Below are 72,089 nucleotides of genomic sequence, written 5' to 3' on the forward strand. Positions count from 1 at the left end.
ATAAATTAATTGTAAAATTGAGTTATAGAGGAGGACATTGGAGTCAAAAAGTTTCCATCTGAGTAGGAGTAAGACAGAATATTTATATTGTAAATTTGGTAAGAGACTAGTCAACAGTAATTTGGAAGTAAAATTGGGAGATTAAATTATACCTCAAGTGAAAAAGTTTAGATATTTAGGAGCCATTATTCAAAATGATGGCAAAATCAGTGGATATATTTCACATAAGATTCAAGTTGGGTGGTTTAATTGAAGAAAAGCTAAAGAAGTTATTTGCGACCATAAGGTGCTTAATAAACTTAAAGAAAAGTTTTATCATAGTGCTATCAGACCATTTATGTTATATAGTAGTGAATGCTGAGCTCTTACGAGATAGTAAGAGCATAAAGTTAGAGTAGTACAGATGAGAATGTTATGATGGATGTGCAGACATACATGTAAAGATAAAATTCGAAATGAGTACGTACGCAAAAAAGTGAGGGTAGTACCTATTGAAGAAAAAATGGTAGAAAATCGTTTGAGATGATTTGGGTATTTACAAAAAAGGTTGTGAGAGGCACCAATGACAAGAATGAAACATATAACTTTAAGCTCTATTAAGAAGGGTAGAGGAAAACCTAAGAGAACACTTTTGGAAGTTGTTGAACACGATCTCTTAATTAACAATATTTCTAAAAGCTTGGTAAATAATAGAACACAATGACGTCTTGCAATTCATGTAGCCGACCCACCTAGTGGGATAAAGGCTTGTTGTTGTTGTATATAATAGAAGCAATTAGCAATGCAATAGAAAGCCAGCTTAGTAGTTAATGGTTGGACAAATCCTAGGTTGTTAGAAGAGGGATTTTGAATTTTTTAGGATTTCATGATTATAGAACTTGATTAATGGTGTTGTATAATTTAGTAATACTTGTTAAAATGTGAATTTATGGTTGACTTGAAGGTCATGATAAATTTTTAGATTTCTGGACTATTTATTTCAAATTTTCTAGGGACTTTTAGTTTGGATGATTGGATAGTTGTTTAACCAAGAAATTGATTTGGTTAGAAACTTCGTTTGATACAGAAGAAATAAAATGGCTCGATTGTAGAAGTTGTATACATATACTATCTGGTTCTCCTTTATTAGTCATCAGTCACCATCAATTCTACCGTCCTCCTTTGCTTATTTCCATCACCACTCTATGCTGCCACCATTCGTTAATTAAAAGCATTTGATTATCTTAACTTCAAATTTTTTTTGTAATTTTAAAATAAATAATAATTTTTTTCTGTTGTCTGAACAATTATAATAGACTATTAATTAACGAATGGTTAAAAGAAAATATAATGTTAAAAGACCATTATAATACCTGAGCATTTGATTCCTATGGAAGTTGAAATTTCTAAACATATATAAATTGCACGTGTTGAAAGATCCTATCAATCTTTCAAAGTTGGTGAAAATTAATGATGCTTGCCTTTGCAAAAACTTTGATAGGAAAAATTATTGAAAACTCTATTGGTATTGTGGGTGTGTGTCAAAGTAGAGACGCCAACGTAACAATTGCAATTGGGTTGCGAGATTTCTCAATCAAGAGCAAGTTCTCCAGGCTGCTCTAGATTCTCATTGTGCGTTCTTAATTGGAAAATCTCCTAATATTAAACTTTCTTCTAGCTTTTTTTTTTTTTTCAACAAATAGGTTTTCGTTTTCCCATCACAAGACTTGCACGAACCATAATATTGGATGAAGAAGGAAAAGTGGAGATTGTCATCACGGTCAGACTCAAACAAATAATGTTCTTGATAGTCTTTTTCAAGAAAGAAGATCGTCAATGTAACATTTTAAATTATATTGGGTCTTAGAGTGCCAATAAACACCTTAAACAAGGCATAGGGTTAAGGTTTTGGTCTGAAATAGTAAGACATAAGGGAAAAAAAAAAGAATTAAAGTAATGAAATTTATTAAATGTTTGAAACTAATTTAATTATAACATATATATATATATATATATATCTGAATAAAGTAATAATAGTCAGATAATCGAATTAATTTTTAAAAGATATCAGATTATTTTAGAATTATCTTTAACTATATTTTGAAAATAACAATAACTGATGAAAAGGAAATTAATTTAATTTTTATAAACCGATGAGTCTATATTTATTTTAGATATAAAATGGAAGTTTAACAATATTCATTCACTAAATTCTTTCTTCGAGACATTTTTTTTAAAGAAAAAACAGCTTAGGGGTATTCACCATTTATCAAATCATGAAATAAGCATTCAAGAAATTTCAACCAATTAATAAAGCTTTTTTAATCTTGAATCTTTTGCCCAACAAATTTTCATCCATCCATAATTAGATTCATCATGCTTTTTCAATCAAATTCCCCATCAAGAATCAGTTTAATCTTAACAAAAATTCAAACCCACACCATCATCATCATCTTCCTCTTAGTACTAGCAATTTCCACTTGATTCAAATAATGAGTTTAAATAATAGAAAACCATATGTATAATGAATATACAATATAATGATATAAACCCCTCGCTTCAGCACTAACACCTTTTGATAGATTTTTACACTGTCAAAAGTATGCATGGTGGTCATTTGTCAATAATTTGCGTAGCTCATGACTTTTAAAAGTAGGAAATCAATTTTAGAATTAAAAGGTAATTATTCCCAATAAACCCACCCAATTCATTGGCTAGTGTCATAGGTTATAAAGTGGGAAGGACTTTAGAGTTGAGAGGAACCAAGTGCAAAATTTCAGCAATAATCGAAGCCTGAGCAACGTTGACATTAGATTCATCATATATATATTGGCCACGGAAGAGATTATTTATTCCACCACTCAAATAAAATCCACAAGCATATAAATAGAACTAGGAAAGTAGTAATCGAGAAAGAGGAGTGATCGCTCTCGCAAGTGTAAGAGATCACAGTAATAAATTACCCGGAATATTCCAGGTGTCGAACCCACAAAGAAGTTACACTTTTACTAATTTAAATAATTAATAGTTCGAGAAAAATAGATAAAATGGATAATTTTAATAAAAATATAAGGAATAAAAATAAATCAAGAAAATAATGATGATAAAAACGCAATCACTTGAAGCGTTAGGATTTAGGATTCACCCTATAGGTTGCTAGTTTCTACCCTTTGAGTTAACTCGGATCAATTATAGTGACAACTATTTTTAAAATGTCCTAATATTCTCCCAAATTATTAGTCCCTTTTTAATTGGTGTTGAATTCATTCCCATGATACCCAAGCAACTAATTAAATCGTGAAGCTATAGTTTAAGTCACCATAAATTTTTAGAACTATCCCTAGTCTAGTTATTTATGTTTATTTCTCTAGATCTAGGTTCTCTCTTCACCTCCCAGTCCATCAAGATTACCCATAGACTTGATTAAATGGTGACCAGTCATTAAATCAATATAAAGAACAAGAGAAATAAACATAATTGAAAGAAGCAAAAATATTCATAAATATAAATGCAAAGAGTCAAAACAGAGGAAATAGAAAACTAGCTCTCCAATTAGGCTACATCCTTATCCCAACTGAGTAATTTAGAAACACATAATAAAATCAAATAAAACCGTTCTAAAATCCCCAATCATGAAAAATGATGACAGAGAAAATTAAGGAGTAGAAATGAAATAATTATAATTTGTGAAACCCTTCAATGACTCGCTTTCAGCCTTCAAATTGCTTCTACAAGCTCCAAATATCTCAAAAAGAATTCTTGAGGTATTTAGATAAGTGATTGGATGCCTTCTCTCTTGATAGAGGGAGTATTTATAGTTAAAGTGAAGGCTCCTTCTTTTTTTCTTGTCGATATAGGACTCTAATATATATATATATATATATATATTTTTCTTTTTCTTCTTTCCTTCTATTTGGTTTATTTTTTTTCTCTGCAAAATATAAAGATAAAATGATATGAGTGCATTTTGTATTAAAATTCCTTTTTATCTTATAATTAAGTAATGAGGAAAAAATATATAAATATCAATTAAATAGATATGAAATCTTAATAAATATAATCGAATTCAAACTAAAATCTATACCCATTTAATTATAAAATATGTACTTATCAAATCCCTCCACACTTAGCTTGTTGCTTTTCCTCAAGCAATTATTTCTATGTTTAGCCTTATTCCTTAAATAAGTATATCAAATATAGGAACTTTACTCAAAGTACTAGTAAAATTTAACTATATAACCAACCTACATAGCTTCAATGTGAGAGAGAAAGCTAATAATTATACTAGTACCACCATAGGGAGTGAATTAAATTCTGATTGAGCACTTATCTATAAAATAAATTTGTCTATGCCCTTAGACCTTACTTGTTTCTTTTTCTGAGTTAGTGCAATGGGGTCACCATCCTTAACTATTCATGAATTGCCTTTCTTCTTAAATACTTCGTAGGTCCTTTTGACGCGAACCCTTATATTAGTGATACAAGAGCCCGGTTACTGAGACTTCAGGAACTTTATTGGCATACTCTTGATACTTACTCAGTTGTTTGACGCGAAGGCCAACATTGGTGATAAAGGTCCCCAGTTACTAGGCTTAATTGGCATCAGCGAAGTGGGTACTCGGCAATTTTTTTTTCTATCTTTTTTTTTGTAGGATCATTCCCCTGTTTAACTACTTTACAAGGTGTTAGCTTTCTAGGCATAGACATAAACAATTTGGACAGATAATTCATGCATTAAGTATATTTTTGATAAACTCTTATGGGGTATTAACAGTTTTAAATTATTTCTCAAACACATAGTTGCCCTCAATAGTTATATAGCTAAATAAAATAGTACAAAAGAGCAAAAAGTCTCATAAAAAATTCAAAAATTTTCAAAATTAAGGCTAGTTACAATATGTAAATTGCTAAGGAAATTATAACAGCATAAGCAATAGAAAATTATCATAATATTCCCTCACCCACACTTAAATTTCACATTGTCCTCAATGTTTGTAAAAAAGGAAAAAGATAAAGGAACTGAAACTCCCCTGATTTAATTTGTTTTGATATAACTTTGATAACCTTTAAAAAGCTCCCTTTTAAGCATTGTAATCCTGCAATTCATCTTAATGAGGGTCTTAGTGATCAAATAAAATTTTATGGTGATAACAAACGGTAAAAAGAAATTAAAACAAATTAAGATAACAAGTAAAAGGAAATAAAAAAAAATTAGGTTGCCTCCCAACAAGCGCTACATTTAATGTCTATAGTTAGACACTGCTGTAGTGGTTTAGATTTCTTTATATGAGATAGACTGAGATGTGTCAACATGGACTCCCTTATAATATAACTTTAAGCGTTGTCCATTGACTACAAATGTCCTCCCATCATCAACTTGAATTTCAATAGCTCCATATAGTTTTACATCTACAACTTCAAAAGGACCAAACCACCTTGATTTTAGCTTACCTAAGAATAACTTCAATCGGGAGTTAAATAATAAAACTTCATGTCCAATTTTAAACTCTCTTTTGAGAATTCTTTGGTCATGCCAAGCTTTAGTTCTTTCCTTGTATATACGGGCATTCTCAAAAGACTCTCATCTAATCTCATCCAATTCATTGAGTTGTAGAAAATGCTTTTTACCTGCAACTTTCAAATCATAATTTAAAGCACACACAACCCAATATGCTTTGTGCTCAATCTCTGTAGGAAGATGACAAGACTTACCATATATTAACCTGTAAGAGGACATACCTAAGGGTGTTTTATATGCAGTCCTATATGCCCACAATGCATCATTCAATTTCAAAGACCAATCTTTCCTAGATACACTTACAGTCTTTTCTAATATACCCTTTACCTCCCTATTCGAGACTTTAACTTGACCACTAGTTTGTGGATGATAGGTAGTACTAGCTTTAAGGTAACATCCATATTTACTTAACAAGGACTTGAATTGATAGTTCCTAAAATGCACCCCATTATCATATATGATGGCCTTAGGAATGCAAAACTTAGAGAAAATTTGTTTAACGAATTTGATCACACTAGAAGCTTTATTATTTGGTAGTGCCATAGCCTCTACCCATTTGGTAACATAATCAACAGAAACAAGTACATAGAGATTACTATATAAAGGAGTAAAAGATCCCATGAAACCTAGTCCCCAAACATCAAAGGTTTTAACTTCTAATATATCTTGTTGGGGCATCTCATGTCTCTTACCAATAGAACCTGTTCGTTGGCATTTGTCACAAGTTGTCACAAAGGTTCTTGCATCCTTGAATAATGTTGGCCAATAAAATCCACTTTAAAGGACTTTAGCTGCTGTCTTATTGGGCCCATGGTGGCCTCCGTAAGGTGAGGAGTGGCATCCTTCAAGAATTGGGATTATCTCTTTATCTGGCACACACCTCCTTATGATCCCATCAGCACATCATCTAAAAAGAAGTAGCTCATCCTAAAAGTAATGTCTTGCTTCTGCTAGGAACCTTTTTCATTGATTGGAATTCATGGCATTAGGAACTATACCTGTAATAATATAATTAATAAAATCTGCAAACTAAGGAGAAGGTAAGGATTGAACCACCCAAAGCTTTTCATCTAGGAATTCTTCATTAATAGGAATTCCATTTTTTGGCAAATGTTCCAATCAAGATAGATGATTTGCAACTAGATTTTCTGCACCTTTTTTATCAATAATTGTGACATCAAATTCCTGTAAAAGAAGAACCCATCTAATTAACCTAGCTTTAGTATTTTTTTATTCATTAAATATTTCAAAGCTTGGTGGTCAGTATATACCGTTACTTTAGAACAAGAGAGATATGATCTAAATTTCTCAAATGCAAAGACTACAGCTAAAAATTCCTTTTCAGTGGTAGCATAATTAAGTTGTGCTCCATCTAAGACCTTACTAGCATAATATATGACATGTAAGTGTTTATCTTTCCTTTGTCCTAACACAGCCCTTATTGCAAAATCACTTGCATCACACATAACTTCAAAAGGAAGACTCCAATCTGGGAAAACAACTACAGGAGTAGAAATTAATGCAGATTTTAATTTATTAAATTCATCTAAACAAGCCTCATCAAATATAAAAAGTGTATCCTGCATAAGGAGGTTAGTAAGAGGTTTAGCAATTTTAGAAAAGTCTTTAATAAATCTTCTATAAAAGCCTGCATGACCTAAAAAAAACTTCTCATACCTCTTATTGAGGTGGGTGGGAGCATATGCTCAATAATTTCAACTTTTTCCTTATCCACTTCAATTCCCCTTTCAGAAACTTTATGGCCTAAAACTATACCTTCACTTACCATAAAGTGACATTTTTCCTAATTAAGTACAAGGTTAGTTTCTTGACATCTCTGTAAAACCTTAGAAAGATTAGTCAAACATAAATCAAAAGTATTACCAAATACAGAGAAATCATCCATAAAAATTTCAATTATGTCTTCTACCATATCAAAAAATATAGCTATCATACATCTTTGAAAAGTAGTAGGGGCATTACAAAGCCCAAAAGGCATTCTACAATAAGCAAAAGTACCATAGGGGTAGGTAAAAGTTGTTTTTTCTTGGTCCTTTGGTGCTATTGGTATTTGGAAATACCTAGAGCAACCATCTATAAAACAATAAAAAGCGTGCCCTGCTATTCTTTCTAACATACTATCCACAAATAAAAGAGGAAAGTGATCTTTGTGTGTTGCTTCATTTAATTTTCTATAATCTATACATACACGCCACCCAGTTACTACTCTTATGGGAATGAGCTCATCCTTATCATTTTTTACCATAGTTGTACCCCCCTTCTTAAGAACTACTTGCACAGGACTTACTCAAGGGCTGTCAGAGATAGGATAAATGATACCAAATTTAATCTATTTTAAAACTTCTACTTTAACTACCTCTTTCATATGGGGGTTGAGTCTTCTTTGTGGTTGTACCTTTGGCAGGTAATTTTCCTCCATAAGAATTCTATGCATACAAATGGAGGGACTAATGCCCTTTATGTTAGTAATAGACCATCCAATAGCATGCTTGAATTCTCTTAGGACTCTCAATAATTTATTTTCCTATTTAAAAGTTAACACAGAAGAAACTATGATAGGAAAAGCACTAGAATCACCCAAGAAAACATATTTTAAATGGGAGGGAAGAGGTTTTAATTCAACAAAGGGTGGTGAGTTTGGGGAAGGTAAGGGTGACAAATTGCCTATTCCTAAATCCTCATATTGTTTCCTATAATATTTATTTTCAATTTCAAAAGCTTCCAAACTCATTATTGTTGATATAAAATCATGCTCGTCCTCTTTTTTTTACTTAAGTTTAGTGTAATGCATGCCTCAAGGGGATCACTGTATGAGTACATGTTAAAATGTTCTTGGGCAAGGATATCAATAATATCAATGCTAAAATGGTTTCATCAAAAGAGGGAAATTTAACAACTTTAGCTACTTGAAACACTTCCTTTTCATTACCAACTCTGAAAATTAATTTTCCCGCAGGTACATCAATTAAGGCTCCACCAGTTAATAAAAATGGTCTTCCTAAAATTAGAGAGATGTTCCAACTATCCTTAATGTCTAAAATAATAAAATCTACAGGAATGTAAAATTTACTGACTTTCACTATTACATCCTCAACTATAACTCTTGGATATCTAACTAATCTATCTGCGAGTTGAAGAGTAACATTGATTGGCTTGATATCTGTCATCCTAAGTTTCCTGCATAAAGAATAAGGCATTAAATTAACACTAGCACCTAAATCACATAAACAATTTTCAATAATATTTGAACCAATGTCACAAGGAATAGTGAAACTCTCTGGATCTTTCAATTTAGGCGGTAGTTTTTTTTTTTGTAGAATTGCACTGCACTCCTCTGTAAGTGTCACTGTGGCATATTCTTCCAACCATCTCTTGTTTGAAACAAGCTCCTTGATGTATTTGGCATAAGCAGGCATCTTTGCTAATGCCTCGATAAAAAGAATATTGATTTGAATTTTTTTAAGCATCTCAAGGAATCTTTGGAAGCTTAAATTTGGATCTTTTTTTTTTGTTGAAGGTACTCAGAGTATGGAATGGGGGGTATATAAGGTTTGTTTTTAGAAGAAGAAGGGCCACTCTGAGTTACAACATTAATTTTAGGTATCTCAATTACCTCATCTTCATCATTTTTCTGTTTGTTGATCCTTTTAGCATCATTATCAACCTCCTGGAGTTCTTTATCATTCCGTAAGGTGACTGCCATGACTCCTCCCCTTGGATTAACTTCAGTATTGCTAGGAAACTTATTTTGACTATGCCTAGTGAGTAAGTTAGCCAAGTTACTTATTTGGGTTTCTACATTTTTCATAGAATTACCCATTTGTGATTCCATATTCTTCATAGAAGTTTGTGTTGAAGTGACTGCTTGTTTAAGTTGGTCAATCTCTTGATTCATACTCTTCATACTATTCACTTGGTAATTTGCCATTTGAGCCAAATCTTCCTCCAACTTTATTGTACGATCTTCAATTGTGTTTCTTTGTTGTTGAAAGCCTGGTGGTGCTTGTGGCTTTTGAGTGGTATAATTTTTCCAAGAGAAATTTGGATGACTTTTCCACCCTGGATTGTATGTGTTAAAGTAGGGATCATTTCTAGGATTAATTCGATTGTTACCAGTTCCCATATAGTTGGTCTCCTCCACATAATCACCATCACAACATGTATGAAGAGAATTATTAGTAGAAGAAAGGGAATTAACAAAATTAAAATTTTTCAATAATAAATTTAAACTCTTTGTTAAATCTCATAATTCATGTGAGACATCTGATGTAGAAACTTCATTAATCATCACCCTCCTTCCTCGAATCACTTTCTGCCTTGAATTTGCTGCTAGCATTTTATAAATCTCTTCCCTTTCTTCAGCCATCATATTACTTGGATCACCTCGAGCTGCATTATCAACTTTTAATTGGCATTCAGCATTCAGCCCATCATAAAAAAAAATCCATCAAGAGTATGTGTGGAAATTGGTGATGGGGACATTGGCTTATGAGGAGATTATAACATTCCCAAGCCTCATGGAACAATTCACGATTTTGCTGTTTGAAGAAGTGAATTTTATCCCTTAATTCTGAAGTCTTCTAAGGAGAATAATATTTCAATATAAATTGCTTATACATCTCCATCCAAGAGCTTATGGAAGCTTCTGGTAATCATAAAAGCCATTGACGAGCTTCTCCTTTTAAACAATACGGAGTATTTCAAGTGTCGAACCCATAGAAAAGTTACATTTTTACTAATTTAAATAATTAATAGTTCAAGAAAAATAGATAAAATGGATAATTTTGATAAAAATATAAGGAATAAAAGTAAATCAAGAAAATAATGATGATAAAAAATGCAATCACTTGAAGCGTTGGGATTTAGGATTCACCCTATAGGTTGCTAGTTTTTACCCTTTGAGTTGATTTGGATCAATTATAGTGACAACTATTTCTAAAGTGTCCTAATATTCTCCCAAATTATTAGTCCCTTTTAATTGGTGTTGAATTCATTCCCATGATACCCAAGCAACTAATTAAATCGTGAAGCTATAGTTTAAGTCACCATAAATTTCTAGAACTATCCCTAGTCTAGTTATTTATGTTTATTTCTCTAGATCTAGGTTCTCTCTTCACCTCCCAGTCCATCAAGATTACCCATAGACTTGATTAAATGGTGGCCAGTCATTAAATCAATATAAAGAACAAGAGAAATAAATATAATTGAAAAAAGCAAAATTATTCATAAATATAAATACAAAGAGTCAAAACAGAGGAAATAGAACACTAGCTTCCCAATTAGGCTACATCCTTATCCCAACTGAGTAATTTAGAAACACATAATAAAATCAAATAAAACCGTTCTAAAATCCCCAATCATGAAAAATGATCACAGAGAAAATTAAGGAGTAGAAATGAAATAATTATAATTTGTGAAACCCTTCAATGATCTCGCTTTTAGCCTTCAAATTGTTTCTACAAGCTCCAAATATCTCAAAAAGAATTCTTGAGGTATTTAGATAAGTGATTGGATGCCTTCTCTCTTGATAGAGGGAGTATTTATAGTTAAAGTGAAGGCTCCTTCTTTTTTTCTTGTCGATATAGGACTCTAATATATATATATATATATATATTTATCTTTTTCTTCTTTCCTTCTATTTGGTTTATTCTTTTTCTCTGCAAAATATAAAGATAAAATGATATGAGTGCATTTTGTATTAAAATTCCTTTTTATCTTATAATTAAGTGATGAGAGAAAAATATATAAATATCAATTAAATAGATATGAAATCTTAACAAATATAATCGAATTCAAACTAAAATCTATACCCATTTAATTATAAAATATGTACTTATCAAGGAGGACTCAAAACTCCTCACTTCAGATTAGTCAAAACAGAACAAGAAGAGGAGCGGGGAAAAAAAAAAAACCTTGTGATCGAGTGAGCACAAGTGGAAGAAGAGGAGATCGTGACCATGATAAACCGCCACAGCAATGAAAGGCACGCCCATGGTTGCTAGCTATGAACGGACAGAGAGGAGAAAGGAAGACGAAGTCCACGCACCACATATTAACCCAAAGCAAGGAAGAAACAGAGGACGATGACAAGGAGAAAGATTCAGCGGCCAACCCACGGCAGTGAACGAATGAGGATAGAGAGGTGGGTGATGGACGAACTATTGGCGGTGGGGAGAAGAAAGAAAGATGAAGAAACCAACGAGGGTACCAGTCTACCAGAGAGAGATGGGTCAACAATCGAAAAAAAAAAACAAAAACAAAAAAAATCAAAGGCATGCTGTCGATGAAGAGAAGAAATGAAAACTGATGCTCTGTTCTTTGCAAGTGGAAGAAGAAAAAATCTGAACTACAAATAATTTGAGAAACTTACAAGAAAGGCACACGAAAAATTATAAGAAAAGGCCAAGAAAAATTATAAGAAAAGACATAAATAAATTTTATAATTTAAAACAAAATAAAATCAAAAGTTTGTTCAATAGAACTCAAACTCTGAAATTTCAAAAAAATTATTGATATAAATTTCACTTAAACTATCATTCTCTATTTACTATAAAATTAATTTAAATAAATTATTAATTGAAAAAAAAACTTTAATTTAATTTAAGATCATTACAACAACTAGCATCCCAAACGACCTACTTCAATCCTAATAAGATAACCTAGATCTCAGCATTTATGCTACCACCTTGTCCTAGGTTCACCTTAAAGCCTTATGCAACTTGCCTTACATATGCTTTTTGGTGAAGCAAGGTCGAAATGGAGATGGAAGATGTCCTTCCACGTACAAGAAATCAAAAGGAGGTATTCATTTTCGGACAATCACATAGAGGAAGGACATCGTCCCTAATGGAATCCGGCACATAGGTATATGAACAATGTGGAGTTTGTCTATTGCCGGTCACTAGCTTGAGTTGACTAGTCTAATGCATAACATATCCAGCACTAGATACAATTACAACATACACAATCTACATCATACGTCTGCATGTAACAAGCATTTTAAAATGCGAAAATCAGATAGATCTAGAGGGTATTTGTTTTGGGATTCAAAGGCAACGGGGGAAGGAGACTTCTTGGGATATTTAGGACAAAAATCTAAGGTATTGAAACCTCTAAATATTGATTTGAGGTATGGGTGACACTATTATCAAATAGCACCAAAATTAATAAAAACTAGATTTTGTAATAAAGCGTAACCTAAGTCGTTTCCCTAAAAGTCAATGGAGTAACTAGTTGAATTATGATTATGAAAAGGTAAATAATGGAATTTTTTTATGATGAAATTAATTTAAAAAAATATAAGTAGAATTAAATAAATAAAATTCAACCGAGAAAATTATCAAGAACAAGCAATACAATCAATCACAATCCAATCATCTAAACTTAATCTTACTTGTCCACAAAATAAATTAATTTTATTTACCTTTATTATTCTGGTCTTATTATATGTTTTCCAAATTATCATTCAAGAATTAAATAAGAAATTAAGTTATAGATTAATTGAGATCTCCTTTAATCCACAACCTAACAACTGTTCTAATTTAGTCATACCAGAAACAACGCATGGATAATCACCCAAGCCAGGCCAAATTACACTTACGATACCATATCAATTGATTATAGCAAGCAAAACCTTAGATAAAATTCATAACCCAAAAATTATGCAATAAAGCTACTCTAATTAGCAATAGCAATTAAAGCATAAAATTCAGAGGTAGAGAGACGAAGAGCAAATTGAAATAAAGTTAGAATAAAATCTTCCCTGAATATCAAAGACTCTGATCACAGTTTAGGATCATGGTTTATAATTGACCACACTAAAAAAATTAACTCTCATAAAACTAAAAACAAAACAGCAACGTCGCCTCTGATTCTTTTTTTTTTCATCCAAGTCGTCCTATTTTCTCCCCGATGTTCGTCTCCTGTGCGGCTTTCTTTATATAAAACGGTGTTGCATTTTCATACGGCCAAAGAAAAGCTAATAATAAAATAATAAAACTACCCTAAATAATCCTAATTGAAAACTACAATAAATAATCCAAAATAAATTTAAACAAAAATTTTAAAGATTTAATTCTTGATTTGATCTCCAAACATGCCCATATTCTTCTTCTCCAAAATATTCTCATCAATATCTTTCAAATTGAATCTAAAAAAATTTACACAAATAAGATAAAATTAAATAAAAACTGTGCAAAAATAGTAAAGATATTATTTATATTTTAAAATCAAAGATTTAGATAGTTAAAATTTCAAAACTGAATACTGGCTAATAAAAAATAAATAATATCTAATTAAACTCAATTAACCTCAATTAAATATTTAAAAGTCTAAATTAAAAGGATAAAAATATATAAAATTATTATTTATCAATGGGTTCATGATTTCTCTTCCTCCTCTTCATTTTAATGAGTGAGTTTGTGTGGTTAATGGTATTTGGGGTGTTAGCAGTTGAAGATCTGAAATCTTGATGGGTTGAAGAAGGTTTTTTAATTTGAGGTAAGTTTAAGCTTTAACCTCATTTGGACTTTTAATTGGTCAATTTTTAAATATTGTAGTTATTGGTTTGTAATGACCATAAATTTTAAATTAAACAAAATTTTTTCTAACAAATATTTTATTTAAATAAGTTTTATAACAAGTAAAAAGTAATAGTTTAATGAAACTTATGCTAGTAATTTTTTTGAAGGTCGAGAAAAATTTTACCAAGCAAAATCTTGTTTTATTTTATTTTAAATTATAGAAAAATTTTGTGCCTTTCTTATAATTTTTCTTTTTCTCATGCCTTTCTTATAATTTTACTTGTGCCATTTCTTATAATTTTTGCAATCATTTGATCACATTTTTATCTCTTCTGTGAAATGAAACGGAGCATTCCCATTCCTCATTTTCTTCATCGACATTCTGCTTCTCTTTTCTCTTCATTGTCAAACTCGTCCTTCTCACTTTCGACTTGTTCTTCCTCTCGCCGCCGGCAGTTCATCCGCTCCTTTCCCGCTGCTGTTCGTCAGTTCCTGTTAAGCGCTGTAGCTGAATCTCTTCTCTGTTTCTTCGCTGTTGCGTGCTGACAGAGGTGCGTGTGTGTTCGTCTCTTTTCTTTTCTTCTCCTCAATAGCTGGGCCTTCGTGTATGTTTGCATAGTAGGCTCAATCCTTCTTTTTTTCTGATATGAAATTTCTACTTCTCTTCCTCCTCGCTGAACCTTATTTGCTGTGATTTCCGCAGTTGTTTCATGCTCCTCTGTCTCTTTCTTTCCTCGGTGCTGGTGTGTTGTGCGTGGGTGACCAGAGAGTTTGGGCATACTGAGTCTTGTTCATTCCATCTTCCTCTAACGGGCTGGTGCTTAGGAAGTGAGTAATTGCTTCTTCTTCTTCTTCTGTTTTTTCTAGTGGTCTGGCGTGTTGTGGCTGTTGAAGAAAGGAGTAGGAATTATGTTTTATTTGGTCCGGCTCGTTGTTGGTAGGAGAAGAGGAAAATTGAGTTTCTTTATTATCTAAAGTAGTGAGGAAGGAAGCTTGTTAAATGAGTATATACATGTTAGAATTTTTAGTTGTAATTGCTAATTTTATTTGCTGCCAAATGTGATTTAATTGTTGATTGGGATTTAATTTTAGATGCTTGGTGCTTTTGATGATGCTAGAATTGATATTGGAAGTTGATTAAATTTTTGGGTATTTATTATGAACTGAACGTTGATGAATGCCTTCAAGATGTTTGTGAAAATGCTAAAGAGAATGATATTAAATTATCATAATATAGCTTGAAGAAATGTATGTGAGTAGTGGCTTCAACTAATGATTGAAATTTTAAAATACCAATTAGGAGCAAGGATTACATAAAATTTTTGTATAATACTTTATTAAGTCTAAAGGAAATATAAGAATAATTGACATGGTTTGTTATGATTTATAATTAAGGATGGGTTACAAGGAGGCATAAGGATGAATTAAGATTTGTCAAATAGTTTAATTGACTCAAGTATACTTGAAACTAAAACGAGGACAGTGCTATCTAAATTATTATTTACAAATTATGACGTTGCTTATTATTTGATTTATATTATGTTTTAAGGTATTTGAACATGAAATTTGAAGGAGATATGACTATTTAATTTTCATATTAGGGCATAGAGGAATTATAAATGCAACTTGAGGAATTATATGTCTTTACTTATATAAGTCGTAAGGTTGAGAACTACTTATTGGAATCGTGTATCATTTAAAGAGAAATTGTTAAACTATTTGGTAATTATGATTTTGTTAAGTTGGAATAAGGGTTGTGGCTTTAGTTGAAATTAAATATTGCCAAGCATTGTTGAACTACTTGATGGAAGTTATTGGGGGTTAATGAGAAATTTAAAGAGTTATTGAAGAGCTTGAATGCAAATTTTATTTATTTATAATGACAGAAGGATTGTTGGATTATGCGCTAGGTTATTTATGGTGTCCTTGAAGTAAGTGAGAATTTAAGTGGTCAAGCTTTAGAATTATTGAAAATTTCTAAGTGAGTAGGTAGTGTCCCAAATAATTTCTTACAGAGTATTTATAAAATTTCTTTACTTAAACTTTTATATTATTCCTTTATAATTTGTATAAATATTCTTGTTAATTCTATTTTTATGATTTGTATAATTCTTCTTACTTACCTCACTTTTATATTAATTGATTCATTACAGAATATGCTTTATTTTCATTAAGAATTATGCTATTGTTAAGGAATATTAGAATCCGATACATTAGGAACCGATTATTTATTCTAAGCATTTTTCTTGTTTAAATTTTATAATTTATATGAGAGTAGTTAACATGGTGATTCATGCATAAAAAATTGAAAAGAAAATATGACAGTTGAATATTATATTTTAAAAAGAATGGTTTTCAATAAATGTTTCAAATCCATGCATGCTTAATTTTAATTAAGGGGACTGAATTCAAAATATTGGATGCTAACGGCAGTTCCATTAGCCATTGGCATGTCATTGTACCCTTAGCTAGTAAGATGCTTATAGGAGGTGCTAGCCCCATGTGTAGGCCAATGCACGTGGAATGAAGGGATGAATTTTCCTAAGTATCGTATTCATACTTGTTTCATGGGTTTTGTGCCTACGCTTGTTTTGTGACTTCTAGTCGTACTTGATTATTTTGTGGCTTTAAGCCACACTTGTTAGTTACTTACAAGCATGGACTGTGAGTCCATACTTGTTAGTTATTTATCCTCGTGGACTATGTGTCCACGCTTATTAATCATTCTAATAAGGTCCTATTAAAAGTGAATTTTTTAAACTTATTATTTTTAAATTTATTTTATTAAACAAACTGTTGTTTGATCATATATAATTTATATGGTAAATTCTCTCCTATATTCGTTTTAAAAATTTATTGTTTTGTGTTAGTTATTCACAAATATTTTTTTATTATATCATTATTTGAATTCCTTTTACATATTTTTATGAGTTGTATGATTCTTGATAGTCTATAAAATTCCAAAATTATCAGTTTATGTCACGGTTATATTGTATAGTAACTTTGTCATTTAATGTTAGTTAAAATATGTGTTTTAATATTTCATTGATTTATTTTAGACTAAATTTTATTAATTACTACTTTTACATGTCGTATTTATAATTTTGATCAGGACGCTACTCACCAAAAAATTTCTACGGTCTTAGATAATGTAATTAACCCTGTATAGGCCTACTAATCATTGAGGGGCATTATTGTTTTTATTTTTACGATGGAAGCACACTTCAATCATTTATTTGAATCTAAATGCTCATTATATTATACAATGATAGTTAGTACTCCACATATACTGTAATTAGGTCCTAGTTTTTATTTGTTGGTTTGCAATTTGCTGATATGGAGCTAGTCTCCTTTACTGGGTTGATTAACAGGTTTTTGTTATTATAGAAATTTTGGAAGGTCCAAATTACAAGGGAGACTCTGTCAAAATTTTTACAAAACATTTAAAACTTTATGAACTTTATTATTTTATATAACTTATATATCAATATTTTAACTCGACCTTTGATTAATTCAAGCTTATGGAATATGAGTCCACCACATATTTCATGCCCTTAGCCTCCGGGCGTGACATAGTTAGACAAATCCTAGGTTGTTAGAAGAGAGATTTTGAATTTTTGAGCATTTAATGATTATAGAACTTGATTAATGGTGTTAGAAATTTTGCAATGCTTGTTGGAATGTAATTTATGATTAACTTGAAGGTCAAGATAAATTTTTAGACTTATGGACTATTTATTTCAAATTTTCAAGGGATTTTTAGTTTGGATAATTGGATGGTTGTTTAGCCAAAAAATTGATTAGGTTAGAAACTTTAATATTAGAAATATAAAATAGCTTGATTGTAGAAGTTTTATACATACACTATCTAGTTCTCCTTCACTAGCCATTGGTCACCATCAATTCTCCTCCACCATTAGCCACCTTCTGCCACTACCCTTTGCCTTCATCCTCTACTTGCCACTAACTATCATAACTCTATGTTGCCACCATTTGTTAATTAAGAGCATTTGATTCTTTTCTAATTATATCTCAAAATTCTGTCAAAAGGACTAGGGAAATGGCCTTTCTAAGGCTTCCTAGTGAGCCATGAAAGCCTTATGCTAGAAATGTTGTGGCCTTTGGTCAAATGGCTAGTTAGTTCAAATGCTCCAAATTTCTTGTATCTAGCTAAACCAAACTTCCTATCTCTCATGTAAATAAATCTCTACTTTCTTTAGGCTTTGATGTTTTGTGGGTACTGATGTTGCCAGGAAAAGAGGGGGCACCTTATTAGCTTAGAATGTAATCCATTTGTTTTGCACACCAAGGTTTGGCTCCGTGAAATGGATCATTTTTGTTTCATTTCATTTGTTTATGGTCCTCCTAAGTTATCTTATAGACACATCCTTTGGTCTTGGATCTCAAATGCTGCTTGTTTGATTTCTCACCCCTGGCTTATTTTGGGTATTTGATTAGATAGCCTTAGATGAAGAAAAATTATTTTTGATATGAGTACTAGTGATAGCCATAACTTCAATGAGTGCCTTCATAATGCTCATTTGACTAAAATAGTCCAATATGGCCCAAATTTTACTTGGTCTAACAACGGGCAAGGAAATGACTTGGTATTAGAGAAACTTGATATATAAGGCTTTTTGTAATGTAGAATGGTTGAACTTGTTTTTGTTCTCCTATGTTAATAATTTTAGCATTGCTGCTTCTTATCATAACCCTATCCTCATCTCATCTCACACTGTTACATAAAAGGCTTTTAACTACAGGTAAAAAACATTTTTAACAACAGTTATAGAATCGTTATTGTTTCAAGGGATGTTAAAAGTCTAGGCTTTTAACAGCGGTTGGACAATCACTGTTAAAAATAAAATTCCAATAGTGTTCCAAGTCCGCTGTTGAAAGTTGCCCATTGATTGAAAATTTAGAAGAAAGGGTGGACTTTTAACAACAGCTATGACCACACCCGCTATTAAAAAGTGACTTTTAACAGCAAGTGTGGCCACACCCGCTATTAAAAGTCTTTTTTCTAACAACAGGTGTGGTCACACTCGCTGTTAAAGTAATTTTTTGCAAAAAAAAATTTAATTCTGTTTCTACTTATGTCCTCAATTCCTACAAATTAAAATGTTCTACACAATATATCACCAGTCAGCCAGTTCCAGTACATATAAATCATTCAAATTACAATACAAAATTTTATAGAAATTACACAAAACTCAAATAGTCCATACAATTTTCTAAAACACTATATGAACCTCATATGCCATCCACAAAATACTTGTGGTGAGGATGTCATCAATCTCTTCCTTGAAGAATGGATCCGCAATGTCAAACATCTAAGTTAAAAGTATAAAATTTCAATTAAAACTTTAACTAGCTAATTCAAATAACAATAACATTAGCTTTTCAAAAATAAAGTTACCTCATTTGAAAATTCAGTCATTCCTAATGTGATGATGTTGAGCATATGCCTCATCATGTACACGTCGCACAAACTAGTCTTTTGTGGTTGCCTATGACTTTATATAAAAACACATATATAAGCAATTGGCAATAAATCTTGATAATTGAATAAGTTAATAAAGTGTTAGTTTCACTTACCTTTGGCTCGATCCACGTAGGATCCTTAAGTTCATGTGCATGCTTTTTCAAGACCATTGTTTGATATGTTTTCATTGCTCTAAAACTAACATCACGAGATTTGTAAGTAATATATCCATATAAATTGATAATTTTTGTACAAGTATACTTACGAGTCTATTGTTTTCTTTATGTCCTTGTTTGGTTGTAATGGAAGGAGCATAAGAAGAGGATAATATTACGCTTCAATGAAAGAACAATCAGCTACCAATGTCCCTACAAAATAAGATGAGTTATTAGAAGAAACTTACATTTAACAAAAAACTATAAATCATAAATTGGTCCTTACGAGTGCATATATAGAGCCATGAAAACATCCTTTTTAACTTCACATATTCGTTGCTAAAGGTATCAGGATCTTATTTTTAGAATATTCCCTTTTTCCGTTATGTGATGAGGGCAAAAAAATCTAAAATTATCACCTTTGCCTGATGTAATACACAAATGATAGAAATACCTTTGATAATACAATCATGTTAGTTGATTGGAATTAATAAGTTAATTATATTCAAGTAAAACATACTTACATTATAAATAGCTCAATTGATGCTATGGTAAGCTGACTTTCGAGAGAAGTCAATTCAAGTCTTCCCATTCAATCACCTAGATTTTCCATGCGCATAACATCTTTTTCCTTTACAAAAATTTTTTCTTTGAATGATTTATCGTAGGCCAGTAAAATTATTTATTAGAAAGAAGTCAATTATGGTGGCTGTGGTTACAATGGGGCGGAAGATTTGGCAAGGGAAGCTGAAAGGGCAAAAGATAATTAATTAAAAAACATGATAAGAAAGAAATATTTAATAAAATGGATGAAATATTTAATAAAACATACCACAACTTGAATCATATTGACAAGTCTCTTGGGCCACATGATAAAAGTACCAACAGCTTTAGACATAGTCTTGACCTCGTCAATAAGGAATGGGACAAGTGCTTCTGTTACTTTTACATCTTCTACCGCCACTCTCCCTTGATCCTGCTGCATTTGCTTGTGGTGGACGGTTTGTCCCAAAGTGTGAATGCTGCCAAGAGCGACCAAACATCTATCAGAATCCTCTAAATACAACTCACATAGTTCACTTGTGTTTTCTACTGAAGGACCCTCTGACACGCGTCCAAGAACATTACTCCCTTTCACACCGTGAAATCCAAAAGACTGTGTATAAGGTGCATCGAAAGTCGTCTCTTGTCGTGAGGTCATAAAGGTCATCATCTCCTCTTTCATCTTTGGAAGATAGGGCTTCCAAACCAACTTTACATGAAGCTTCAGCATCCTTCATTGTTTGTTGCCTTATATTTGTTATTACAATTTCAAGATCATCTCTTGTAACAACACCCAAGCTACTACGGCAACCAAGTGCCCCAAAATAGTCTCTAATTTCTACACCAAATCTAACACCTCTAACACGCTCGAGATGCTCTAGTTTACTTGTAGCAACTACCAAGATGTCATTTCTATCCTCTAGAACAAACGATCCTTGAGCTTGTTGTTCCTTAAGAGCCTCTTATAACAAATAAAAAAATATCATAATATTTTGTATTGATAATTGAAGTTGATGATAGCATGTGCCTTCTTCATAAATTGAACATGCTTTGTGACTTTTGACACTATACCCAGACAAATTCCCATACTCAAGAAATTTGTTTATAGTGCAAAAGATCATAACACGTAACTTAAAAGTCTTTTTCTAATTTACATCAAACACCTCCACACCTACCTCCCACAATTCTCTCAAGTCTTCAATTAAAGGTCTTAGATAAATATCAATGTCATTTTCAGGTTGTTTTGATCTTAAAATCAACATGGATAGCATCATGTACTTCCGTTTCATGCACAACCGTGGTGACAAGTTGTAAATAACCAAAAGAATAGGCCATGAGCTATGTATACTACTCAAGCTACCATAAGGATTCATTCCATTAGTAGAAAGTCCAAGCCTGAGGTTCCTTGGCTTATTGTCAAATTCAGGAAATAATTGATCAATTTTTTTCCACTAAGAAGAATCAACTGGATGTCAAAGTTTTTTGTCAGATATCCTCTCATCTACATGCCATCTCAAATGCATCATTAATATTCGCAAACAAGCGCTTGAACCTTGGTATAATCGAAAGATACCACAAGACTTTTGTAGGAGCCCCCTTCTCTTTATACTGAGGTGCCTCGCATCTCGGACACTTCTCCTCCCCTTCTAGATCTTTTCTATAAAGCACACAATCATTAAGGCATACATGAATCTTTTTAAAATTCATATCCATTGGCCACATGATCTGCTTGGCATCATAATAACGATTTGGTAGTACATTTTTTTTTGAAACAATATTTAAAGTAACTCTAACAATCATGTAAAACTCTGGTCACTCCACCCAGCTCTTGCCTTCAAGGTAACCAATTTCAACACCCCAGACAATAAACTGAAATTAGTATACCCTGAGTATAAAGGCTTCTCCACATTAATGCACAAGTTATCATAAACATGTGTCTTTCAAAAGCCTCTTCACCAACATTATGGATGATGTCCTCTAGTCTATCTTCATCCATATCTACTTCATCATCAAGATTATGATCAACTTCCACATGTTGAGATGTACCACTACGATCTTCCAATCGTTCACCATGCCAAATTCATACTGTCTAATTCTTGCAAATACCATCGCAAATCAAGTGTTTTGTTATTTTGACAACACTTAATGTCCTCTCATTCAAGCAATTTATGCAAGGACAATAGAACTTTTCACTATTGTCAACAATGTTTTTCTTAGCAAATTCCAAAAACTCTTTCACCCTATTATCATACTCATTACTTGTTCATCTAGCATTCATCCAACTACGATCCATATATCACTACCTAAAGGAGAATAAAACTAATGTTCATGTTATCATCTTTCAAGCTATTTCAAAAATATATAATTCCTAATTAATCTAAGATTTTAAGTAATTTAGGGAAAAGTAGAATAAATTTAAAAAAAAATTTGGCAAAGTCTCCCCTAAAAATTGAACCTCCCAAAACTTTTAAAAAATTTTACAAGAGAAAATCAATGATTTTACATGAAATAAATAATCACATATAACAACTTAAGGCCTTATAAAGCCATTAACAGCTAGTACTCCCAGCAACAATATCAATAACAACTTTTACAAGCAATTAGACTTCCAACAATAGACTTTCAACAAATTTTGGCATAATTTCCTCTAAAAATTAGACTTCCAACAAATTTAACAAGAAAAAAAATAAAAGTTTTACACCACCACTCCTTCAAACAACAAAAACTTAATCGCACATGCATTAATCCAGGACATTAGGCAATCACTAACAACACTCCTAACAAGCAAATATATAAAAAATTAAATTAAAAATACGCAAATAAAATTAAAGAGTAAATCAAATTGAAATAAATTAAACAAAAAATTAAAATTACAAATTAAACTCAAATAAAAACTAATTAAAATTAAAAAAAAGATACTTACTGTGAAGTGTCAAAGCAAAGGAAGTAGAAGTGGTGGGACGGAAGGCCAAGAGGTTGGGGGAAGGGGAGAGGTGGGGGAGGAGGGGAAGGGGAGAGGCCGAGAGGGGTAGGGAGTACTTTGGGAGGGGACTAATTAGAGGAGTTGAGGGGGTGACTGATCGAATTTGAGGAATGGGGAAGGAGTGCACGGGAGTTTTTTTTTAAGTATTTGATATAATCAACAGTAGGTGAGCTGGCTCAACCGTTGTTGATTACCATTTTTATTTTATTTTTTACTAAATATTTTCAACAGCGGGTCTAGCCTGCCTGCTATTAAAAGTCATTTCAATAGCAGGTGCTAGCTCACCTGCTATTGAAAATTTGACTTTCAATAGCGGGTGAGTTGTCACTCACTGTTGAAAGTCTTTAATTAATTTTTTTAAGCTTTTAACATTGAGTGACTTTATGCCCATTGTTAAAAGTTTTTCTATAGCAGTTATTTTTAACCCAATGTTGAAAGTCCTTTATATATTACAAAATTGCCAATGCCTGAATTGCAATAGCGGGTGCCTTTGAACCGATATTAAAAGTCGCCTATAAAAGACAAATTTCATACCAGTGTCATCTCAACAGATTTTCTGACCGAACTTCTGACCCTCACCAATTCTCCACTCGATGTTCAATTGAAGTGATCTAAGTGTCAGTGGCTCCAAGCTTGAAGGTCAAAGGCAAACGATGGTTAGACAATAGGGATCAAAGGAAAAAGAGACTATCATTTAGTCTATCTTAGGCCTCCTTTTAAGTCTATCATGATTTCTTTTATGTTTTTTATGCAACAATTCTATGTATGGAAAAGTGAATGTTGGCACCATTCTTTTGTGTTTTGTATGGATCCATTATATGTAGATTTGCCATGATTTCTTTTGTGTTTTGTAGGCAACTATTTTGGCATGGAAAAGTGATTTAGCAGTGTTCTCATTATAGACTTGACTATGTTATAACTTGATAACTATTTTGATTAATGTTATTATTATGTTGGCCAACCTTTAATGGTTTATTGTTCATTCTTCTATTTTCACAACAATTCATTATAGTTCACTTTAGTTGTTCAATCTTCATAAATACATAATAAATATAGGCACAAAGAAACATGGGTAGATATGCCCATTTCAAATTTCTACAATAAATGCGTAAAAACATAATTTTTCTTAAAAATTTCCAAATATTCTGGTCCCAAACAAAAGGCTAAAGAGTCCACATGCCCATTAAAAAAAGATACTATATTCCCATGAACAAAGTAACAACTAAACAACTTGGGTACTTTAGGTACTTTTCTACACAAGCCAATTTAACCGAAGGAACACCCAACACAATATAAAGCACCCATTTCCATTTCCATCTTCAGCTTCTTTTTTGTCTCATCAAACCCATGTATAATGCTATCAATTATGCTTTGCGACCTTCTTCCTTCTCTCTTCTTTGTGCATGCAACCCTTTATTCTCTTCAATCAACCACTCAATATGACCCAAAAGCTCCATAATAACCTCATTCAGCCTTTTCTTCATTTCATCATCTAGCCATGAGAAAAAAATGGCATCCACCTTGAAATTCATACTTAATACTTAGTGCCCAGGCCAACAAACTCATGTCAAGGGAGATTAGTACTAACACATGCCTAGTTGTAGTTTTCACACCAAAAAATTATTCTTCCAAGATTGTTCCCAGTCCACAATGTCCACCTTAGTGCAATTTCTCTACATAAACAATACCTCAATGGAGGTAGGGTAATCCACTTCTCCAACTTCTTGGCTTCTGGATGCGACACTCCTTTGAATGAAACCCGATGAAGAACCTGCAGAATCGCCTACAAAACTTGCTCACGACATTGTATTCATCTCCAACAAGTAGCTCATACTTTGTCTAAGATGAAGACAAACACGGAAGATGATCTATGGTTTGCTTAAGCTTCAATAGTTCAACTTAAATGCCTTGCTATTGCTCTTTTTTTTTTCCTTTCTCCAGAGCTAAAAATGCCTCATAACTCAGTAAAAACAACTCATCTACCAACTCAACTAATGATCCAGCATACATGGTTTGCCAAATGTGCAAAATCATGGGCCCCACAAATGATCAAAATACATTGACTATAACGGCAGGGTAACAAAGCAAAGAATCTGAGGTTGAGAGATATAAATGACCTATAGTTGAGTTTAGGGTCATTTGTAACCTTTCATATATAATTTAAGGACAAAAATGACCCTTAACTCTTAATAAAAAGACATTGTTATTTCTTTTCTTTTCCAATTAAGTTTGAACCGATAGAGATTAAAATTTTTGGGCTTTTTTTTGTATAAATGAATCAAAATCATATGCTAACACTATTGACAGTAACAACAATAGAATGGCTGTAATAGCATCAATCATGCTGATGATTAGGATTCACATCATTGCTTATTATGTTACATCTGAACTTTTATTTGTAATGTATGATTCAGGATTGAAATAATTGTTCTCAATCATGCTTACGGAGTTGCCTGCAACTTTTTCGTTTCCTTGAGGGAACTGATCAAATCCTACGCGCACTGAGTAATTTGGATGTGAATATTATAGAAGTCACTATTTGTTGTTCTAAAAGGAAACCACGTGTATGACCAGTTGATCTTATAGCTCACTCTAATAGATTGATCTCTTCACATCTCCTCAAGGCCTTGTAGAACATGGTCAAGTGCACCTTCGGTAGGAACGCCCCACGGTTTCTCTAGTTAATATTCGTTTGAAATCTCGAGGAGGAAAATATTTTACTAATGATGTTATTTGATATGATACAAGTGAATACTCAAAAAGGGAAGGATACAACGGATCTTACTATTCTCCTACTTAAAAAGACAAGGATGGCAACTAGATGCTGGTTGGAGAAGCAACAATAAAGAAATAGATGATATAAGTATATATTTGAAGTTAACAACAAAGAAATAGATTATATAAGTATATATTTAAAGTTGATATAGATGATATAGGTATACTTGGCCAATTTTTGGGTTTTGGAGCTTTTTTTTTTGCCACTAATTGATTTAAGCTAAGCTATTTCAAAATGAAAATAGCTTTTGCGTAGGAATTCATAATGCATATTTCATGTACATGATTATTGTTGGCTTCTAAAATTCTATTTCTAGGTGTTGGAATTTGGTTCTGCAATGTACAATGAGGGCGTTGCTAGAAATGCAACCCCCTATTTTAAAAAATTTTGGTCATAATATTAAATGGTTATGAAAAAAAAATATTTTATATTTCAGAATATTAAACGATTCTGGCCTTAGATTTGTTTAATATTCTCATAATATTAAACTGTTTAATATTCTGATTCCCAATTTCTCTTCTCAACACCTCAAACAAATATGAAATGGTTTTGGGTTAAAAACCATACAATAAATCAAGAATTATTGAACGGATAATAACTGTTGAATAAGGGTTTCAAGAATATTCAACACCTAATTATTTAATAATTTATAACCATTCAATATTAGTAAAAATAACCATTTTATATTTCTTTTTTGTAGTAATGAATGGTAATTATACTAAACAAGTTAACAAAGTTAATTATTTTTTTTATTTGGGTGGAAATTACCCTCCAAAAAAGAAGTTGAAATAGTTAATTTTTTCATAAAAATTAGTAAAAGGTAGAACCTTTGTTCATGAAATTGTATTTCTAATTTAATTGTGATATATATGAATAATACCATAAGCTTGATAAAATTTGAACATAAGTTAAAATTACATTTCCACTCTAAAAGAAATAATTTTATATATGCCCGCATACATACATTGATTTCTTAATTTGAAGGAGGTAAAAATCGTTAGACTTTTCAGTTACAACATGACAAATGGGGATGTCTAATAAAATGACATGTCAGGGTATACCTTTCAAGGAAACAATTGTATGATTGTGGCTAATAAAATGGCAAGCCTTTCAAAGTATAAAACACACACACGCACATATAAATAGGATTAATTAAATCTAAATCATGAAATGATCTAGCTAAAAGATTTGCTCATTTAATTGCGTGTTTATAGACTAGGTATTGCTTGAAATTTGAATTCTTAAAATTTGTTTAGTCTAAATCCTTCTTTAAAATATTAAAAAACCATTCATTTTCAAAAATTACAAGCAACATGGGTATGCTTGCCTTTTCATGAAGTAGCTTTCCTTGATCCTTAACTATCTTTCATGACTGGCTCCTTCTCGTAATCCACGTTCTTGGGTTTTTTAGACTCCCGTTGGAACACCTGGCCATAAGTAGGGATCGATTTTCTTGCTCACCCTCAAAATGAAATCTAGATCATTCAAATTTTAATTTGAATGATTCAAATTTAAAGTATTATTTTATATTATATTTATTAAAATAAAAATTTATACAAATTATAAAATAATTTTAAAAAATTTTTTATTTTTAATCTGATCTAAATTTAATTTAGAAAGTTCAACTTAATATTAAAATTTTTATAATTGATGGATATTGATTATTCAGATGTACTCTGCATAGTCCAGATAAAAATATCCATCAATTATAAAAATTTTAATATTAAATTAGACCCTCCAAATTAAATCTCAATCAGATTAAAAATAAAAAATTTATTAAAATTATTTTATAATTTTTATAATTTTTATTTTAATAATTATAATATAAAATATATAACAATACTTTACATATGAATGATTCAAATTAAAATCTGAATGGTTCAAGTCTCATCCCAAGAATCGTAAGGAAACTAATTCTTTATAGATATAGTAACTCATTTTCAACTTTCATACCTATTAAAAAAATAATTAAATATTTCATCTGGTTTTACTTATTATTCACTAGCAGCACGTTTGGTTCAATCCCATTGCAATCCTGCAATTGTAATCTTGATGCCATTACCACATGTGTGTGTTTGGTTAGACTTTTTCATTGGGTACAAGTGATAATAATTTAAAAATAAACATTCAAATATTTATATACAACTAATAAAATTGATCTGAGTTTGTTAACATTAATTAATTGTTGGAAGAATTAAAAAAATACTAGCATCTCGCAATTAATATACAACTTTCTCAATTTGTTAACTTTTTTTAGTTCAAAGAGAGATTGTCTTAGATTATTATTTTAAATTCAAGCTGTTTTCAAATCAATGTAATAAAAAAAAATTGTTTTGAAAAATAACTTTTAAAAATAGTTTTTAAAAATAAAATTGGGAACAAAATCATCAAACAAGTCCTAATTTTTTTTTCTCAATTCTTTTGTATTTGAATTGATTCATATCACTCCTTGCTCTCCTGGTTAAATTCTGTGTTGGAAATTTCATAGATAAGAAATTTCATGCAAAACAAGTCATTCCTAAGCCACATGACTCGTATTTTGCTAAATTCTGCGCCAAACATAAAGTTCACCTATTTATGTTGTCTAATTATATATTTATGTGCAGATATAAAAAGAAAAAAGAAAAAAAAGGCATGTTAGAGTTTGCTTTTTAGTTGTTACTGTGAAAAAAATGAAGTGTTGATTAAAGTGAACGCCACATTGCAATAAAACTAGAGTGATGATGATACAATTTAAATCAATTATAGCCAGAATGACTAAAATGAAAATAATCAACCCCGTAAGTTAATAAACAGAAGAAATATTTATAATAATGAACTCCAATCGGGCATGTGGAATAGCAGAAGGTGAAAGAACGATTAGGGTAAGTGAATGATGGAATGCAAAGAGAGAGAGATAGATCCAAGAGAGGTGGAGTCCTTTTGTGAAACTGAGAGAGTGAAAGTGATCTCAAAATTGAAACTTGCGGAATGTTGCTACCTCCTGCATTGCCAATAACTTCACTCTCCTTTAATTCCAAGTGTGTCAGTAGTGACCAACGAGTAATGCCACTGAGAAGTCTGATTAGTGGCATTTCAATGTTATTTGTTTGCAGCATCAACTCATCCTCTTGTTCAACTTCCTTATCATTATGATTATGATTATGATTAACCACTTGTCTTCTCATGCTTTTATCTCCTTCATGTCTCCTCACCCTCACATCAACTGAAAAATCAAAAGACCACTTGTGGTTGAAACAGAAGTCAGAGGTATAATGATGGTTGAAGCCCCCAAACTCAATTGGACCCTTTGACCACTCAACTTTCCTAACAAATGGAAGTAAACATGCCAACCTTTGTGCCCCCATTTTTAGCTCTTCCATTTCCCTGTTCTCCAATGGCATTACCACGTGCTTGTATTCAACACCACAGATAATCCTACCCTCTTCACATGCCAACACCTTCATCATTACTTTATTGAATGACAACTCGCGAAGGTTCAAATAATTGCCAACACACACCAACCCTGAATTTCTACCTTTCATAGTGTCACCCATCTTTATCTGCTTTCCCCCCCTAATAGATAGTACTAAATTAGTAAGCTTGGGCAAGACGGTTGAAGAATGGATTTGATCCAAACATTCACAGCCATCACCACTTAACCATTCAATATTTGGGGCTTGAGCTAGATCAGGGAGTGCCGTGAGATATCTCGAGCCACTTATTTGGATCCCCTTTAAATTTGGAAAATGCTACAAACAAAAATGTGTTTAATGAATTAGATAATAACTAAATAATCTCATCATTAATTCCTCTTAATCCAATTAAAAATGAGACAATTTTATCAAGGAACTCAATCTACACATTTAGAACATGAACTGGATTTAAGGCAAACATAGTTGGTCTGCTTCCTCCGATATGCTGTGACTATAGTATTACCATTAATGTCACACTGAAGCAAATTAACATGTGCATTGTGAATTATTTGATCATTGTCTCATGCTTGAAATATCTACAAATTAAAGATCAAAAGAGGTTCTTTGAATGACATCAAAAAAATAATTATCTTTGGAAATCAGAAAAATGATACGTACCACATCTCCATTCCAAAGCTGTTGGATATCACTTTCAAGCATTTGAAATTCAACAAGATTCTCCGCACACAAGTTTAATGGCACATATGATAGAGGACAATGTTTCCAACTAAGAAACCTTAGTTCCTTCGAAAGATAATCCACATCTTGGCCAATATTCATGATCTCTAAAGTCTTCCTCCAATCGGACTTGTAAATATTAAGGTATATTAAGTTATCCATGTTTTGCAATTTAATAGACTTCAATGTCTTCCTTTTTATCTTGCTCATGTCCACCGATAGGCATCGAATTGCCTCCTCCCCCTTGTAAGAAAATCCACAGGAAATTAAAACACACAATTATTATTACATAAACAATGGCAAAAAAATAAAAATAAAAAATCACAAAACAATCAAATATACTTGCTTTTCCAAATATCTAAATCAATACTGTTACTGTGTGATTAATTTAAACATTCTTTCAATTCATGTTTTCTTGAGAATCAATGAATTCCTCAAAATATACGCGCACCCCCATTCATGCTTAGATATGCACTTACACCTTAATGTAACATTAGTCATTTGAATCGTGAAAGGTTTTCTGAAAAGAGCAAACTAATGAAAAAGAATTGGAAAAATTAATCTTTTAGTCCTCTAACTTTTAAGTCACTTGTCACTCAGTCCCTCAATTATAACTCGTTGTGACTCAGTCCCTTAACTATAACTCGTTGTGACTCAGTCCCTCAACTATAACTCGCCTATGACTCAATCCCTCAACTTTTGAATCACTTACAAATTAGGCCCTTAACCTTTGTTATTTTTTTTTCATGTTAACTTATATCTCACATTAATAAATAAGAAGAAGGTATTTTAAAATAATATATGAGCATTTTTTTATCCCTCTTATTTGATAAAAAAATTTAAAAAAATTAAAAAATAAGGACCAAGTTATAGGTAAATCAAAAGTTGAGAGACTGAGTTACAGCGAGTTATAGTTGAGGGACTGAGTCGCAACGAGTTATAATTGAGGGACTGAGTTACAAGTGAGTTAAAAGTTAAAGAATTAAAAAATTAATTTTCTCAAAAGAATTCAAAACACAGACAAAACAAAAGACACGAAAACGTCATCGTTTTTGTTAAAAAAATCTAAATGAATACGCTTTTTCTATGCTGATACCCTTATATAGACAATTTTATGACTCATTCAAACTTGTACGTCCACGAAAATTATTTTTTTAAATAAAATCACTAAAATTATAATTTACTATTGCAAACATCATACTAGTCATATACTTTTGTTTTGTTTATATAATCTATTTCAAAGCCTCAGAAGACGAATATGTCACACTCAAGCCAAAAGCTCCGTCCCAAGTAATTTTAGTATTTAAATCAAGAAATGAAATCTTTTACGAGCAACCTAATTAAAAAACTTAGGACATCAAAAACTGAAGAACTTCAAGATAAAAATTTGAGACCCAATGCAATATTAGTCATTTAAATCAAGAAAGGTTTTCTTAAAGAAGTAATCTAATTAAAAAGAAATTCAACACATAAAACCAAAACAGAAGAATTTCAAGATAAATAAATATTCACGTCCACTTACCACCAAAGAGTTTATTGAATAAAAAAAATATGCACACAAATAAATATCACTAGCTAGGAATTTAATAATTAAGATGATAAAGACACAAGATAAAGAAATAATAATAAACAGCAGTTTGGATTCAATTGATACCCTGTTACTCATGAAAAAATCATCAATGTCCTCAGGCCTCCATAGTCGAACAGGGCGTTTAGGATCAGAAAATAACTGTTGTCTTGCAATTTGAAGGCCCATTTCCCTCACAAGATCATGCATGTTAATATAGCCATCGTGATCAAATGAAATGAGGGATCTCTCTCTAAGAACACTTGTATCAATATCTGCAGAAGAGCCATGTATTTGCCTTATTGTGTTCAAAGAAATCTTAACTCCTTCCATAACTAAAAATGATATCTCAAGAAACACGTTCTGTTGTTTGTCATCCAATCCATCAAAAGTCACTTTGAGAACATCGACAATGTGCTTGGGTGGATCTTGATTCAGTTTATCCAAAGCACTTGCCCACTCTTCTTTTCCTCTACCGTGAAGAAAGCAACCCAATACTACCAAGGCTAATGGATTTCCTTGACAATAACTCACTACTGACTTTGATAATTTCATATAACCTCTAGATGGCTCATTTTGCTTGAATGCTCTCAAACTGAAGAGATGAAAGGCATCATTGAAATCCAAACTCGGAATATGATATGCTTTTGCTGAAGCATTTTTAAGCACTTGCATGTCTCTTGAAGTGATGATAATTCTACTTCCTTCTCCAAGCCAATTAGACACTCTAGTTAAATCTTCAGCAATTATTGAATTGTCCACATCATCAAGTATGAGAAGGATTTTTTTGTGTTTAAGCCTGTTTCTCACAAAAGGGGATTTTATGTCATAGATGTTAATGTCCTCATCTTTTAATAATTCTACAAGGCAATTTTTCTGCAACTCATCCATTCTAATTCTTGCTAATTGCTCTTTCACATTTTCAATAAAGGAGAAAGCATCAAATTGAACTTTCAGCTTTTCAAATATAGCTTTAGCAATTGTGGTCTTACCAGCACCGCCCATACCCCAAATTCCAACAATGGGGGCCTCATCTAGAAGTTTCTCAATATTTTCAATATCACGAGCAATGCCAACAAGTCCTTCAAGATGAGGCGATGGCTCATAGTTTAACTTGCTCAAAATGTCTTTGACAATCTCTTCAACAAGTTTGGATTCCGGTCTGGTATAAATGTCAATTAAGAAAGTCATATTTACTAGGTAGAAAATATAGAATAAAAACAACTACTGCAACAATCTAGTAGAATCCCAAATAAAAACAAAATATTTATGAAGGTACCTGATACTATTGGTACTATTGGAATCCCATCCAGAGAGACTTGCCGATTGGTCCAAAGCATCTCTCCATTTTTGCAATTTTTCTTGATTGTGTTTAAACCTCCGCTTAAGTTTAGCAAATCCATATCCAAAACTCCCATTTTGTTTGCGAATATTTGATGGATCTACATTGTAGAAAATAGGGATGACAATCCTTCCATGTTTATCCTTGCATTCTAAGATGTGAACAAGCTCATCCATACACCATGTTGAAGAAGCATAATCCTTAGAGAAAATAATCACAGAAATTTTTGATTCCTCTATTATTTTCAAAAGAATCGGTGCGATCTGTTCTCCTTTTCGAAGTTTGTGATCCATAAAAGCGTGAATGCCTACATAGTGAAGTTCTTTGTATAGATAGCGCAAAATTGTTACGAGTGTCTTCCCCTCTAAAACTAAGGAATACATCATACTTAGTTGTAGGAGTAGAAATATCCACATGAGAAGAAGCCGTGGAAGTTGAATCAACATCATCTTTACAACTTCAGGTAGAAAGAAATCATCAATAAATATTGGGTTATGAGCAAGCCAAACAAAAGAAATAGTGAGAATTGGGTTATTTAGAAGAAGTTACCGAGGAGAGATTCTGAAAGCTTTATACATTGCTGCGGCCAACAGCACCGAACCAATTGCGGCAATCATGGTTAGCAATTTCTTTCTTCAACGTGATACTAGACCCTGGTTTGTTGGCTTTGCCTTCTCAAGAGCTTATACTATATTGTTCGTGTTAGCTACTTTTATCCACCCGTGAAGGGATCAATCCTAAATCCAAACAGACTATTTGAGATTTAGATTTAAGATATATAATTAGAATTAATTGTTTTAGATCATTAATAAATATCTTATCTTTGGTTGAGACATGGATCTTAGTAAGAAATAAAATCATATTATGTCATATTCTATTTCATAAACAGGGCGTCCTACCAATTCTCATTTGATAAGGCGCACAAATATTTCTATCAACTATATTAAATTTTATTTTACTCTACACACTTAACAATTTGTTCAAGAATGAAAGAATCAACCCCTCCAGCTTTCAAAATTCAAACCAAAAATAAAAACCGAAACTGAGCAGAAATATAATTAGAAGTAAGGAGTGAAAATGAAACAATGAAGATGAAATCACTATATATAAACGAAATTGCTATAATAATAATGCATGTTCTATGTATGCCAATACAATGGGGAGTGATTAACATGAACTGATGAAAGAAAGAACAAAGACTTGGCTTTTGGAATTAAAAAGAATAAAAGAAATATGTCGTTTACTTAATAAAAAAAAAATTGAATAATATAAACGAAGACTTTCACCAACAGATCAAATTTCAAGTCCAACCGCGAATAGTTAAAGGTTCGAGCTTTGTCAGATCTACGACAGTAAGCTAGCTAGAAAAAGAAAAGAGCAAATCTTTTGCAGATTTTTCGTCTGGGGAAAATAGCAGAACAGTAAAAATCAAGCGAGCGGAAGAGAAAAGAGAAGGATTATATATAACCTGAATGGACGTGGATGGAAGAAGCAAAAGAGAGCTCACAAGGTATCAAAAAATGCAGCTTTGATCGGAAATTGTTGACTTCCTTTCCGTTGTCTCTCTTCAAACAAGCTCTTCAGATTCAGAGATCAGGAGATGCCTTACCTTTCATTTCTCTTCACTCTCGGTCTTTTTTATATTTCTTGGAAGCTAAGCGTGTCGTTGGTGTTGCGGTGTTGCACTGCTACTTCATTGTACATCTTGGGCAGCTTTAGTAAAAGTCAAAACATGAAAACCGATTACAAATAAATGAAGGCTTTTTATATGATGTTACTTGGTACAATAAAATGTTATACAGGGAAACGACACAAATCCCACTGTTAAAAAATATAATATAGGTCTTACATTATAATTTCTTTCACATTATGGTTCTCAAGCGAGTGGTTTCTTCTTAATTATTTTGATTTAAAGTTCCTTCTCACATCATATTTGATGGAAGAGAGTTCTTTAGATGGAATAACAAATTGAGATACATATTCTCACCCAATCTCTTCATTTTAATACTTTTTTCCTCCTTCCAAAGATGGCCTTGTGATCAGCCGGTCAGGTCGTCCCTAGCTTCAGAGGTTATTGTCGCCTTTGTCGTTGTTTGTTGCATTACCGCGTTGCCGTGTTGGAAAAGTTAGGATTGAAATGACCCACATATTGATAAGATCACATTTATGTCAAAGAAAAAAAAAAAATAGGATAACACTGGAGATATTACTATTGATGATTTCTTCACCCAAGTTTTATTAAGAAGGTATTAAAATAAAAATTTTTACAACATTAAAATTTCTCAAAATGGTTAAATTACTTTCGTTACTTTTAAAGTTATACTAATATTTTTGAAATTATTGTTCATTAATTACTTTTAATATGATGTGACTAGGTACAATAAGATGTTATATAGGAAAATGGGTTTTCACTCTCAAAAAAAAAAAAAAAACATACAAATTGAGGATAAAAAGGTAAATGACACAAATACCACAGTTAAAAATATAATATAGGTCTTACATTATAATTTCGTTCACATTATGGTTCTCAAGCGAGTGGTTTCTTCTTAATTATTTTGATTTAAAATTCCTTCTCATATCATATTTGGTGGAAGCGATTTTTTTAGATGGAATAACAAATTGAGAAACATTTTCACACCCAATCTCTTCATTTTAATACTTTTTTCCTCTTTCCAAACATGGCCTTGTGATCAACAGGTCAAGTCGTGCCTAGCTTCAGAGGTTATTGTCACCTTTGTCGTTGTTTGTTGCATTACCACGTTGCCGTGTTGGAAAAGTTAGCATTGAAATGACCCACATATTGATAAGATCACATTTATGTCAAAGAAAAAAAGATAAGATAACACTGGAGATATTAATATTGATGATTTCTTCACCCAAGTTTTATTAAGAAGGTATTAAAATTAAAAAATTTTACAAAATTGAAATTTCTCAAAATGGTTAAATTACTTTCGTTACTTTTAAATTTATACTAATATTTTTGAAATTATTGTTCATTAATTAAATTTTTCTCCTAATCAGGTACAAGTGGTAATGATTTACTTTTCAAAAAAAAAAAGATATTATTCTACTCCCTCCAATTCTCTTTGAGTCACATCCTAAAATATTTTCTGGCCCTTCATACGAGTTATTTTTTCTTTTCTTTTTTTTAACATTTAATATACAATTCCAAATGTACCTTTCAGTAAATTTTTTTTAAAATATAATATTTTAATTTTTAAGAAAATTCTTCTTACACATCAAATTACTCTTTTTCAAATTTAGGAATAAAATTAAAAAGTAATTTATTTTTTAAATAATTTTTTTATTCTATCTAATTTATTTTGATTTTAGTAGGTAAGTTAAAAGTGATTTATTAAAAAAAGGAATATTCACTGAATATGGAATGGGACATGATGAAGGTGAGAGCATCATAAATAAAGGAAAGTAGGAAATAGTTAGGGGTGTTCATGATGCCTGGTTACCCAGTTTGCCCACCTAAACTGGGTTATTTTTTCCCAACCTGGCCAATAAAAAGCTTGAAATGTTCTATGCATGTTTGGGCTGGGCAATGTGCGGGCAGGGCTGGGCAACAGGCAAGTAATGCAGCCCTACTCGTTTAGCCCAGCCCGATTTTTTTAATTATTATTTTTTTGTTCAAAGTTTAGACTTATTGAGAGTGAGAGGGAATTGGTCACGGTCAGATAAAAAGAGGGAGGGAAAAGATTAGGGTTAGAATTTTTCTACTGCCAATTTGCCATTTCCCTAGTTGAGAGCCCGAGACCAAGAGTCATAGGAGCGACTAGCGAGTGAGCGACAGGTGACCATGACTGAGCTCTTCTTTCCTTTCCAATCTCCTCTCCCATCTAAGCTCTTAAGCTTGAATGAAGTTAGATCATCTCCTAAATCCCATCATTGGCGTGTGAGTATGATGATCCCATTCCCTCCCATCTGTGAATTAATGCTTAATCTTCGCCTTCTCTCCCGTGTGTGAGTGCAAGTGGCAGTGCGACGTGTGATTGTGCGAAGGAGCTTGTGCTTGACTGAGCTCAGCATCTCTCGCTCTATTACTCTCCAATCTTTAGTCTCCACAGCTGCACAGCATAATGCCGTTCCTAACTTCCTTCTCTAGTCTCTCAGTTTATCACTCTCGTCACATAAAAGCTCTCATCTGTCTAAGTTCATGATCTATTGCTCTTGTTGCACAAAAGGTCTTGTTTGCCCAGGTTTACGGTCTCATCTACCCAAGGTAAGATTTTCTCTTAATTTTTTTCCATAATCTTGTCATGGTTCCCTATATTACAGAAATATTTGATTTGAGTAGCCCTGTTTTTAGACACTTTCCCTTGAGGAGGTTCCTGGTTTATGTTGTGAAATTTTTGTGCTCAAAATTGATCTAATGTATTTCTGCTAAGAAATACTAGGCTTGGATGTTCAGTTTAAAACCTTGTCTACTTTCATTGCACTAATTTCTGAACCTGTGGTTTGGCAATGCTACGGCCATCTGAAGCTTTCTGTAACTAATGCTTGGGTTGGTTGCATATATACCTCAGTGCAATTATATCACATTTTGTAAGGTGTTTTCAATTTTCTCTATTTTTGGTTGCATTATTGCATATCACATCCCATGCTACATGCATTTTGAAGGTCTGGTCTGGCCAGAGTTAGATTTTCTCTTGATTATTCTTATGCCAAATTCTGCCTAGGAAGCCAAGAGAAAGAATTGAATTAATGGAATTGGATTACATTTTAGACTTGGATTACGTTTATGTGTGTGTGAATTTATTGTTGGACTTGGATATATTGTTGGACTTAGATTTGCACTTCTAAATGGATTTATGTGTGTGTGAATTATTGTTGGACTTGGATTACATTTTAGAGTTATATGTGTGTGAATTAATGTTAGACTCGGATTAGATTCTTCTTAACTAATAATTTATGGTTCTATATTTTCTTATGCTAGTATGAAGGATCAAGCTTCGATTGCATCATCCTTTGAAACATCTCAAACACCAACCCTTACTAGACCTTCCCATTCACTAACCCCTACTAGACTACACAAACCCCAACCCATACTCCTCCTACACAAACAGCAACCCCTCCCCCTGCACCTCTTTCTCTTCCCCCTGTGCTCCTTCCACCCAAACACCTACAAAACATGTCACACAAGTGACAGATGCTGAGAGAAGGGGTCAAAAAAGGAAAGAAAAGGAACCCAAGCATAGATCACAGGTATGTGATTATTTTATTAGGTTGCCTATAAAAGAAACTAATAGGGAGCATAGAGCAGCATGCAAGTATTTCCACACGACTTATGCTTCTGATCCATCATGCCATGGGACACATTCTTTGTTGAGGCACATCCCAAAGTGTCTAAAGAACCCTCATAAGGCCACCAAAGATAAGAAGCAAGTAATGATAAATATGTTATCTGGTAGGACAAGTAGGCAAGGAAAATCTTTAATCACTCACTTATATGATGAGAAGAGGTGTAGAAGAGCTCTTACTGAATTTATTATTTCTAATAAGTAGTCATTCAAAATTATTGAGAAGTCTACATTTAAGAAATTGTTGAATGAGTTAGAACCTCACTTTCCAATCCCTTCAAGAACAACAATTGTGAGGGATGTGTGCCAGTTATATCTTGGTGAAGTAAAAGTGCTAAAGAAGATCTTGAAGCAATGTTCTAAGTGTGTTAGTCTCACGAAAACCTCACTTTCCAATCCCTTACAGATTACTAGATGTCAAACCAAAATTTCAATTACTTGTGTTTGACGGCAAATTTTATTAACAATGAATAGAAGCTTCATAAGAGGATCCTAAGTTTTGTTATGATTGAAAATCATAATGGTGAGACTATAGGGAAGACCATTGAGAAATGCTTGTTGGATTGGGGTATTGATAAGGTGTTCATTATAACTATAGATAATGCTTCATCCAATGACATGGCTTTGGGACATCTTAAAATGAGGTTAAGAAGTTGGAAGGGCTTAATTTATGGAGGAGACTATCTACAATTAAGATGTTGTGCACATGTTCTTAATTTGGTAGTCAATAAAGGCATCAAACATATGAAAGATAGTTTTGAAGCCATTTGAAGTATTGTGAGATATGTTCGGTCTTCTCCTTCACAGTTTCTAAAGTTTAAAAAGTGGGTTGAACCTAAAAAAACAGAAGCCAAGAGCCTTGTCTACCTTGATGTCAGTACTTGACGAAATTTAACAAATTTGATGTTAGAAGCTATAATGAAGTTTCAAAAAGTGTTTGAGTAAATGCATGATAAAGATGATGACTATATTGCATTCTTTAGCTTTAAGCAAGAGGGAGGTGTTTTCTTCAGTCCTATTCTTGATGATTGGAAAAATGCTAAAGTCTTCAAATTCTTAAAAGTCTTTTATGACATAACTTTGAAATTTTCAAGCTCCCTTATTGTAACATCAAATGATTGTTTCCATCAAATTGCTCGTGTTCAGGAGATGTTGCAAAAGCATATTAGAAATAATGGTAATACTTTTTTGGCAGATATGAGCTTTAAGATGCATATAAAGTTTGATAAGTATTAGGGTCAAGCTGATAATATGAATCCATTATTGATTATGGCTATGATTTTGGATCCTTAATACAAATTAGTTTATGTAAATCACATTTTTGAACTCCTTTTTAGTAACCTTGAAGAATGTGCATTAATGATGGATAAGGTTAAAACTTATTTGTATTAATTGTTTGATGAGTATTCTATTAGGGTTTCTATTAAATCAGGGCCTACCTATGCTAGTAATGCATCTACAAGTTCATTGCCCTCTCTTAATGATGATAATGATGACATTGAGTATCTAAGTGCAATGTGGTTAGAGTATTTGAAACAAAGAACTTCAATGGATCCAAAAAAGTGAGTTGGATAGATATCTTGCAATTGATTCTAAGTTGAAATCTCATCATCTGATTCTAAGTTTGATACACTATCATGGTGGAAAGCAAACTCTGAAAAATATAAAATTTTCTTTCACATGGCACAAGATATATTAGCTATGCTAGTTTCTACAATGGCTTCTAAGTCTGCATTTAGTATTGGTGGATGTGAAGTTGATCAATATAAGGGCTCTCTATCTCGTAAAATGATAGAAGCACTGATTTGTAGGCAAAATTGGCTACAAAGTGGGCAATCTCTCTTTGAGTTGGTTGATAAGCTTCAAGAGTTTGATAACTTTAATAAGACAAAAAATATCATTCAGCTTACAAGTAATTTTTTTTTTCTAAAGTTTAATAATTCATACATGCACATGCACACCCCTTACTTTAATTTTTATATTAACGTAATTTTTTTTGTCTTCAGATGCAACACTTAGAGGGGAGAATGTAGCTGCTAGTGCTAATTGAAGTGTTTCTTTAGAAGTAGTTTTTTTGCTAATTTTTTTGTTAATTTCATGCTAACTTTTCTATGATTCTTGCTAATTTTTTTGACAAACTTATATATGATTGTTGTTAATTCTCTCATATTTTGGTTCCCATTTTTTTTTAAAATTTTCATGTATGTTCTTGCAATTTTTCAGTCTAGTAATGACATAGTTTTCCTCTTCCATTCATGCAGGTTGGGAATTGGGAAAAGAGCCTACTCTTTAAAATTGCTGTTTCTCATATGATGCTCCAAGCTTTTGTTATTTTAAATTATAGGTATTATTTTGGATTGAATTATGATAATTTGATATTGTGCCAAGACTTATGGTAGTTTTAGATTTCAAGTTAAATGTTAAATTATGGATAAGTAGATATTGTGGCTGTTATTGTGGATTTATGGTTTATAGCTTTATGGATGCTATTTTGAGTTGATGTATAGGGTTATTATTGTTGATTTGTGATAGTTTAATTTTGAAATGATGAGAAGAGTTGTGATTTTATTAGTAGGGTAATTATTTGATGAATTGGATGGCTCAAAGCTGCCCAACCAGCCCTACCCTGCCCAAACTAATAGGGCATTTTGTGGGTAGGGTTAGGAATCGAGCTGCATTTTGTAGACCATTCATTCTTCAGGCTGGGCATTGGGCAGGGTCCTACCCAACCTTACCCATGTGCACCCTAGAAAACAGCAATTGCCGACATATTTGAGGAGACGGTCCCCTTGTATGAAAGTGAATAAAAAAAAGGGGGGTCATGATACGTAACATCATATTCACAAAAAAAAAATTAAAGAATTTTAAAATTACTTCAAAAGACTAAAGATCCAAATATAATTAAAACTCATTACAAAATTAAAAAATACTCTCATTTATTTTTTTTTAAAGTCCTCCACTGTCACTGATCGCCTGAGCATTGTCGATTACCAAACCTCAATTGCCAGATCTAGCGCCAATGGCCGAAGGTCTGGCAATGGTGAGAAATTATATATATATATATATATATATTTAAGGTAGTTAAGGAAAGGATTGATCCCACAGCCCCTTGGTCACTAAAATAAAAAAGACTAGCCACTAAGCTAGCAATATATCTTAATCATGAATTGCAAACTTTTATATATATTATCAACTTTGTTTTCACTTTTTAAGTCAATACTTATCAAAAACTCAATGATTAATTGTCATTTCATAAATAACTACTTATTAAATTACTAATGAGACTTATTAAATAATTTAATATGCACCAGCTTTTATAAATGTTCACTTGTTTTTATTATCAAATATTTACTTGTCAAAGGCTTATGTTAACTTATTATTTTACTAAAATTTAGTTATCAAATTATTTTAGCAAACCTTTATAAAAATTGGTGGAAATTATTTTTTTAATAAGTCCTCATTAATAATTTAACAAGTAACTATTTATGAAATGACTAACTTTAACAGTTTCTTTTATTAATTTGATAAGTAAATTTTAGTAAAATAAAAAGGTCACAAAGGCTATTTTGCAAATAAACTTTTAGTAATAAAAATAAGTAAACATTTTATAAAAATTAGTGCATAATAAATTCTTTTAACAAATCCCTATTAGTAATTTAATAAATAACTATTTGTAAAATAACAAGTTCCCTTATAATTTCACAATTATACAAAAGCTTTTTTGACATGTAAACTTTTAATAATAAAAACAAGTAAATATTTATAAAAGTCGGTATATATTAAATTTTTTAATAAGTCTTAGTAATAATTTAATAAGAAGCCATTTGTGAAATGACAAATAAATTACTAATGGGACTTGTTAAAAAATTATTAAGGAAAATTGTCAAAGTTAATAGAAAGACTTGTCATTTCATAAATGATTACTTATTAAATTACTAATGAAAACTTGTTAAAAAAATTTATTATGCAATTATTTTTATAAAATGTTTACTTATTTTTATTACCAAAAGTTTACTCATAAAATAGCTTTTGTGAGATTTTTATTTTACTAAAATTTACTTGTCAAATTAATTAGAGAAACTATCACAGTTAGTAACAGGACTTATCATTTTATAAATAGTTACTTGTTAAATTATTAATGAGACTTGTTAAAAAAATTAATTTCCACCAATATTTATAAATATTTGCTAAAATAATTTGACAATTAAATTTTAGTAAAATAACAAGTTAATATAAGCTTTTGATAAGTAAACATTTATAAAAGCTGGTGCATATTAAATTTTCTTAACAAATTATATTAATTAATAATGTAACAAATATCCATTTGTGAATAAGTAACTATTAAGTTCTTGACAAGTATTGACTTGGAAAGTGAAAACAAAATTGATAATATGTATAAAAATTTGCAATAAATGATTAAGAAACCTTGCTAACTTAGTGGCTAGCTTTGTTTTTGGTGACCAAGGGGTTGTGGAGTTGTGGAATCAAACTCCCCTTGGTCACTTTGGAAAAAATTAATTTCTTACCCTTGCTGGAGCTCCAGTGATAGTCGTCGAAGCTTCGGCCACTACCGTTGATTGTGGAGGACTTTTTAAAAAAATAAATAAGAAGTACTTGTAGAATTTCACAATGAATTTTAATTATATTTAAATCTTGTAGAGTAATTTCATAATATTTTAGTCCTTTTTTGTAAATATGATGTTACAAAGGTCCTTCATTATGCTTTTCACTTAAAAAAATTGAATTGGGGAATGAATAATATAATATGAAAGAGAAAGAATATAGTACACGCTTCTTTTAAATGAAAATAAGTAAAAGAAATAATGAAGAATTTTATAGTCAATTTTTGTCACTTTGTTTTTCTACTGTTGATGCTAAGAAAGATAATAAGGCCTGGCCTTTGATTTGAGTGATGAAAGGATAAAATAAAAGTATGGAAAATGATAATTAAAAACCCTTTAAGGACATTAATCCCAATTAAAGATCATAAAATATTGAAATCCCAACTAAAGACTATGGTCTTTAATTGGAATAAAAAACATACCTAACTTTACAGAATTACCCTCCACTAAACAGTAAAAGATATTAGTTCATGCTTGTATTCTCTGTTTGTTTTGGGTGTGAAAAATTTGTTCTTATGTGCGCAAAAAATCATAGTCTTCGGTAGGGTGGATCGTCATCTAGATCATCATCTTCTCCCTCTCTTAATGATAGGTAATTACATTCATTGCTTTTTTTTCATCTTCTTCCTTCTCCTACGTGAAAAATCTAATGTTTTACATTTTTTCTCTTATCGATCTTAAGTCTTCTCTTCTCTCTTGAATGAAAGACAATTTTTGTATCTTTGTACATGATATTTTACATCGTTTCTCTTCTATAACTAGAAAAAAGAGATCTTGTTGATGATTATATAAATTATATATATACACATAATAAATGATTTCTTACACAGATAGTGTTGAAAAAATTGAGTAAAAAAAGAAAAGAAAAGAAAGATATAACATGGATGTTGATTTTTTTCTGTTCTATGATAAAAAGTATGCCGATGTTGAAAAATATAAGATGGATGCTAAAATGTTGTAGTCATATTTGGAATTATGAGATTGATAGTTGTGAAGTAAGACACAAATAGTGTTGCAAAAAAATTGAGTGGAAAACAAGAAAAATGTAACGTGGATGCTAATTTTTTTTATTCTGTTATAAACAAATATGCTGATGTTAAAAAATGTAACATGGATGCTAAATTATTATAGTCATAATTGGGATTACGAGGAGGATAGTTGTGAAGTAATAAATTTATATATTACTTCTAGTTATTTCAGGTTTATTTCCTATATGGCAAGTACTTCAGCGAAAGAAGTATTAACCTGTGAGTAATTGTGAATGCAAGATGTAAGATTTCTTACCATGGTCACTACCAAAATCTCCCTTTAGGAAAGAGCTTGAAGATATATCACTCTCTTTTCCATGTTCAACACAAAATGCTCTTGCACTATTCCTTGAGATTAATTAAGTAAAATGGAAGGATTTACTTATAGGTGTTAGACAGACATTTGACAATGCAATTGTATTTACAAAAGCATCTATGCACAAGAAAAATTTATAGCTTCACAATGATTTTAGTGGAAACCATTGACACGCCTCAATTGACCGAGCTACATTACGAAAATTATGAAAACAATACCTATTTAGTAACACCACTAACTGCACGTACCCAAGGATGACCACACACCAAGTAAAAAGAGTCACAGGTTCAAAACAAAAGGTGTACCAGTTCTCAAGATGTAATCAGGTTGGATATACCAAGAATAGATGTAGGAATCCCAATCTAAGAATAAATGTAAGGATTAAAAGAGGGTGAAAACTATATGTATATTAATTGGTTTAAAATTGAAATTGAAAGAATGTGTCTTGTTGTTGAATGAATTTTTATACAAACATCTGCACCATATTTTTTGTACTTGTGGTGGTGACAAGTCATGTAAATAAGTTTGCAGTTTACGTTATTTTTTAGGAAGCAGATTGCACAAGTACCATTTAGGTAGATGGGATATTTTGTATGTAAAAAGGGATGTAAATGTGGTATATATGTATTGAAATTAGTGTAATGTAATGCTAATGTCTATTTTAGGTTTAATTATGTGCAAGTGTAACTGCTGTGATAACACAAGACTATTAAAATCACTAACGTAAAATAGGAAATTATTATTGTAACTTAAGAAAACATAGACCCTACTTAGAAATAGATATTTTCCCAATATCAGAGAAATTTTTTAAATGTTATATAAGGTTACTTATGAATATGCTAACATGGCATGGAAATATTGCTATTGTATCTTGTGAAAATATAAAACCCCACTTGAGAATGGATTGTTTCTCACAATTTCAGAAACAAAGCTTTGAAAAGTTCCAATATCATTTATGGATATACTAAAGTGACTTGGTAATTCACCAACGTCGATCAAGATAATTCACCAATGACTTGTCAAAGTTCATGCTTGTCAATGTCTAATCAGCTCCATTTAGAATTCAGTAACGTGATATGGGAATATTAGTATTGCATCTTGTGAAAACATGAAATCCCACTTGGGATATAATTGTTTAACAAAAAATGACTTGTCCAAATTGAGATTCACAAACATAATTTGGAAATTTACGAACATGACTTGAAAATTCACTAATGTGGCTTGAGAATTTACTCACATTAATCAGGATAACTCAGTAATGACTTGTCCAATTTCTTATAAAGTTAGCAAGAAAATACTTAAGATTAATTACTATATCATATATATTGAGCCACAAAAAATACTTAAGTACATAAAGTACTTAGAGTTTTAATTTACATCGTACATATAATCAAAACATATATAACTTGTAAAAGTCTATGTTACAGTTGCATAACTTATGAAAGTCTATATCACAGTTGTCTAATCTATGTATTCAATCTTTTTAGTTCACCATGCCCGATATTTGAAATAGATGTTATCACTTGTGAGGCTATTCTATTATGTGGATGAGTTACTAGCCAATACCAGAGCTTAAACTTAATTTTATTCAACTATTCCTATACAATTAGAGAAAGTCAATTAATGAAGGCATGGTATGATCGCATCATTCCTCTTGAGCAATATTGTTGCACTATCTAAGGGAAATGATGACTTACATGTCACAATTCACTCTACTTAAAAAATTTTCAAGATAAAATCTATCAATAATTTATTACTTTACAACTATTCTTCATGTAATCCTAACTATGACTACAACAATTTAGCATTTATGTTACATTTTTCAACATCAGCATACTTTTCATCACAGAATAGAAAAAAAATTAGTATTCATATTACATTTTTCTTTTTTTTTCATTCAATTTTTTTAACACTGTCTATTTCAGAAATCATTTATTGTGTGTATATATATATAATCAGCAACAAGATCTCTTTTTTTAGCTATAGAAAAGAAATGAAGTAAAATATCATTTACAAAAATACAAAAATTATCTTTCGCTCAAAAGAGAAGAGAAGACATAAAATATAGAGAAGAGAACAAATGTAAAACTTTAGATTTTTCATGCAAGAGAGGAAAGAAGATGAAAAAAAAAAGAAGCAATGAATGTAATTACCTATCACCAAGAGAGGGAGAAGATGATAACCCAGATGACGATCCACTCCATCGAAGACTAATTTTTTGCTTGTTAAAAATTAATCAAGTCCCCCCAAGTCCCAACAACTTGTTTCAAAAAACTTAAAATTGAAAAAAAAACTACGAAATTTATGCTTGTTAAAACATTATACTTATTATATCAAATAAACATTATACATATTATTATTTTTACTTGTTAAAAATTTATGGTTACTTGTCATTTTTTACATGTATTCTTGTTAAAATAATACACTCACTTATTATTTTTTATTATCATACTTGTTAGAACATTACGCTTGGTATTTTCTAAATTTGTACTTGTTAAATTATTGTCGTTATTTGTCACTTCTCATATACATGCTTGTCATAACTACATTTCTACTAGATAAATTTAAAAGGGTTAGCTTAATCTTTTCTCATTTACTTTTTTGTCAGATACCTTGTCAGACACTTCTACTAGTACAAAATATGGAATTTATGGGGTATTTTCTACATTGGGTGAAAGGCAAACGATATAAAAAGGTAAGGTGATGGCATTTTTGTAATTTTGGCAACACGTATTATAGTTTTTACACCGAACAAAAAGGCAACCGCTGTTAAAAATACTTTCTACAGTGAGTGTCCAAGCACCTGCTATAGAAAATAGAGTTTCTACAGTGGGTGCATAGTAACCCGCTGTAGAAAGTAGTTCAATTTTTTTTTTTACTTTTAAAATCCGCGCTTCTCCTTCCTCATTTTTATGCCTTTAGAACACTCAATAATGCTTCCCTCCCTCGTCCCCTGTCCCTCATTCATCCTTCCTCTTCCCTCCATCCCCTTCCCCAAAGCCCCCCGTCCCTACCCCCCTCGGCTCCTAGCCCCCTATCCCCACCCCCTTCAGCTCGCGACCCCCGCCCCAACCCTGTCCCCTCCGTCCCCCTTCCTCCAGCCGCCGTCCCCACCCCTGTCCCCTTGTCCCCCTCATATACATGCTTGGTATTTTCTAAATTTGTACTTGTTAAATTATTGCCGTTATTTGTCACTTCTCATATACATACTTGTCATAACTACATTTCTACTAGATAAATTTAAAAGGGTTAGCTTCATCTTTTCTCATTTACTTTTTTTGTCAGATACCTTGTCAGACACTTCCACTAGTATAAAATATGAAATTCATGGGGCACTTTCTACATCGGTTGAAAGGCAAACGATGTAAAAAGTTAAGGCGGTGGCATTTTTTGTAATTTTGGCAACGCGTATTATAGTTTTTACACCGTACGAAAAGGCAACCGCTGCTAAAAATACTTTCTATAGTGGGTGTCCAAGCACCCGCTTAAGAAAAAAAGAGTTTCTACAGCGGGTGCATAGTGACCCGCTGTAGAAAGTGGTTCAATTTTTTTTTTAACTTTTAAAATCCGCGCTTCTCCTCCCTCATTTTTGTGCTTTCACAACACTCATTAATGCTTCCCTCCCTCATCCCCTATCAACCCCCACCCCCTATCCCTACCTCCACCCCCCATCCCCATACCCCTTCTCCCTGTGGCAGCTGTAACATCTTAAAATTTTAAGACTCGGATTTATTCTAAAACAAATAAAATAAAATATCTATAATTAAATTAAAATTTAGAATAATTTGATAGAGATCTAGAGTTTGAATTTTTCTAAGCAAAAGTTAGGTTTTATTTTATTTTTAACTATAAAAAAATTACCAAAGTTGACCCGAGCTTTTGTACTATAATAAAAAATGTTGGGCCCTTTCTTATAATTTTCCCCAAAGTCTTATATCAGCTTTTTTAGGGGAAACTGAACATAGGAAACACAGAAAAAAAAAAGAACAAAGAGCATGAGAGAGTGAGAGGAAGAAGAGAGGAGAAAGAGAGGGAATTAGGATTGGATCTAGGAGGCTTTACGACCATTGCGAGCTCGGCTACACGATAGATAAACTCCCTACTTCAATCCTCTTCCCTTCTTCTTGATTTTCTTCAATTTTTATTCTTGTAACCTTTTATTTCTCTGGATCCTAGGGAGGATATTTTGAGTTTCTATATGGTGTTCTAATATTTTGAGTAGATAATTGGACGAAAAAAGGTATTTTGGGCACAAATCAAACCCCAAGAGGTTGGGTTTTGCTCTTCAATGATTTAAATCTATTGATTTAGTTATAATTTTGCTATTTGAGCCCAATAAGATTTAAAGTAAGGTTTAGTTTTCATTATAAGGGCTAATGGTTAAAGTTGGTGACACTAAGTGAAGGTTTTTAATTGATTAAAAATTATATAAATTAAAAATTAGCCTAGTGATGGCTAATAAATAGTTTTGGTGGTTAAGTGATACTATGTGAATAGTTGGTTTAATATATGGACCATTAGGATGGATTATGACTCATTGACCTAAGTTATGTGGTATGAGTTATAATTTTCATTAATGCTATTTGTCATGATAAGTGATGTGGATTACTAATATATTGTAGGGATTGTTGGTGGAATTTGTTTAGAAGTTCAGGAACAAGCTGAGTCTTATTTTGTACAAAAGGAACCCTTTTAGTACCAAAGGGTTGAGGTAACAGGGGAATTTATATTTCTTATTACTTTGTTTTAGCTATTTTTGAATAAATATTACTAGCTATCATGCATTACATGTTTTAAAAGATTAAATGTGCTTTATAAGGGGTTATGGGGTACTACTTTGATTATAGTACAAATATGTTTTCTAATTGTTTAACAACAATATTTTTATGAAAATGAAATTTGTTTACATGTATTGTAATCATAAAAAATAGAAGTTGCACTTAAGGAAGTGTGACTAAGTAAGGTACCTTAGATAGGCTAAGGAACCGTTTAAGGGAGATTTATAAATGTTATACTACCTTAGAGTGTTGAAGTGGTCAATACTTGGAAAGGTAGACACGAATAAAAGGCATGATCTCAATGGGAGTTCACTAATGAGAAGGTGTGGACTTTTGATATTCTATGACACACTGTCAGTACTCAGTGTTGCCTTACGTATTGTAGGCTCAGTGCACTAGAGTGGTTAGTGTATTGAGTGTTCGACACCTCTCAGTGGGGGAGGAAATCTGACATATGAAGTGTGAGGTTAAGTGCCTAGGCTAAGGTAGCCCTCACATAGAGAGTAAGTCAGGATGGCTCTGGGAGGGAGTTAGCTTTAATTGCTCAGGATTCACGTCGAAGGGGCATAGGCGGTTCGGTGGATTAGATCATGCCTTAGATTATGTTTTGTATCTGTGGAGATACAAGTAGGTATAAGGTTTACCTGTAAGTTAAAGAGTACCAGGGGGCATTCTGTTGGTCATGAAAGGCCATACCGGCCTAGGTCATGCATTCATGCATTTTAAATGGCTAAATTATTCTATGTTGAATTTATTATTCGTTTATTCAATTATGGCTTGCTTTGTAATAATTAATGTAGATTTTTCTGTTACTGAGACTGTGGTTGTCTCACCCCTTTCTTTTCAATATTTTCGGTTCCAGGCGAAGGAACCAGTAGAGGACGGGGAAAGGAGCAGAGCTAGGGGTTATTTGTGAATTGTAAAGAACTGCAACCACTTTCTTTTGAGCAAATCTATTGCAATGTATTTAGGATTAGGGTGTCAGTAGGATATGATTATGTATATATGCGTGAGTATGTGTGGATTGTATGGCTTGTGTATGAATTTTTGTTTGCCTGTAGACTTGTGGCTAGGAAACTTGGCTATGGTGTGTGGTTTTGATGGATTTATTTAGTAGACCAAGTTTCCACTACAAGCAAATATTTATTTTGGTATATATGTCATTCCACAAGCAAATACGAAGTGGTTAGATTACAAATGATGTGCTATGGGCAAACATAAACTTGGATAGAGAGAGTGGGTGCATAGGCCCTACAGAGATCTCTGAGTCAAGTGAAAATGTTAGCGTATGTATTCATATGTGTATATGATATTTGGAATAATTTTTGGCCACTCTTGTGTGATTTGTGCATTTTAGGGGTTTAGAGTCCATTTTGAAAAATGGCACCCGGGTGGTCAGATTTTGGTATAAAGGGTTTTTCTATCATTTAAATGTTCTATCAGGTGTTTTTAGTCGCACAAATCACACAAGAGTGGCCAAAAACTATTCCAAATATTATATACACATATGAATACACACGCTAAATATTTTCACTTAGCCCAAAGATCTCTGTGGGGCCCATGCACTCACTCTCTCTATCCAAGTTTATGTTTGCCCATAGCATACCATTTGTAATGCAACCACTTCGCATTTGCTTGTGGAATAACATATATACTAAAATAAATATTTTCTTATAGTAGAAACTTAGTCTACTAAATAAATCAATTAAAACCACACACCATAGCCAAGTTTCCTAGCCACACAAGTTTGTGACCATTACAATGAGATTTGGATAATTTTGAAAATGGTTTTTACTAAAAACTGAACTTTTGCATCCGGGTGTTTAAATCTTAATCCGACCGTTAGATTTCTCTAAAATTTAGGTTACAAGTAAAAACGTTTTATAAGCTTAATGTGGGATTTGGAATCACATCGATCGGATACTGGACGAAGAAACGGCACACTCTAAAATTTGATCTGGGGGAGTTGTCATGACAGCAATATTTGTTGATGTTGCAATATGCACGAAATTTAATCCATCTATTGGATCTTTCCAAAATTTGATATGCTAATAGTACTATTTAAAAGTGACATTTGGGCTTTAGAATCACTCCGATCGGAGGTTGGATGATGAAATGGTACACCCCGGAAGGTAGTCCGGAGGTACTAGCTGTCACGACAACAAAAATAACCAATCTTTTAACATGTCTAATTTTTAATCCAATCGTTGGATCTTTTTAAAATTTGGTACACATATAATAGCCTTTGAATGTGACGTGTGAGATTTAAAATCACTTCAATCAGAGGTTGAATGATGAAACGGTGCCTCCCGGAAGTTGGCCCAAGAGGGCTGTCATGACAGTATCTTTTTATTCCACTTTTGTCTAGCTTGCTTCCGTGCGTTATAGGTAGAACCTATAATTTTTTTAAGGTTTTAAATGATTTATTTCATAAGTTGGTTAGAGGATCAACTCCTTAATCACACTTAGTTTATTTGAATTATGTGATTTTTGGATAATACTCAAGGCAAGTATTATAGCTACCCCTTCCCCTTCTGTTGCCATTCCCTCCCCCTGCCTCTACCGCCTCTTCCTCCTCCTCCTCCTCTTGCTTGCTCCTCTTCTTGTTATTGTCGCCACTCTTGATTGATTAGGTATGGCTCTTAATTTTTCTAAAGATAATTTTTTATTTGATTGTATTTTTTTATTAATTTATTAGGCTGATATGTGTATATATATATGATGATAATGATACTGATTATTGTTGGGAGTGCTGTTAGTGGATTCATAAAGCCTTAAGTTGTTGCATGTGATCATTAATTTGGTTTAAAATTATCAATTTTCTCTATTAAAATTTTTTAAAAGTCTTAGGAGGTCCAATTTTTAGGAGAGACTCTATCAAAATTTTTTAAAATTCATTCTTTTCTCTTGAATTGCTTAAATTTAGTTTGTAAGAAGGCCTCATCAAGTTGTTTGCATGTGGTCATTTTTAAGAAGGTACAATTTTTAACATTAGTATATTCTTTAAGAGTTGACATATGGATCGTAGTTGGATGAATGCTAGACAAACGAGTGATGAGTATGATAATAGGGTGAAAGAATTTTTAGAATTTGCTAAGAAAAATGCTGTTGATAATAGTGTAAGGTTCTATTGTCCTTGTGTTAATTGCTTGAATAAGACGAGATTAGGTGCTGCCGAAATAAGAGAGCACTTGATTTGTGATGGGATTTGTAAGAATTATACAATATAAATTTGGCATAGTGAGTGATTGGAAAATTATAATAACATGTCTCAATATGTGAAAATTGATAATCTGGATGATGAAATAGATATGAATGAAGATCGGTTAGAGGACATGATCCGTAATGTGGGGGAAGAAGCTTTGGAATGAGCACATGTGTATAATAACTTGTGCACTGATGTGGAGAAGCCTCTATACTTGGGGTGCACTAATATTAGTTTGTTATCTGGGGTGTTAAAATTGGTTACCTTAAAGGCAAGAGCTGGGTGGAGTGACCAAAGTTTCACTTGGTTGCTAGAGTTACTTCAAATAATGTTGCCGAAAGGCAATGTACTATCAAATCATCATTATGATACCAAGAAGATCTTATGTCCAATAGGTATGAAGTATAAAAAAATATATGCCTGCTCTAATGATTGTGTATTGTACAAAAAAAGCTTGAAGAGGAGGAGAAGTGTCCGAAATGTGAGGCACTGCGATACAAAGAGAAGGGGGCTCTTGTAAAGGTCCTATGGTATCTTCCAATTATATCAAGGTTCAAGCGCTTGTTTGCAAATACTAATGATATGAATAACTTGATGTGGCATGCAAATGAGAGGATATCTGATGGAAAATTTCAACATCCAGCCAATTCTCCTCAGTGGAAGAAAATTGATCAATTGTTTCATAAATTTGGTAATGAGCTAAGAAACCTGTGGCTCAGACTTTCTATTGATGGAATGAATCCTTATGATAGTCTCAATAGTATACATAGTTCATGGCCTATTTTTTTGGTGATTTACAACCTATTACCTCGGCTGTGCATGAAACGGAAGTACATGATGCTATCCATGTTGATTTCAGGACCAAAACAACCTGGAAATGATATTGATATTTACCTAAGACCTCTAATTGAAGATTTGAAACTGTTGTGGGAGGTAGGTGTGGAAGTGTTTGATGTAAATCGGACGGAAAATTTTAAGTTACATGCTATGATCTTTTATACAATAAATGATTTTCCTGCATATGGGAATTTTTCTGGCTATAGTGTGAAAGGTCATAAAGCTTATCCAATTTGTGAAAAAAGCACAAACTATTATCAACTTCAACATAGAAGAAAGATAGTCTACCTTAGCCATCGGAGATTTTTTAGATGAGATCACCCTTATCGTAAATTGAAGAAAGCTTTTCATGGTCACCAAGAGCACAATCATGCTCTGAATGTTTTGACTAAGGATCAAGTGTTTGAACATGTGACAGATACCAACATTGTCTTCGGTAAGACTAAAAAGAACATCGGTGTAAAAAACATTTGAAAAAAAAGGTCAATCTTTTTTGACCTTCCATATTGGCACAATCTTGAAGTGAGACACTGTATTGATATTATGCACATGGAGAAAAACGTGTGTGATAGTATTATTGGAATGCTTCTGAACATACCAGGAAAGACCAAGGATGGTGTGAATGCAAGATTAGATTTGAAAGAAATGGGAATACGAGAGGATTTACACTCAAGACCAGAAGGTAAGCAAACTTATTATCCCCCAGCCTCTCATACATTGTGCAAGTCTGAGGAAATAAATTTTTGAGAGTGTTTACATGGAATTAAAGTTTTTTCAGGGTATTCTTCAAATATTGAAAAGCTTGTGTCTGTGAAAGAGTTGAAACTGGTAGGCTTAAAATCTCATGATTGCCATGTCTTGATGCAACAACTATTACCTTTGGCTATTCGAGGTATATTGAAAGAAGATTTAAGACTTACAATAACTAGACTTTGTTTCTTTTTCAATGCTTTATGCATTAAAATTATAGATCCCTATAAACTAGAAGAGTTAGAACAAGAAGCTTGTATAATTTTGTGCCAACTTGAGATGCACTTTCTTCCTACTTTTTTTAACATTATGGTTCACCTAATAGTGCATCTAGTGAGGAAGGTAAAATTGTGTGGCCCTGTTTATTTATTATGGATGTACTCAATTGAGAGATACATGAAAAAACTAAAAGGGTATGTCAAGAAGCTATGGATAGTTGAAAACTATGTTGCTGAAGAAGCCATGGAATTTTGTTCTAATTACTTTTCAAGTGCAGAATCAATTGGACTTCTTAAATCTCATTGTGAGAAAAGGCAATTAGGTTAAGGCACATGTGCAGTATCAGTAAAGAGCATGAGTCATGATGAATTACAAGAAGTACATTTATATATCTTGAATAATATTGATGAAGTTAAAAGAATACATTTCTTTTCACAAAGAACTTCTAAAGGCAAAAAATTATCGAATGAAAATGACTGAACAAAGATTGTTGAAAGAGCATAATAAGACTTTTGTAAATTGGTTCAAGCAGAAAGTTTTGAATGAAAGTAGCGTTTTTGATACAATTAAATGGTTGGCAGGAGGTCTTAACTTTTATGTTATATGTTGGAGTGCGTATGATATTAATGGGTATTCTTTCTACACAAAGTCCTTAGATGAAAAAAGTACAGTGCAAAATAGTGGGGTTATGATAGTGGCTGAAGCTGTTCATTTCTCTAGCTTAAAAGATAAGAAACCTAAACTAGCAGCAAGGACTTATTTTGGGGTTATTGAAGAGATTTGGGTGGTTGATTATACAAAATTTAGAGTTCCTATTTTCAAATGCAAATGGGTTGACATTAACAGTGTTTATGATGATAAGTTAGAATTTACAATGGTTGATTTTAAAAAACTAACTTATGGGGATGAGCCATTTATCATGGCAGACCAAGCTAAACAAATTTTCTATGTGACAAATCCAGAAAATAAAAATTGATCAATAGCATTGAAAGGAAAAATGGTGATTGATAGTGATGATAATCAAGAATTAAGCTTTGATATTTCTGAAACCCCTACTTTGTCATCAGGGCTACCAATTTTGAATGTTGTAGATGAAGTAGATGACGAACATGCTATAAGAAATGACCAACCGTTGTAGAAAATGCTCCAGTTTTTAATTTTTTAATTGTTGAACTATTTTCTACATTGGTTATGGTTAGCCGACGTAGAATATGTATTTTTTACAGCGGTCGTATAACCGATGTAGAAAGTTAGACTTTCTACATCCACTATAACAACACCACCTATTTAACCACTGTAAAAAGATATTTTTAACTACTATAAAAAGTTATTTTTATAGTTTCATAGCAATTTTAGAATGTTTTGGCACTATTTTTTATTTTTTTTGGTGTGTAATTAAGGGTCATCAAAGATTCATCAATACAATTTTTTTTAAAAGCTAAAAGTACCTGTGTGTTGAAGATGTATGTATTAATTCAATCTTAATAAAAATTACAATAAATGGGGATGAAGAAATATATATAAGATGGGTAAATGTTGTATCATTTAACTTCGCATAACTTCAACTTAAGTTACTCAATCACTGAAGTAATTAAGCATACACAAACAAAATACTGCTAACGAACAAATCACGTATTTTCATAATTTGTATGATATTAAACAGTAAAGCAGACCATAAATTAAATTTAATATGTCAATAAAAAATCGTAAAATACAAAAGATTTTTTTATGGATCTAACAAAGTATGTGAACGAGGAACTTTTTTTTTTTTTTGGCTATGAGAAATAGAATCACGCACGTTTAAAATTTAAATCATAGAAGAAATATAGCAAGAAATAATATATAGAAGAAAGCTATGATTTATCCTTAAATTAAAGAAAACTCAAAAGGGCCAAAAAAAAAAAAAGATTGCAATGCGCGTCATTTTAGACCTATACAAAAAATTTGTTTTATGGTGACTCAATTTATAATAAGACGCATGGTTTATAAATCATAAAAATGTGAAAAATATGTTATATTCGTGGTTTTAAAACAGTTCGATGTAAAATTTACACGTTATATTAAGAATGTGAGACTAACTATTCTTAGCTAAAGGAAATGAAAGGAAGAGAACGAGATCTCGGAATTTCCATGAACATAAGTCGCGAACATTTATGTTAGAATTATGAATTTTGCAGCAAATATCCAGGCTTCTTGATTATAAATGCAAATGTATGATTCATATCATATTAATTATCTAAAGGAAAATAATTTTTTTTTTTTTGCTCCGACTATCTCAAACCAGCTTCATGCATTACGATGTACAAAACTTATATGAAGAAAATGGTGATTGGTGAATGGAAAATTTATCTCTTTTCTTTTACACTGTACCAGGTAAATAAAAATAAAATTTATTTAAATTAAATTATTTTTTATATTTTAATATTTTTAGCTTAACAAATGCCAAAAAGTATATTTTTTAAAATCTGTCTTACAAAAATAAAATTCTATTTTAAAACAATAAAATCATTTAAATTGAGACTATTTAAATTTGATTTGAAAAATTCAAAAATCATTTCAAAATGAATCCATGATTCTCATAATTGAGATAAAGGGTCAAAATCTAAGTCGAGGTTGCTAGCTTTCAACGTGCAAAGAAACTTATAATTTAATTCTATTAAAAAAATTTGAGCGGAAAATATACGAAATTATTATGACTAAGTTTTAAAAAATGATATTAATTGTACTTCAGCTGTTGTAATATTTAAGAGCAAGATCAGGCTTAAATATATATTTCAATAATTTAATTAAATATGATTGGGCTTTACCAACAAGATTGAGTCTAATGAAAGAGGTTAATCCTTCACGTGGCCAACTAAGTTTTAAATCTTTGTTAGAAAAAATACTCACATTTTTAATACGTGACAATATTTCTAATAATATTGCTTTTAATATAGGAGGTTTCACCTGTGGGTGGGGGGGGTGGGGGCAGCATTGGACGTTACATGTTTGTTAGTCATTGGCCTCCAATTTTTCCTTAAAAAAAAAAAAAAAGATTGGGCCTTGATAGTTCAACTGGTTGAACTCAAAATACGCAACCATGTACAAAAAAACACAGTAAAGAAAAAAAAACACACAACACAAAAATGTTAGGCCGTTTTTGTTATTAAAATGCAAAATAATATATGAACATAATAGAATGAAAAATATACTCCTTTGATTAAAAAAAAAAAGTACAAGTAATGTTCAAATCAAAAAATACAATAAATGTTAGGTATATTAATTAATGACGCTTTTTCTATTTTATCCTTGATTTTAATGGCAAAATGGTGAAAGGAATTTAATTTTTTTTAAAAAAAATTTAGAAAGTCATTCAATTTTTTTGACTTTCTTTTCTTGATGTGTAAGACTTTTTGAAATATGACTTACGTTGTATTCCAAAGGAAATATGATATATTTGATATGTCATGGAAAAAAGAGATGGAATGAAATAGAGAAATCTTAAACCAAAAAAAAAATAAATAAATAAATAGAGAAATCAATCAAAAAGACAGAATTGCCCTCATATCTTGCTCAAGTCCTAGTCAAGGAAGGAGAAGCTCATAGTTGCTTTACAGGCTTCGGTGCTATTTTTGACGACATGCATTTTGTTTTATGCATGCAATTAATAGAAGAGTTTTTTTTTTTAATAAAAAAAAAACAGAGAGACACTCACCCACGTGAACGTGACAATGTTAAACTTGAACCCAGGACCTTTTTTAATAAGAAAGGCAGTGTTACTACTAAGACGACTAGCCATTTAATTAAACAAGTATCAAATATAATAAATGATTCCGTTTATAAATTTTTCCTGCTTCATAGTTTCCTAGTTACAATATTCTCTTGCCATAGCTGTAAGGAGTAATGACGCGCGGTATATTGCAAGTGATCATGCGGAGGCAAAAAACCAAAAAGCAAAACAAAACAAAACAAAAAGCAAAAACAAAAGAATTGGCTTCTTCTTATATATATATATATATATATATAGAACAAGTTCCTCTGCTTTGAATTTGATTGATTTTTTTTTTGGGTCAAAAATTGAGTTTTTGTTATGAACAAAATATAGAGATAATATAAATGAGAAGAAAGAGAAGGAGGAGAATAGATGCAATAGGAATGAGGATGACTCCTCTTATATTCTTTTTTCGTATACCCAACAATACTAATGAGATGCCATATATATGGGCAAACATTTACAATTCTAAGGTCTCAATAATTAATTGTGAAATAATATATCACAAAGAAGACATCAATTTTAAGTGGAAGATAAAGCTCAAGAATCACATGAATTATAACCTTTGAGAAATAAGGATAATATGGGGAAATAAACATTCATATAATTATGACATGTGGAGATGGACATCCACACATAATATTTATATTTATAACACTCTCCTTTGGGTATTCATTATTTAAAAATGTGCCTCATCAAAAACTCCAACTAGGAAAAACCTTGTAGGACAAAAGCCTAATAGAAGAAAAGAGTACATTATTCATTTGTACACTATCCAATGCTGCCTCATTAAAAATCTTACTAAGAAAATGAGACAAAAAATTAGTTAGGAAAAAAAGGGAGAATTGCACTGCAGGCTCTAAAAAAGAGGAAATTGCACTACAGGCTCAAGGGCCCTTGTTGCAGTTTTTCTTAGAAGAAGAAGTACAATTTTTTCCTTAATTAACTTGACATGCATTGACATTCAATTGAGAATTTATAAATATCGTGTTATACATCATGGACATTGTGTTGTACATTATCTGCGTACCTTATACATTTTATTAAATCTATTAATCAACTGGACATGCATGAACATTGTATTGAGAATTCATAAACATTGTGTTGAGAATCCATGAATATTGTATTGTGCACCCATGAACATTGTGTTATACATGTTCTGTATGATTATTTTAATTAGCATACAAATCAACTAGACACTTATGAACACTGCATTGAGAATCTATGAAAATTGTGTTGTACACCCTTGGACATTGTATTGTATATGCTTTACGTGACTATTTTAATTGTGTTGAGAATTCATGAATATCATATTATATATTCATGTACATTGTGTTGTATGTGTTTTGTGTGACTTATATTTTAGTTAACCTATAGATTAGTTGGATATGCTTGAATATCGTGTTAAAAATACATGAACATCATGTTGTGCTTCATAGATGAGGGTTTGGCACAAGTTTTGAGTTTTTAAATCTCACAAGAGCAAAATTGTGCTTTTGTGCTCAAGAAAAATTACAACAAAAGCTCTTAGCTTACAGTGCATTTTCATAATTTTTAGGCCCAAAGTACAATTTTCTTGTTTTCTAAGGCTTGTAGTGCGATTCTCCCAAGAAAAAAAAGGGTACAATGCATATCTACTCTTCCTAATGATAACATCACTTTTAAATTATTGTATTTCAAGATAATATACTAATTTCTCAAATGTGACTATTTTCAATATTTTTTTCAAGCATATTTTACTTCAGTCAAACCATACTTAGAGCCGGAAAAACGGGTTGAGCCCATCGGGCTAGCCCGTATAACAGTAGGGAGAGCTTGTAAATAGGACTTCAAAATAATAAATCGGGCTTAAATGGGCTGACTCGTTTAATTTAGGGCTTAACCGAGCTGGCCCTATAGGGCCAAGGGCCAGCCCATTTAAGCTTGCATATACATGTTTTTTTAATTAATTCTCATAATTTTCACTCTTTTTAGATTTGAAAAAAAAACTAAATCTTATTCCACATCACATATCAGCCCATATTTATTGAGGATGAAAGGCAAAAAAAGAAAAAAGAAAAAATAGCAATGAAGAATCACTAATCAAAAATTATGTCAATCAAAGATCACTTGTTGTCAAAATTCGAGTGGATACTTGTGGATTCCGGTTAGCCTTTATCAATAAGTACTCATTTAGGTTTTAATAACAACTCATTTTAAATTAACAATAGTTTATTGTAGCTTGTTTTTATTCAGGTTTTGACAACAACTGATTCTTAATTGATATAAATTTCATACAGAAATCCTTGTGTTTTATTTTCTAAAAAAAATACAACCTTAAATCCCTTAATTCATCTAGATCTATGATAATGATTCATTCAGTTCAACATTTACTCTTCTTTTTTTCAATATGCTTCTCTTCTTTTTGCCGTTACAAGTTGTTCTTGCTCTTCAACAAGTCATCACATTGCCGTCCTCGTCCTTGTTATCGTAACTCACAAGTCATCCTTGCTCCTGTTTTTGCTCACTCTTTAGTTGTCCCTATTGCTCACTTCGATAATGCTCCCTCCCAAGAACCAAATCTCAACAATGCTTGACTAGTTGACGCTCGTTGTCATCGATCTTCCAGATCCTCCTATCACTTATCATGCTCGTGCATTCATGACTCATGAGCTAAGTTTTATCTGATACATATATTGTGCTTGTGCTCTTTGTTTTCCTCGATCTCCTAGTCCCATATCTCAATCCTTCAAGGCCCAATCTCGTCTAATTTTGATTGGGTGTTCGTCGGCTTAGCCGATCCATTGCTTATTGCATTGTTATTATTTTATTTGTGTTTTTAGTTCATTTAGATATTATTTAGTTAGTTTTTTTTGTACCTTTTTTGATTGGATATTATATTAGAATGAAGTAATTTTTTGTTTGATTAAAAAATTTTAAAAAAATAAATATAGTTAAAAGGGCCTAAAGCCTGCAAGGCTAGCCCTGAGCTCGCTATGTCAATGGCCGAGCTTCGAATATCAAGGTCTTAAAGGAAACTTGGGCTTAAAAGGGTTGGCCCTTTTAGGCCCGAGCCTTTCAAGGGCTGACCCTATAAGGTCGAGCTGGCCCTTTTTGCCAGTTCTAACTATACTAGATGCATTGTTATCATATATATAATTCTTGGAGATATATTTCTCTAACATATTTTCAAGATATAATACTTTTATCATATTATCATATATTTTTTTAAATATCTGTTAATTCACTAAGAACTTAAACTTGCTAACAAAATTACTTCCTCTATCCCTATATATAAGATGTTTTTAATTAAATTATGTAAATCAATAAAAGTTGATTATTTAATTAAAGCACAATAATATTTCAATTTTTTCCCAAATTATTATAAATAAAAAATGAAACTCTTTTTTCAAAGTAAATTAATGAGATTGCTTATCTTTTTCTCTTTTCAATTTAATAAGGGTATAATGATCCATTCATTAAAAAATATGCTAACAATCTCTTACATTTAGGGATAAGGGGAGTATATCATATAGAATATTAGGCAAGTGTATAAATATTCATAAATATATAGCATTTCACGATCAATCAATTCACTACAAAAAAATATTTTATTTAACCATATACTACACTTCCAAAAATATTTTCCCGTATGCAATGAATTTAAAACTTGATTTATATCACAATCTAAATTATTATTATTTTTAGATAGAAGTACAGAAATTGATCTCTATCAGACTGAGTTTGTACTTACAGTTAGTGAAATGAGCTTGCAGGTCACAGGCGTAACCTGCCATCCCCACTCTTCAGTTCCCCTCTCCATCCTCCCACTTCTTATAACATATGTCTGTTATACGTGGTGGTGTGGCTTGCTCTTCCCCAGCATATAGGTGGGTGTTTATATATAATATAAATAATACTTTTTTATTTTAAATTATAAATTATAAGATGATTTGAGATAAGATTATGCATACAAATAAAATATAATAATAACATTTTATAAGTTTACTTTTTCAACACAAAAGTATAAATTTTCAAAAATACTCTTATATACTTAATTATTAAGCCACAATATCATTTCAATTCTATCTCTACTTAAAAGATAATATTAAAAAACTATGATTAATGAAATATTATTTTTCTCAAATTGTTTTATATTTTGTCACAAATTTTTTTTCAAAGTTGTCATATAATTTGAGACAAAGGGAGTATATTAATTGCATAATTATAATTATAAACTTCAAACATTATGCAAATTATAAAATAACTATTTAATAATATATTATTAGTAACAAAAGAATATTACACAATTTTAAATTATAATATATGAATTTATTAAAGCCGATAATTAGGGCCAAACTCGACGGACTAACTTGAACCTACTCAAAAAAAAGTTAGAGCCACACTTGGCTATATGGGCTTTTTAAAGAGAGTATGATACTTTAATCTCAATTTAAATAAGCCTGACTTGAATTGAGCTCGACTTGAATAAGCTCAATTGCTAGAACTTTCAGCTCTATATGCATATAAAGTTGGCAATTTTGGCCAAGCCCGAAGGGCCAACCTGAACACGACCGAGAAAAGTTAACGCCGAGCTTGACTATATAGGATTTTTTTAAAAGAGTAGGATATTTTCAGCTCGATCTGAGTAAACTCAGACCAAATTATCAGCTCTAGAATTTATAAATTATAAATAAATGTGAGATCTTGTACTTAAACAATCATAATTATCATGAATTAAATTATCTTTATGATTTTTTGGACATTTTTTATTGTTACAATTTTTTTAATCTCTTTCAAAATTTAGAATTTGTTATTAACTTAATATCATGTAAAGAACATATTTTAAATGATAATAGTTATATTTTTTTAAAAAAATATTTGTAAAAATTCTTTGGGTCAATTAGGCTATTCGAATTTCACATTGAACCAAGCATCGGGCAAGGGATGATGCCTAGTCCAATCCTATCCATGTGTAGCCCTAAGGAGATTCCTATTACTTATTATATAATATGAAATACTTATTTTATAATTTGAATAATTGTAATTACAAAATTTATATTATATTTATTATACTATAACCAATCATGTCAAAATTCCTATTACTTATTATGTAATCCTCTCTTCAGTTCAAAATATGAGTAGCTTTTGAAAAAAAAATTGCATATCAACAAAATCCTCCTTCACACCCTAGTATTAAGAGCATGATCGGCATGGAATCTCATATTCCATGAGCCTTAACTAACCAAAGATTGAGCTAAAATATCAATAATTAGTTTATGTATATAATTTTGAAATTCATAAAATCTTAAATATTTTATAAAAATTTCGGCAAAATCTCTCCTGTAATTTGTGCCTCCTAAAATTTTTACAATAGCAAAACCTGTGAGTTAATCAGCAAAGGAGCCTAGCTCCATACCAACATATTATATATATCAACAAAATAAAACTAGGACTTAACTATAGTATACGTGGAGCACTAAGTTACAATTACATAAAACAATACATTTATATGAAAATACCCAAAATTGCTTCCACTGTCTAAAAATGATATTGTCCCTCATTGATTAGCAGACATGTTCATCTACAATATCGAAAAATCAAAAAAAATTTCGGTGAGTAGCATTTCAATTATATATGTATATAAATATATGAAGATATTAATGAATAAATTTAATTTAAAAATATTGAAATAATGAAACATGAACTTAAACTAATAATAAATAAGTTTTCTTAATGATACAATATGAATTTGAATAATGTTAATAGGATAGAATAATTTATCAAAATTTATACTATTCATAGAATATAAAATTTCAGACAATGGTATGACTAGGTAGAATGCGTTTAAAGAAATAATATAAAAATGAATTTTAAGTTTAAATCTATGAGGGCTTTATTAGAACAAACAGCATGAGTGGACACACAGTCCATAAAGATAAATAACCAATCGTGTGTGGACATACAGTTTATGAGGGTAAATAACCAATCGAGTATGGCTGAAAGCCACAAAACAAGTGCAGGCATAGGGCCCACAAAAACAAGCAAGAGTACGATGCTCACGAATATCCGTCTCACCATTTCACGTGTGTTAGCCATCGCACGGGGCTAGCACCTCCTTTAAGCACTATGCTAGCTAAGTGTATCATGACGTGTTAAGGGCTAACAAAACTACCGTTAGTAACTTACGTTCTTATCTTATCCCCTTAATCAAAGTCAAGTGTTCATACAACAAGAAAGCCATTTTAATGTTTCCACTCTCAATCATACTGTTTAACTATTAATTCTCATTGTCCAACTTCATTTTCATATCAAACATGAAATTAAATAATTAAGCTGTAATAACATAAATTATGGGTAAAAATAAGACATGATCATCAATAAAGTAATTATTATAAAAATTAAATTGAAAAACATATTAATACAATTTACAAGGGAATAATATTAAAATTCAAATAAGGAAGTGTCTATAAATATATTACTAGAAAATTTATTTGGAATGCTACCCACACACTTGAAAGTTTCTCAAGAATTCAAAAGATTGTTTTTCTTAACTTTTCACTTTTATTCTAATGATATCCTTAATGTCCTAACAAATAAATCATAATTCCAAAATCATTTATCTTCCAAACACTTAATGGGTATTTAAATTCAATCTAAATAATATTAAATATAATACTATAATTAATTATGTTCCAAGTACATTTGAGTTAGTCAAATCATTTGACAACTCTCAACTTATCCTCATACTTCTTTATGGCTTAGACTCATTCATAATTTATAATAAATCATATCAAACATTCTTAAGTTCCCTCTAGACTCAAAAAATTTGAAACAAGCATCTTATATAATCTTTTCTCCCACTTTGATATTTTAAAATTTTAATTGGTAACTTGAGCCAAAACTTACATGTGCTTCTCCAAGCTATAACATAGAAGCTTAACAACACTTGTTTCACCAATTTCTTCTTTAACACATTTTTACGTATACTTTGAGGGTATGCATTTATTGTTGTTAAAATTATGAGATGAGTAACTAAGGAATTCCAACAATTTTCAAATTTTTTTTACTTTCATTAACAAATTTCAGTCCAACATGAAAGTAGAATAACATCCACGGCTAGCCAAAGCTACACCGCAATTCATTCTAAAACATCATAACAGCAACAATAAAGGATAGGGAGGTCATAATTTAGCCAAAGGAGGGAAAAGTTCATTTGGTGCTTCTGTAAAAATCGAAGAGAAGGAGAGAAAAGCAGCAATGATATCAAGAAAAATATAATTTATTAAGAGCTTTTTGAAAACATATTTGAACTAAATAAAAAAAATCAATATTTTTAAGAAATATGGTTAAAAGTAGGAAGTGGAAGGATTAAAAAGATGTGTTTATATTTTAAAAAGCTTTAAAATAATGGTAAAACCCAAAATAAATCCCAAAGGAAAAAAATTAGAAAGAATGCAATTATTGGAGTGAGTGCAAGGTGATTTGCTCAATTTCAACATTAAAAATATTTTTTCACAAAAGAAAATACTAAAAATGATTTACAATATGATGAATTTTTTTGCAAATATAAGATTAAAAAAATTATAATGTATGAATAACTTTTCGAAGACATGTTAAAGAAAAAAAAAACTCAATTTAAAAAACAATATGATTAAATAAAAGGAAATGCAAAGATTAAAATGATGTGTTTATATGTTTTTTAAAAAGCTTAAAATTATATAGGAAAACCAACAAATTTCCCAATGAAAAAAATAAAAAGAATGCAAGAAGTAGTGTAAGTCAATTGTAGTTTCCACAAATATCACATCAAAATAATTTTTTAAAAAATATGTAAATGTTTTAGAATAAGATGCATTTTTTTTATGAATATATGATCAAAATTATTACGAAATGCTTCCTTTTAATAAAAATTGAGAAAAATATAATGTAATAAGAACTTTTTGAAGACGCATTTAAGCTCAATAAAACATTATGTTTAAACAAAAAATGTGGTAAATTATAGGAAGTGCGAATATTAGAAAAATGGATTATATTTTTTTTAAAAAAAGTGTCAAAATAATAGGAAAAGACCAACAAAAAACCAACGGAATAAAATAGAAAGAATGCAATGATATGCATGGGGCTTTCCTCAAGCCTTACATCAAAAATATTTTTAAAAGATACAAAAATACAGTAAATGTTTTATAATATGATGCATTTTTTATGAATATATGATTAACATTGGTAAGAAATGTGACTATTATTTAAAAATTGACAAAGATATGAAGAATGAAAATATATTGTATCAGGAACTTTTTCAAAACATATTTAAAATAAATAAAAAACTCAAGTTTTTTAAAAAATATGGTTAGAAATAACAAGTGGAAGGATTAAAAAGATGTGTTTATAGTTAAAAAAGCTTCAACATAGTGGAAAAACCCAACCAAAATCCCGAAGAAAAAAAAAAATAGAAAGAATGCAATGACTGGAGTGAGTGGACGGTGATTTTCTCAATTCCAACATGAAAGATATTTTTTAAGAAAGAAAAAGAAATAAATGATTTATAATATGATGCAGTTTTTATAAATATATGATCAACATTGCTAAGAAATGATGACTTTTAAACATATTAAAGCTAAATAAAAAACTCAAGTTAAAAAAAAACATCGTTAAAAATAGGAATTGGACGGATTAAAAGGATGTGTTTATATTTAAAAAAGTTTCAGAATAATGGGAAAACCCACAAAAATCCCAAGGAAAATGATAGAAAGAATGCAACGAGTGGTGTGAGTGCATGGTATTTTTCTCAATTCCCACATCAAAAACTTGTTTTTAAAAAAGAAACCACCGCAAACGTTTTAAAATATGATGCATTTTTTATGAATATATCGTTAACATTACTCAGAAATGATGGCTTTCATTTCAAATTTGAGAAAGATATCAAGAAAAATATAATGCATTAAGAATTTTTTGAAGATATTTTTAAGATAAATAAAAACTCATGTTTTTTAAAAAAATATGGTTAAATAATAGGAGGTGCAAAGATTAAAAAGATTGTTTATATTTTAAAAAAGCTTCAAAATAATTGGAAAAAAACCAACGAAAACCCCCCAAGGAATAAACTAGAAAGAATGCAATTGGTGGTGTAAGTGTATGGTGATTTCTTCAAGTCCCATATCAAAAATCGAAAATATTTTTTGAAAAAGAAATTACTGTAAATGGTATACAATATGATGCCCTTTTTATGAATATGAATATATGATAAACAATATAAAGAAATGATGACTTTTCTTTAAAAATTGAGGAAGGTATTAAGAGAAATACAAAACATTAACTACTTTTGAAGACATATTTAAGCTATACAAAAAATCAAGTTTAAACAAAAACATGTGGATATATATTTGGAAGTGCAAAGATTAAAAAAAAATGTGTTTATATTTTTTAAAAGACTTCAGAACAAAGGCAAAAAGCTAATAAAAATCATAAGGAATAAAATAGAAAGGATGCAATGAGTGGAGTGAATGCATGATAGTTTTCTCAAATCCCACTCCCACACTAAAAATATTTTTTAAGAAAAAATACAGTAAATGTTTCATAATATGATTCATTTTTTATGAATATATGAGTAACATCGCTAAGAAATGGTCTCTTTTATTTAAAATTTGAGAAAGATATTAGAAAAAATATATTGCATCAGGAACTTTTTCAAAACATATTTAAAATAAATAAAGAAACTCAAATTTAAAAAAAAATATGGTTAGAAATAAGTGGAAGGATTAAAAAGATGTGTTTATAGTTAAAAAAGCTTCAAAATAGTGGGAAAACCCAACAAAAATCCCGAGGAAAAAAATAAAATAAAAAGAATGCAATCCCTGGAGTGAGTGGACGGTGATTTTCTCAATTCCAACATGAAAGATATTTTTTTAAAAAAAAGAAAAAGCCGTAAATGGTTTATAATATGATGCAGTTTTTATCAACAAAAAGCACATGGAAAAAAGAAAAAGAATACAACGAGATAGGCAGTTTCTTAAGTCCCACATCAATCATAATAGAGAAGAATAGCGTGATGGTTATCTATAAAAAAGAAAGCCATGTAGAGCCTACGAATGTATCAGTGGCTGAGAAACAATTTCATGAATAATAATATGATACTATTTTCTAACTCTGAAATTGTTTCTTCTTAAAGAAGTAGTGAATAACAAACAAGATGGATAGCGAATGGAAACAAAATATCATAAAATGTTGGAGCACCAGGAAAATGAGAGCAGAAATTTGGAAAATAAAGTATCAGCTACTGTAAACCTAATCAGCAATCAACAATATAAAATATGTGATTATCCCTCTTTTAAAGGAAATTAACATATTATACATTCACTAGGAGTTCTGAATCTTATATTTGTAAAAAAAAAATAAAATAAAATAAAAAATCATCATATTGTAAATCATTTTTAGTATTTTCTTTTGTGAAAAAATATTTTTAATGTTGAAATTGAGCAAATCACCTTGCACTCACTCCAATCATTGCATTCTTTCTATTTTTTTCCTTTGCGATTTTTTTTTTGGGTTTTACCATTATTTTAAAGCTTTTTAAAATATAACCACCTTTTTTAATCCTTCCACTTCCTATTTTTAACCATATTTCTTAAAAAAATTGAGTTTTTTTATTTAGTATAAATATGTTTTCAAAAAGCTCTTAATAAATTATATTTTTCTTGATATCATTGTCAAATTGAGAGGTGTTCCGCAGTTTGCAAGCCACAAATCATTGAAGTTCATGCTTGATTCATTCGGTAAGTGTGTAATTTAAGAGATCTTTTACTATGAATTTAAATTTTCTGCATTATGGTTTGATTTCATAATTATGTTTTAATACAAATGTAGGATGTTATTGAAGGGATGACGCCAAAGAAATCAAAATTGCTTGGCCTTCCAGTTTATACTGCATTCCCATGCTCAACAAGTATGGAGAGGTTATTTATTGCCATGTCCAATTGTAGCTTTCTTTTTGCCATATCAGTGTAGCAATTTATTGGAGTCCATTTGGTATGAGACAGTATCGGTAGTTGAATTAATATTTAAGTTGGTGTGAAGTTAATTTGTTCGAACATTTTTTCGTTTACCAACATTATAAGTTAATTCACCCCGTGCATCGCACGGGGATTCGATGCTAGTTCATTCTAAAACATCATAACAGCAACAATAAAGGATAGGGAGGGCATAATTTAGCCAAAGGAGGGAAAAGATCATTTGGTGCTGCTGTAAAAATCGAAGAGAAGGAGAGAAAAGCAGCAACTCACATCAATGAAACACAGTGACGGCAACTATAAATCAACGTGCCTGAAACTTAAGAAGGAACAAAGAATAGTTTCGAGCTTCCATATGCACGAGAAGGAAGAAGACCAGAATTCAGCTAGCAAACGAAAGAATTAAGCTATCATACACACACACACAGCTTTCAACAGTTGAGAAGGAAGAAAGAGAGAAAGAAAAGAAAAAAAAAAAAAAACAGAACATGCTTACACACCTCTAACAGCCATGGAATAGAGCAGAAACGAGAGAGGAATTCAGCTACTTAATCCTGACAGAAACAAACGCCAAGCTGAAGGAGTAGAACAGACGAACAGCCGGAGGTGAGGAGGCAAGTCCACTGCCGGTAAGGACGAAGCTCGCGCAGCAGAGAAGAGAAGAAAAACAGAAAACGCTCGCAAACTGTCTCTCACTCTCATCTGCCAATCTGACCGAAAAAGAGAAGAGGAGAAATAAAATATAAAGCTCGTGTAAAAAATTACAAAATTAGACCAAAGTTACTTGAAAAAAATTTACCATTCAAGGTCCCGTCATATTAATTTTCTATTTATAATATAAAAGTAAGGGGCAATTTAATAGTTTTTCATATAGGAAAAATAAAACTTATATCTAACTTAAATGATATTCAACTCTAGACCTTTATATAAATAATGATATAAATTTCACTAGATCCCTACTTTTAAATTTCACTAGGCCTCTACTTTTCACTTGTCATAGAATTAAAATAAATAAGTTAATATTAATTGGAAGAGAATTTATATTTTGAATCAAAGGAGTATTAAATAATTATTTTATAATTTACATAATTGTAATTACAAAATTTATATATCATATTTATTATACTTATATTATAAACTCACGCACACTGGCACATGAATGGGAAGGGTACTACATGGGGTGGGGATGGCAGGCTAAGCGTGCCACCTTTGCCTAGGAGTTTTTTTTTTAAACAAAAAAAATTGTGAGTACGGTTCCACAAAAACTAAATCGAGTAAATTCTGATCTTTCATATTTAAAAAAAAAAATTGGGTCTCGGTTTGATGCAAACCGGGTTCCAAATTTATAGTTTTTTTATTTTTTTTTTGAAAGTATAGTATATAATAAATAATTTTTTTTTTTTGGTAATATGGAGGTCAATTTGCCCATTTTAATACATATTCGCAAACACAATATATGCACGCGTTGTAAGAACTTACATATGTATATATGTTGAATAATTTTTTCAAGAATTTTTCATGGTTCTGGCATTTTAACTCCTCCCAATGTTATCACGTTAATTTCATTACATAGTGAGTAAAATGCATATGCTCTAATAATATTTAATAGACGCATCATATTTTAATTTTAGATACTGTCAGACTAATAATATATACAAAAATTCACCACATGATAATATATTTGATCATCATTAGACATTTATGAAAATCTTTGTTTCTACATAAATGTTCATTTATCTCATAATAACTTTACATTTTAAGTGTTTGGACTATATGTCCATGATTTTTACATGTTAAAAATAAATACAATTATACTCACATTGCGTCTTTTCCTTGGCATTTTTTTTTGTTTGGCCAATTTCTGTCCACTTTTCATGACAAATTTATATATAAGATCCTCATTTAATCACATGATATTATCATCAAAATTATTGTCGACAACTTTAACTTTTTGATTTCATTTTTCTAATAGTGATATAACTTATTGAGATCTCTTTATTGCTTTTAGGTACCTAAATCTTTTATGTGATTTTATAATTATTTATGTGTTGACCCTCTTCTAGAGTATCTATCTCTTCAATATTATATTTGCTCCTCTTTCAAAATTTATATTTGGAACTGATTGATTTTTCATCCTTTAGGCATATCTCATTTTCATTTACTCTAATTGAAACATTTTTAGTTGGAACAAAAAAATTTAGTAATTATCATACAAATCAATGATTGTATTTGGCAGATTGTTTTGTAATATTTTTGCAATGCGCAGCATTTGATGAACTTTTGGTTCATATTGTTATATGTGAGGATCTAAATAAAATATAGTAATAATGCATTCCATATATTTTCTTTTCTAGCTACTCATTTTCTCCTCCTCATGTTGGGAAAACTTTGTCAATTGATGACAACCATCTTATCATGCAATATAATTATCTATGAATAATTATCTTTAGAAACATTTAGAAACATTTCTTTATTTTATTTAGAGACAAACAAGAAGGAGGAGATTCTTATCCTACATTGATCTCAACTTTCTATGAATAATTATCTATGTGCAGCATGGTGAAATAATAATAATCATAGGCATTGCACATTCAAAAACTCTAAGATGACATATATCTAGCTCCTGACCAAAAGCCAATTTTAATGGGGAGAATTTACAATACTTTATTGATTTAAAGCGTACAGTGTTGCAGCCTATGGAATGAAATATCCTATCTTGAAAATAGAAGTTTGATTCTCATAAACATTAATTTAGCTATTTGTAGAGGAGGCTTGAAAAAAATGATTTTGTTAGATCACTTTTTAAATAGGCTTTTCAACTATTCTTCTAATGAGCATATAATAATCACTGAAAGTTTGAGGTATAAATGCACTAGTATTTCCAACCAAAATTGTCTAGATCACATAGTCTAGAAATTGTATGCTTTTACATAATGATTTACGCATATAATCTTGCAAACTTAAGGTTGTACAAAAACATCTTATAAATGCATCTATCAAATTTATTGAAAATTTGCACTGTTTACATATTATTTGAATGAACCCATATATTTGAATTTGCTATATTTCTAAAAATGGATAGATCCATTCTCAATCTAACTTGTGAACACCTCATATATATATATTTTTTAGAACAAGCAGCATACATAAATTTTTAAAGTATATAACATATTTTTCTATTCACGAACAATCTTATAGTTCTTTAATAAATGTTGATGCATATTCTTAATAATTATTTACATTATCTATGATTTGGAATGATCAAACA

At 31.1% G+C, this 72,089-nt stretch overlaps 1 protein-coding gene and 1 non-coding gene across 5 annotated transcripts; one reads left to right on the top strand and one right to left on the bottom strand.

Annotated features, from left to right (window-relative positions):
* The first annotated feature begins 9,982 nt into the window (after positions 1–9,982).
* Positions 9,983–10,089, top strand: LOC129287363 (small nucleolar RNA R71). Its single transcript, XR_008587683.1, has one exon. It is a non-coding gene; the product is annotated as a small nucleolar RNA R71 (small nucleolar RNA).
* An 18,566-nt stretch (positions 10,090–28,655) lies between these two features.
* On the bottom strand, positions 28,656–34,750 carry LOC129286691 (disease resistance protein RPV1-like). 4 transcript variants are annotated; one of them, XM_054922679.1, is made up of 6 exons: positions 34,532–34,750; positions 33,574–33,776; positions 32,962–33,481; positions 31,770–32,844; positions 30,056–30,358; positions 28,656–29,713 (listed from the first exon to the last, which is right to left on the bottom strand). In XM_054922679.1, exons 3-6 carry the CDS (start codon positions 33,471–33,473, stop codon positions 28,721–28,723), a joined length of 2,883 nt encoding a protein of 960 aa, XP_054778654.1. In that variant the 5' UTR covers positions 33,474–33,481; positions 33,574–33,776; positions 34,532–34,750; the 3' UTR covers positions 28,656–28,720. The 4 variants fall into 4 exon arrangements, with proteins under 4 accessions (XP_054778654.1, XP_054778652.1, XP_054778653.1 ...); XM_054922677.1 differs by having other exon boundaries at positions 33,574–33,761; positions 34,493–34,750; XM_054922678.1 differs by having other exon boundaries at positions 34,493–34,750.
* Positions 34,751–72,089: the final 37,339 nt, after the last annotated feature.

The sequence above is a fragment of the Prosopis cineraria genome, unplaced genomic scaffold, assembly GCF_029017545.1.
Source record: "Prosopis cineraria cultivar Desert tree isolate PC_DT_omini unplaced genomic scaffold, ASM2901754v1 PC11, whole genome shotgun sequence".
NCBI lineage: Eukaryota > Viridiplantae > Streptophyta > Magnoliopsida > Fabales > Fabaceae > Prosopis > Prosopis cineraria.

Coding starts and splice junctions, on each gene's coding strand:
- LOC129286691 (XM_054922679.1), bottom strand. CDS start 33,473: ATGATGTTGATTCAACTTCCACGGCTTCTTCTCATGTGGATATTTCTA. Junction 32,845..32,961: donor AATAGTACCAATAGTATCAG/GTACCTTCATAA, acceptor CATTTATACCAG/ACCGGAATCCAAACTTGTTG. Junction 29,714..30,055: donor AGCTTTGGAATGGAGATGTG/GTACGTATCATT, acceptor TTTTGTTTGTAG/CATTTTCCAAATTTAAAGGG.